We start from the raw sequence: 50,471 nt of genomic DNA, 5'->3' as shown, positions 1-50,471 counted from the left end.
CGTGGGGCCAGCGGAGCCGCCCTCGGGCCGAGGCCCTCTCCTCCAGGGGCTGTCGTGCGTGTCAGTATTTAAAAACAAGGTAAACAATAAAAACTATTAAAGTACTTTGCAATACAATTCCCCCCCGGCAAGCGCGTAGCTGCTCAGGAACGAGTATAAGCCAGAAGCCAACAAGGCCTTCCGTGATTGGTTCTAATAGCACAGAGGAGGAAGGCGGGAGCGGCTTAGTCTGCCACGTGCGGATTGGTGTCTCAGGGCTCTTTCCTGTCAGCTGATTGGTGGCGAGGCGGAGGCGGGAAGGTCGGATGCTGAAGGGGGCCGCTGTCGCCTGAGGTGAGCGGTCGCGCGGCGCCGTTCGTGGCTCCCCCCTGCTGTGAGAGGAGCGGGGAAAGCGGCTCTCTGGGGCTCCTGCCTCTTAAAGAAGATAAAGGAAACGCCCCGGTGCCTCTGCGTGGGCTGGGGCGGCACGCACAGAGGAATGACAGCGGGTTTCTCAGCGCGGTCGGCCGCAGTGAGGCAGAAAAATTCTCTTCAGGGCTGGAGCTAGAGTGGGGCTGAGGTGGCGTCGGGATTTCGCTGGGGAGAGGCCCCGGTGCGCCCAGAGGCGCTGCTGGGCGGAGCAGAGCGGGACGAAGGGACCCTTCTTCCGCGTGTCCAGGACCTTGCCGCCTCCTGCCCGCTTCACAGGGAATTACCAATTTAAATTTGCTCTTTTATTTTGTAGATGCTGAAAACCTATAAGAAAAAAAATTGTGTTGCTTAAAAAAGGTAGTCCTTTTTTAAAGCCATCTATACTTCTTCAGGATTTTTAATTCAATAATTTCAACATTTTAACATCACAGGGAAAGTGACTTTCTTTTATTATCCAGAGTGAGAGAAATGCAGGATAATACAGAATAGAAGAGTGACTGGCACCTCATTTTCCCATGAATTATTACTGTAATCTTGTAATCTTCTTGTGGAAGAAAAGAGTTGGTTTAAACATCTCATTTGTAAAGTCAGTATCCAATTTTATTTTCTCGTTGTTATAGAACGAACAGTACAAGGTACTGTTGTCAGCTGTATCTTTGTAGTTTGCAGTGTCTTTGAGTTCAAACTTAAGGACCTACAGAATTGAAAAACTGTAAATTTTTAGTTATTAAATATCTCAAAATACTTTCCTTCCAAGGATTTGAGTTCTTGTCCCAACAATATTCAGTCTAAAAAAAAATAATTTGAAATTATATGTGCAGTTCATCATACTTTTGTTTAAATTGCTGATGTTGCTCATCAGATGGTGGTAACGTGCTCTCATTTGTAACCAGCACTGAGTCTGAGCTGATGGTGTGTGATATAAATTCCTATATGCCAGGTCTGTTAATATTCTGAACTGCTCAGCCCCCTTGTCAGGTTAGCAGCTTCTGCTTGTTTTTGTATGGTGCCATATGTTGTTTCAGGCTTTGCGTGGTTGTTAGTGTTGACTTGTTAATACTGTTTTTTATTGCAGTTATAAAACTGAAGTAAACAGGGGGAAAAAGTGGCAATGTCGTCTGACGTGTCAGAATATACTATTGGGGGAGTGAAGATCATATTCCCTTGCAAGGCATACCCTTCACAGCTTGCTATGATGAATGCTGTAAGTAGAATTTATATTAACATTGGCTAAATTAATAGCTTATGTTTTCCAGTACCTATCAGCATTTAGAAAACTAATATATTAAATTCAGAGCCTCAAATATCTTGAGAATTTCATTTGTAACGTAACTTAACTGTTCTCTGTGCTGTACGATGATATTTGGCCCATGACTAGGGAATGCTGAGGTGCGTTTTGGATTTGTGAACACTTATACCAAGAGACAAGTTATGTGTTATGTAACATATATCTTTATTCGACTAGATATACTGTATAGATTTTACAGAATTTTGCAAGTATATGAGGAGGAAATTATTTACTTAAACATCTGTCTTCTAAACAGAATGTAATATTTCAATAAATTGTCAGTTTTTGGGGAGTTTTTAAAGTGAATTATTGCACTTAACATCTATAAATTTTTAAACATTTTTAAACACTTTTTCTCTTTGGGACAAATGGTTTGGTTGTCTGACGGACGTTTTCGATGTTTTGGTTCAGTAAGGCTAAAGGAAGCAAGCTAGTCCCATCAGGTATTGCTGTTAGTGGGTAGGTATTTCACAGCCCCTGTAAGTGAATTTCTGAGCACTGACAATGAGGCATGTTCCTCTGGAGAGAAATACAGCCAAGGCTTGTTAACCTGTTGTTATTATTAAAGGTGACTGGGATTGGTGGCTTTGGTTTTATTTTCTTTTTTTTTTTTCACAAGACAGTGTCCTAATCTATTTTTAGAAGTTATTTCCAGCTTAGCTAAAGATGTTATCTTTGGTTTTTTTCTATTAATTCTGTTTTTGTTCTCATTATTCTCTTGAAAGATTGTTAGGGGCTTAAATAACAGGCAACACTGTTTGTTGGAGAGCCCTACAGGAAGTGGCAAAAGCTTGGCATTACTTTGTTCTGCATTATCATGGCAGCAGTCTCTGTATGGTAAGTTGTCTTAGTTTCTGTTCACCCAGTTTTCATAACCAAAATATCTTATAATGAATTGTTGTTGTTTATCAGCCTTGAAACATTTGGTTTCAGGAATCTAAGCAGGTCTTTGTCCACCGTTATACATATTGCCTTACTGGCAGCATAAAGAAGTAATGGCCAGTAATACTGAGCTGGATTTAGCTATCTGTTATCATAAGGGAATTATATGGCAGTTGGAACTTGGAAAGAAAATACCTGTGGCTTGTAGTTATGCAGATTAAATTGAAAAGAAGGTGTATTTTTCAGTTCTGCAAGTTGTTACAGTTCTTTCGACTGCAGGTCTTCAAAGAGCGATGATAGTATGGTCAGACTTTATAGAGACACAAGGTTTATGACTAGTTCCTAAACGAGTTCTTTCACCTTAACTGAATTGAAAGTCTAGTTCTCATGTATGGCCTGGAGTAGCTTTTAATGGAAGATAAACTCCTGTGTCCTTTATCTTTAGAGAAATCACCGCTTACATCATCATGTGAAAAGGAAGACAGAAAGCCAGAGACTGCACTGCCATGTCGCTGTACGTGTCATTCCGAAGCTGAGAGGAATGAGGCTGCAACAAGTGTGAATCATGGCGCTTCTTGTTCTTTTAATAATTATGAAACAGGAAGTTCCGTAAAACCTGGAGGTCCACTAACAAACACAGGTAACTTCACACATAGGCAGCTAAAAATCTGTTCTGGAAGTAAAATACACAGCCAGTGATGTCAATTTTTTCACTTTCAAGTCAGGGACTTTTTTTACCATCATAATAGCAGAGGACAATGTGATTCTGCGCTGCATGGGAATCTGTACGGAAATGGTGGTTAATGCAGATGGAAATGTCTAATACTGTTGCCTGCATCATGTGTATTTAGAGTAAATTCTGTTTTTAAAATGTTGCCCTTATTTAATGCATTCCTAGTAGTGGACATACCATTTTATTTTTGATTACAGAGTATAAGGAAAATGAAACGCTAGCTTCAAAATTGTCTGCCAAAAAAAAGTTATCTTTACGTGACAATGAGAACGATGATTTTCAAGTAGACAGGAAAAGGATTCGTCCTTTAGAAACCGAGCAGCAGGTAAGCAGAGTTTATTGGGAGTAAAATAATCTAGGCATAGCTCAACGAAACTGTCAAATACCAATCAGTATTTCAGAGAAGGGCGTAAAGAGTAGTTGAGTCATGTCACAGTCAGTTTGGATTGACAGGTTTTTGTTCGTTATTATTTTACTTGTTACAAAGGAGTCCATTGTTGCACTATACTGTTCATAATACCTTGTCCCAAATTACATCTTGCATATTTAAACACCTAATATCCCCAGAATATATTTATCCCCAGTTGATCTGTAATATTAAATCAAAGTATGAGATTCTAGAGTTGAAAGTGCTCTTGCAAATGTATATTAGAAATACAAATAATACTGTGTGTTAGAGTTCTGTTTTATATCCTGTCCACTGTAGTTATCTCTGGCCTAAGAAGTGCAGTGCAGTACTTCTGTAGTGCCTTCATCTGTGTCAGTACTGGTATCACATGACTTTGTACCTGTATTCAGACGCGCACTGTAAATAGCTTTTACATTGCTTTAGAGTGTTGCTCAGATGGTTACTTCTGTTTAAGTTTTTAGATCAATATGGCTTGAATTTATTTCTTGTTTTAGTTATGGAGGTTTTCTCCTTATATCTATATAGTATAATTTGTATCAGTTTTGTAACAGTGGGAAATTGAAGAAAAGCTCAGCAATAATTATAGAATTTTGTTGTTGTTACTGATTTTTTTTTTTAATTAAAACTTTATAGATTTTCCCAGATGACTTTTGTGTGGCTTACATTTGGTTAAACTGATAGTGAGTATTAGTAATGCACTGTGTTACTGAAACAGAATCGGTGGAAAACAGTTGAACCAAAATCACTGACTGCTAGTCAGTACTTTTGTCCAGTGTGTTTGAACACGGTATTTTTTTTTTCCCAGCAGGTTAGAAAACGTCATTGTTTTGCAAAAGGAGTGCAGCTAGTTGATGCTGCAGAAGTTTACAATCAGAGAAAAAATGGAGAGCTGGTAGTTCACTCTGAAAAAAGTGTGAAAACCACTACTTTTTCTCCCCAAACAGTAAGTAGTACAGTAATATCTTTTACATCAGGACTGTTAGGTCAAGAGCAATTAAAAAAAAATATTTTACTAAAAGAGATTAGATTAACAAATTGCATTTCATATATCGTTTCCGAGAGCACTGTACCTCCGTCTGTGTTACAGCCTAACATAAAGGTTCCCAAGCATGTATGTTGCTTTAAAGTAATATATTGTCACTACCTGTAGCGAGAACTGCAGTGGCTTTTACTCCTAATGGTGCTGTCTAACCAGTGTGGTTTGCAAAGTGTCAATTATTTCTGTGGAAGTTGTGGGTTGAACTCTGTTAGACCATGGCTTCCAATAGCAAGGAATCTGGCCCAGCAATTCAGCCTGTAAACTTTCAGTATGTGACAGCAATTGTATAGCAGATGTAAACTGGAATATAACACATAGATTTATAGCAGATTTATGATATTATGGAAGGACTTGAAACTAGGACCATGGAAATTAATTGAAATCAGAGTTTGTAGATTTTGTTCAACTTGCCATTTATTGTTTTGTGGCATGTGCAGTAAATGAAAGCATTTAATATTAATGTGTGTGCTTCTTAGACCTTAAAATAGTGTGGAGAAAGTCGGAGCTGATTGTTAAAATATATTATAGCAAAAAATGAGTAATAAATATTACACATGATTAAGAAGAAAAATCCTCAGTGTTACTGTGATATATTTACATTTCTGCTTTGGTTTTCTGTTTGGTTTGCTGTTTTTTGGTGTGTGGGTTTTTTTTTTTAATTAGCAAGTTCCATAGCAGAAATATCACGGAAGAAGTTGAGATACAAATATGCAGCTGTTTCTGCAGCTTTTTGCTAGGCATTTTCTGCAAATCTTGCTCTTTTTATGTCCTAAATTAGCTTCTGTTTTAATCAGTGTATCGTTTAACTTCAAGAGCTGTTTTCCAGCATGCTGTACCTTTGTAAACACAAAACAAGCCAAAAGCTGGGAGCTAAATATTTTCTTGAAAAAAGTGAATCTGTGTTTTAGGTCATTTGATGGGAAGTAGTTTTTATTAGTTTTGGAAAGCTCCGTAGATTTTTTTTTTTTAAGTAGGACTTGAAATGCTTTGTGCCTCTGAACTTCAATTGGTGGTTTGAAATAGAAAGGCCAGCAGGGTGTGCTGTTGATTTTTAAATAAAAAGACCTTCCTTCCTTCCTTGATTGTAAAATGTGCTGTGGTACTTCAGTGTGGGTGTCTGAAAAAATTGATTTACAGCTTCTAGAAATGTCATGTAGTGAAGAAAACAAACTTTTAGGACAGATCAACTAACTGTTAGATAGTAAAATACTGACTCATAGTTGTCTGATTTTTCTAAGAAAACTCTTCAGTTTTGTAACAGTAGTTGAGCTGTGCATGGGTGTGTTATAATGTGCTATCCTTGGGTCTGATTTTGCAGATATACTGTACAATTCAAACACTATACTGTTTACTACTTCTTTAGAAAGAAGTAACCTAAGAAGAAATAGAAGTGGTTACTTCTACTCAAGTTTCTTTTTAAGAATGAAAGAATAAGGTATTATTTTCCTGTGATGAACTTTTACTGTAGCAGACTGAAAACTTGTCTGGTATTAAGAAACAATTGTGGAAAGTAAGGCCTTATTTATCCTTAGTACTTCTGCAGCCTAACTACGTTAACTTACAGACATGAAGAGCATCACAGCATAGGCTGTTAGGTGTAAAAATGCTTTTCTAGTGTAGTTTATGAAATAAAGTCAGCTGAGGTTATATTCAACACTTATCATAATGGACTGTGTTTAGGATGATACAATAATGCAAAAAAAATTTCTTAATCAATGAGACAACCTTCTCTTTTGTATATCTTGTGTTTTACTGTGGTCTGTCCTGTGCTTAAAGCAAGTTTAGTTTCTTGTCAAGTCCTTTTTATAGCCCAAGAGAGAATGGAATGGGTTGGTGGTTGTAAGAGCGTGAGAGGTGGGTCTGTCCTGTGCTTAAAGCAAGTTTAGTTTCTTGTCAAGTCCTTTTTATAGCCCAAGAGAGAATGGGTTGGTGGTTGTAAGAGCATGAGAGGTGCTGCCAAGCGCTGCTGCCTCAGAACACCTGCAGATCCAGGGGGTGAGGAGCTTCTGCCCAAGGTGACTGACTGCCTGTTCTTAGCTGCTTTCAGTCCAGAGCCTGGGAATCCATTTCTGTCTTGCTCTTAATTCCTGCAAGAGAGGGCTGTTCTAGTGTGAGTTTGGATGAGAAATTGTACCCTTACGGTACTCTCTTGATTACTTCTGTTAAACATATGGTCTGAGAAACTGGGGCAGGTGGGTTAAGGAATCCCCATTTATATCAGGTAAAAAAAGTAAACAGTAAATGGAGAGTAGTGTAACAAACACTTGGGGTATCAAAAAACAACTGTGAAAAGAATCTGTCTTAATGTGCTAGCCCATTGCAGTTTAACATATTGCTTACAACCTTCACAATGGAGTTTGAGTGACTTCTGTTACACATTCCAGGAGACTGGCAGCCTGTTACAATCAGGGTCTGGACTCCAGAATAGGCTAATTTACCACGATGGGATGAAGAAAGTTGTGGATTTGTATTACACGCTCTCACCTGACACCGTATATGATCCTTTTCCTGCGGATTGCCATTTTGAATGAGCTCTTTGAAGCAAGTTCCAGCTTAATTAAAACGTTTGCTTGGTTAGCAGTGATCTGTGAAAGCCTGTGATAAATATTGAACTGGGTTCACCTGCTGGTTACTGTGAGAGGATAAACAGCTGCTTTGTGTACTTTAATCAAGAGGCTGCAGCAGCAGCAGAATACTGTGCTTTTTGAGAGCTTATAAAGGAAGAGTTGAAAAGCTCTGGTAATGTAACTCTGACATCTTACTAGATTGTGCTTGTGTGATATTTCACACAAGAGGTATTCACTGCTGTATCATTTAGATGGCTTTGTAACCAGGAAATGTAGATGAAGATATGAAGAACTCCTCTTATCTCTTTGTGTTTCAAAGATCATAGCCTCAGTGTTTGTTTAGTTCTATTTTACACGTAGGACAGGTTGGTGGACTTGATTATTCCTTTTTTAATCAGACTTCCACGTTTTTGCCATATAAATATTGATGTGATAAGCTGTTTTATCTACCTCCTGATAAAAGTAAAAACAAGCTGGATTAGCCTAAGGTCCATATAGTCTGGTATCGGATCTCTAACAGCATCTGTTACTGGATGTTTCTGATTAAATACTGCAGAAAGTAGAGGAGTATCTTTTCCCCCCTCCCCCCCCTCAAATGAAAATCTCTATCCCACATTCAAGCAGATGAAAACAGGTTGTTCTGAGGCCAGAGGGTATTATGAAATACTTTTGTATTATCTATTAACTATTTCTATTCACCCCTCCTGCTTCTTTCATAAATAAGTTGAAACATTTTCTAATTTTATTATAGTATAACTGATGTCTCTGTGTATAAGAACTTGTACTTGGAGGCTATGGAAAGTGTCATATTGGAGTTACCACTTTGTTCAGCTGGAGGGGGTTTTCTTTCGTTTTGCTGGAGTAATGGGAGATAAACACCACATCAGATTTTGCTATGTGATATTGATAGTAATTTTTATAGAAACATAGAATTAAAATTGTTTATTTTTAATAAAGTTAAAGATGGCCAAACTATTTTCTAAAGGATAACAAAGAGTTCAAGTGTAGATTGACACACTTCAGTAATGTGCAAATAACGTGAAGAACTCAACTTTTAAACTATGTTTTAATAATTTTCTAAAGTTTCTCTTCATTATAAAGAACCTTCTAAAAAGGTTTTATTTATTTATTTGTGTATTTTGGGCTAATGGTGTCTGTGGCTTTCAGAAATGTTATGACTACTGCAGGCAGTTTTATACTCATATTAGTTGCTATAAAACCAGGCTGAGTTTACAACTCTCAATGTTGACTTTTTTTCTTTAAACAACTTTTTTCAAAGTTAAAGGTAACATTTTAAAACTGGAATACTGGGTAAAGTGCTTCTTAAAGCCAGTATTATACCAATTTCAGACCTTTTATGAAAAACTTTTAAGGCCACCTGTAAAATTCTGTAATTTATAATCTTTATACATAAGAACACTCTTTTAATTCTTTTTATGAAAATAAATATATCTGGTTTTCAAACCCATCACAGAAGAGCCTTCTGTTCACATTTATGTGTTTGAACTGCATTTTGCTGTTGTTAGAACAACTTTTGCAAAAGCTGCCTGATTGGTCCAAATATTTTTCTATTACTTTTATTTGGCAAACTAAATGCTTAGCATTAGCAGTGAAGTATTAGTGATATGGTATCATCTTTGAATTCTGTGTATTCTTTTTACACCTGAAAACATAATCTGACTTGAATTAAAATGAAAAGATAAACGTGTTCTTAAAGGCCCTACACTGTAAATAGACTGCTTCTGTTATATTAGTTGTTAGTATGGTAATGTGGTTTTCATTATTTCAAAGTGCAAAATAGAATATAGATGATAGAAATATCAAGGTACAATTTGCATTGCAGTTTTCTGTGTGAGTACAAGCTGAGCTGAGTACTTGCCCTATGTGTAACATATACCATATGTCAGCTGTTTCCTGCTTTGCTGGTGACAAGAGCCCCATTCATAACTCTTCTTTTTATCCTTTCAGTGAATAAGTAATTATTCAATATAGAAGGCAGGATATTTGGAACTGGCTATTTAATGTGGCAGCACACCGTAATGAAATCTGCTGTTACTGGCAACCTGAGAGGGGAATGTAACAATTCCAGCATGGGTGCAATTTTATCTGCTTTGAGGGCCTGTTTATTTGGCACATCAGGGAACCTTTTATCCCAGTGAGTGACAGCTCCAGCCGGGTTACATTTACATGCGTTCTATCATGTATTGTAATATTTAATGGTGGACAAGGCTGAGTGGGACTAAGGGTAATACGAACTTGGTTTTCCTCAGAGTGGAGGCTAAAAAGACAGCTTGAGCCCCAGAATTGTGGTGTAACACACAGCATGACTTAGCGTTTGTTTATAATGGATAATCTTACTGATTACAATTAAAAGGGGAGGGAGGAGTATTTGAGTGGGCAACTACATGTTGTTTCTTGCACCATCACCTGAAAACCAAATACAAACTCTTATATTAGAATAATTCGTTATTTTTTATGGGAGGTGTTTGTGGACTTGTTTACTCAGGAGTTGTTTTCTCTGTGTCTTTTCACACCAATTATTGCAATTTAATGACAGTTGTTCCAGTGTATATACTATGAAAGGTGGTGCTTCTCAGGATGAAAAAAAAAATTGGCTTTTAACAAATATTTTACAGGATTAGGTTCTGGATAGAATTATTCCCTGATTTGTCTTTTACTCTTAGTTACTAGGTGGCCTTTGACATAACGGCATGGTAAACATGTTTCTAAGGGAGCGTATACGATATAGTCTATTTTGTCTGCAAACAGATTTCGTTAAACTTTCCAGATTTCTTCTGCTTGTCCTAAGGAAAATGTGCTCAATATTTTAATTTGGGTGTCTGGTCCCAAGATTTTTTTTCATTTAAGGTGCTGGATGCTTCTTGGTCTGTAACAGGAGTGTCCTTATGCTGAAGTTTATGTTTGAGAAGTTTATTTGCATTATTCACATGTGTAAATACTCCACTGGAATAATAATTCTTTCTACAATTGGGTTATGTGAAAGTTGTATCCAGTGATTGCTAGAAGATTTTTTAAGACTTTCAGGCATGAGGACATGGTATGTATGCTTTAACATTTTTAAACTTTTTGCAGTTTAATAGGCCAACCTGGTGATTTAACAGGCTATCTTGAACGATCCTAGAGGCGTTTTCTAAATAGTCTATAGGCAGATTTAGCATGTTCATTTTAGCATGGGATTTTGTTCATCTTTTTTTGTTTTGGGTTTCAGACTTCTGACCCGTGCACTGAGTGTTCCTGTTCTGGAAAAGAAACTGGTAAAGATGCTAGTAACCCAAAGAAGAAAGAAAAGGGAGATCGGCCGTTCATTCCCAAAATATTTTTTGGAACGCGAACACACAAGCAAATATCCCAGATTACCAGAGAGTTGAAGAGAACAGCATATTCCACTGTCCCTATGACGATTCTTTCTAGCCGGGATCATACCTGTATTCATCCAGTGGTATCTAATAGTGTTAGTAACAGGAATGAAATGTGTGTAGAATTGCTGGAAGGAAAACAAGTGAGTAATTTTGTTTCAGAAAATAAGCATTCATTTAAACATACTAAAGTTAGTTGAACAGTTGAAGTGAGTAACATTTTTGACTTCTTTATTCTGTGTTGGTTAAATACCTCTGGTAATTTAGTTTAAATTAATTATTGTTAGAAAATCTTGATACACAGTATCAATGCTGAAAAAATATATGATGATAGGAACAATATTTATGACTGCTAGGTTAACATTCTTAGTAAGACTTAAATTGTCTTTGGTTTTATAGATGAAGAAGAAATAAATGTCCTTTATTGATGTATATTTTAGGAACATGGATTTGCCTGTTTTCTTTCTGAGATTATATATTTTTCATTATTGTCCAATATAAAAAGTAGCTGTTAGAAATGTCTTCGGGAAGTAAAGTCAAATGCACATAACAACTTGGAGGACTTAACCTTATTTGTTTTTTGTTATTTTTTGTAACCACTATCTGTACTTTTTGCTTTTAGGGCAAATCCTGTCTTTATTATCATGGTGTTCATAAACTCAGTGAACACCATGCCCTACAGTCTGCACATGGGATGTATCAGGCTTGGGATATTGAAGATCTAGTGAGCCTGGGAAAGAGGCTTCGAGCCTGTGCATATTTTGCAGCCAGAGAACTCATGGTGGGCGCAGATATTGTATTTTGTCCTTATAATTATCTTCTTGACCCACAGATACGGGAGAGTGTAAGTATATTTGTAAGAAAGAGATTGCAATAACTGAAGTTAAAGGGAAGTTAAAGAACATAATGTTCAGTAGCCATGGTCAACTGAAATCCTATTTATATCCAAAATATTATCTACATAATAACTCCTGGGTTAAAGAATTTATCTTTTTTTTTTTTCCCCTTGCCTCCCCCCCTTCCCCTGAGCATTTCTGTATTCCAAGTAATGCTTCTGCTGTGTTCCAAGTAATGCTTCTACTGAATCATGCTCTAGCTGATCAGTCACAAGCTTTTTTTCTATCAGTGGAAAAGAAACCCTTGCAAACTTTACAGTTGTTTGGTTTATGGAGAGTGTAGTATGTTCAGATTATATTAATCCAGGCTGGGATAAGGCTTTTTACCCTCACCCCCTCACTGGTTATTTTGTAGGTTACAGAAATTGGATCAAAAAAGCTGAAAACCTTCTGTTGCTTGCACCATGATGCAGAATACTCACTTTTTTAACAGAATCCTCTTAGATGTTGTTTCTTTTTAATGTCTTTCACTCTGTTTTACAAGATACTCTTTTTCTTTTTTAGATGGAAATTAACCTAAAAGGCCAAGTAGTCATTTTAGATGAAGCCCATAATATTGAGGACTGTGCTCGCGAGTCAGTGAGCTACGGTGTTACAGAAAGTCAACTAAGAGCTGCTCGAGAAGAGCTGGATTTCATGGTAAATAACAACATCAGGCAGAAGGATCATGAGCCCTTACGGGCTGTGTGCTGCTCTTTGACAAAGTAAGGCAACTCTTTTTAATTACATTATATCAATTAGTATTTATTAAAATTATATTTTGATTCCTTTTGCTGATGCAATTTACTGGTTACTATGTTGCATCAGATAAAATGTAACAGAGGTATACTTCAAACTATGCAGTCACCTGATTTTTGTTCATTTGAGGAATCCAGAGGGGCTTGATATCTTTATAAAAATAGCCTTGTCTTAAAGGGAAGCCTTGAAATCCTGTTTTGAAAAGTATGTTATGTGCTTGAATGGTGTACTGATCTTTATGAGGCTTACTATCCTAGTTTATGAAGTGCTGTATGAAATAATTTTCTTTCATGTGCTTCTGTTTGCTTACTTGACAAATAGTAGTAGCAATATTTTGTCAAGGCATTGATTAGTTCACATTTATAAAATACTTTCAGAGCCTTGTACAGGAAGTGTTTGGAACAGGTTAGAATCTGCTCTTGGAATCAGATTGGAATCTATTTGGAACAGATTCTTCTTAGTTGAAAGTGAATTTATCATTCGTGCCCTTTGTTTTCACAGTGAAACAACTTGAACTTGAGCAAAGAGATAAGGGTCTCAAAAACTGTGGTACATGCAAGTTCTCTGAAGAGACTTGAAGTCTTTAGAGAATTCAGGTAGCAAACTCTTTGAACAGAGAGCATGTGCTGTTCTCTTTGGATTTCTGATTATTCTCAGGCAACAGTTGTCCACACAAAATTACTGATCGTTCTTTCTCCCTGGACTATGTCACTAGAATGTGATTTGTACTGAAATTGAAATAAAGCATGTCCTGAATTTCTTAGTACCTGCCATGTTGGAACAAAAGGATCATGGAGTTCAGTGGGCAGAGAAATAGGTATGATTGAGGGAGGGGTTTTGAAAGCCAGGAGGTGATCAGTAAGGCAGAAAGAAGCTAAAAAAATAGAAAATGTTCTCCTCTTCTCTGCTCCTTTCTGTGCCCATAGAGGAAAAGGTAGTAAGAGTAAAAAAGAAAACAAAACCCAGAAACCATGGAGGCAGAATTGGAAGGGGAGGACCTAAGCAGAAGTTAAAAATCTCTAGAGGGGGTGGAACACAAGCAAGTAGCCTGGGGGCACAAGCTCAGGAAAGAGGGAAAGAAGCAAGAAGTCAAGGGTGAAAGTATTTTGTGTGGAGCAGGAACATAAAGTTGAAACAGTGTCAGAAGAGTCTGTTGCCTCTGGAGAGTGTGGAATTCAGCTCTTGTGGCCCTTAATTTTTGAACCTTTCTTCTGAGGGATCCAAGGACTGAACGAGTTCAGGAATGCACTGCTAATGAAACCTTGAGTAAGAGTCAGCAGAATAAAAGTGAATAATGATACAAGTGGCTTTGAAGTTAACTGAACTCTGATTCACTGCATGTCAAATCATCATTTTGCTGCATTAGTGGTTGGTGAAATACACTTTGGAGTACACTACAGCAAGTAGTTCACAATTTTTCCTTTCTGTTCTCTATTCTGAGAGTTAATGTTCATGTGTCACAGGGACAAGTGACTTCTGTTTTTCTTCTTTGCAGAAGCTAATTCTCCTACCTTGGATATTTCAAATGTTACATTTTAGTAAAAGATGGGAACAGCATGACTGGAGATTTGATTGCCTCAAGCTTTTTAACCTTATCAGAAAAACTAAGGTTGATTGTTTTGGCAAATTTGCCAACAGCATGAAAAGCAGTTGTTGGAAAGCAGAAGAGTGGGTGTAAATGGCCAGTAATTGGTACAATGCTCTCGCATAGTGGCATGGCTTTGCCAAATCTATGGGTAATTAAGAAAAATCTTGCTTCAGTTATAAAGATCCTGGGCCCTCATTCCAGAAAGCACTTAAGCATGGGCTTAGTGCCACAGAGGTGCTGAAATGACCTTACTGAGGAATTTGAAGATATAGCAGTAGAAGTAAGCTGGCAAGCTTTCCTGATGAGGTGCAGGTTTACCAAGACAAATTAGATTGTTCAATGGAGTAGGCTGTACTGTACCAACAGTGGGATTTTCTGGTAGGGAGGGAAGGAGCCAAATATACTTTCCTGAAGTGAGGGCATGTTTGTAACATTTGTTAAATCTTTTCCTGAAAAGATTGCACATGCTAATTTTATTTATGCTTACTGCTTTACTCTAAAAGTAAATTAACAGGTATTTCAAGTAAATGCTTTAACATTAGATTTATTTGGGTGGAATTTATTCTAGAATTTGCTTTTTTTTTTTTGTAATATTTTAGCATTAGGAAGGTAATTTTGTTAGGTTTGTATTTTTTGTATTTGCATTTATAGCATGACCATTTTGAAAGTGTGTGATGGTGTTTGAAGATCACAAGAGGGAAACATAAGTTTTACATTTCCTGAAGTGTTTTATCCATTATAAATCTGTTTCATTTATGTCATAGTGGCCTTTTCCTAATTTTAGTTCCAGGTCGTTTTGATGTTACATTTGAGGAAATGGGGCAGAGTGCTACGCTGCCTGTATTAGTAATCATTCCTTAATCAGATAAAGCAAATTACAGCCAAAGAAGTTATTGTCTTGGCAATATGGGTTTTTGTTTGCATTAAACCTGGCAAAAGGAAAGGTTTTTTTTAATTGTTCCAGTGATCGGATTATTTGCAGTGACAGAACAGGAAATCTGGAACTAAACCAGTCACTAAGCCTTGTTGCTTTAGTTGATAGTGATTAACTGGTTTTACAGGTGTATATTTTGAACTGTTGTAGAAATGACAGCTGTCTTTCTGATGCCTCCTGCTGGTTGATGAAACAGACAGCTTCGGCATTTCCTGAGAGGGAGGAAGGAAGCCTGCCTACTTTTCTAGACAGAAGGAATGTATTGTAATACTGCAGGGATGATGAAGGACACATTCAGTTAGAGAAAATTTTATCTCTGCCCCAAATGAGATGATCTGCATGTTTAGATTATGTTTTTGGAAAGTCCTGTCACATTTTGCATTGTATGTACAATTATAATTCTGCTTAGTTTTCAGATTGTAAGCAGAATTACATATACCTGTAGGTAGGTTAAAATATGCTTTTTTTTCAATTGCCCCACTTTCCCTTACTGTGTATAAATACTAAAAGTACTCATTAGGTGCCTCAAGATTTGTTCTTGATAGGAAAGCCCGCAATTGACAGGGATGATAAATCAAGTTGCAGCAGAGTAATAGTGAGTGGCTTTAAAAGTACAGCAGAAATCTTTCTTAAATGAGCCTGACATGTTATATCATAAGAGCAGATTATATTTTAATCCTTTTTCTTTGTTGTAAAGGTATTATATACTGAGAAATACAAACTTATAGGGACAAATTTTCTTCTCACTTAAGTGAGCTGCATTAGGAGCCGTTCTATAGAAGGTAGTTCAACAGTGAAAAACTGGCATAAGGAAAACCAGAATCTCTCTACTTAGATGTAGTAAAATATTTATCATCATAGAAGTCTGGTGCAATTTTTGAGGTTTGGTTTGTACTTGCAAAGTATCTCTAAATCTCTAAAATTAAGGCTGAAATTATTTCTGATCTCTCTTCTTACAGCTGGTTACGGGATAGCTCTAGTCAACTAGTAGAAAGAGGGTATGAAACTTCCTGTAAGGTTTGGAGTGGGAAAGAAATGATCACCATTTTGCACGAAATGGGAATAACTGGTATTACTTTTCCCATTTTGCAGGTAATGTTATATGCTCTATAAATGAGTACCAGAGTGCATAATGTTGATGTTAACACCTGAAAATGTACAAAATTTAAATGCTAGCACATCTTTTAATTTACTGCAATATTGAAGAGCTGTCTGAAAATGATACCTCATGAAAACTAGGAGTAATCCACTTGAGTTACTGGCATTTGTGGAGAATCAATGTTTTAAAAGGATATAATTGGTCATGTACAATTGTTTACGTTGAATCATTGAGTCGGTGATAGTTTTGTCTGTTCTATCCATCTGCATTTTTTTGACTGTTGAAATGTATTTACCGTTTTCAAGTTTATCCCTCCTTTCTGTGTAAGCCAAATATGTTAAAAGCATTGTTACTTTCCAATTTTGTCTTCAGTCTGACTCAATAGGTGTCTTAAGTGAACTCTTAAAACAGTGTGCTGATAGTCTTGTATCTGTATTAGCTTTGTTTTTGAGAAGATACTTAGAATGTTGTTAATGTGGAATTTGTTTACCTCTTATAGAAGCATCTTGCTGCTGTCCTGGAAAAAGAAGAAAAAATATCAGTGCTTGGTAAAGAGGAACTTATTCAGATACCAGTTGTGAGCTCTGCCACTCAGATTGTGCTGAAAGGGTTATTCATGGTTCTTTTATGTCTTTTTAAAGATAATAGCAGGTCAGTGCAAATACATGGTCTGAGCTGCGTGGTGGTGTTTAATTCAGCTGCTTTGTCAAAATGCCTGTGGTGTCTGGTTTCTGAGCAAAACTAACATTTCAGAAAGCTTTGGAAAATCTTATTTATGTGGGAAGAATTTAAATACTGACTTTTGTTTTCATTTTTAAATTAATTCAAATACTGAAGAAATATATTTGAAGGTTAGGTTTTCTGGATATGTTGCCAAGTGAAGTCTGCATGGGTTTTGTTTCTCTGCATAGCACCTATCATTTGACTGTCTTGATATCTTGACTACTAATGCCAGCAGTTATTAAAAATTTATAATTTAAACCTTATTTTAAAATATTAATTATTGTAAAGTTTCACTTTTTTTCTGAAAGTATAAAATTATTTCATATAATTAAATTGTAAATGCATTGTAGCAAGACTGTCTTTGCTTTGTATGAGCTTAATGCTTACAGTTTGATTGCTTAATTATACTTTTAATTGATATTTATATATCCCTATATAGGTATGCAGATGACTACAAAGTTGCTCTACAACAAACTTACGCCTGGGTGAATGAAAACCAACTTGATGTTTCAGATACAAGTGCCTTTACACGCCCCAAGCATAAAAGGAGTTTGCGGCAGAAAACTGTAGTCCATATGCTGAATTTCTGGTGCTTGAATCCTGCCGTGGTGAGCTGAGTGTGAAGTAGAAGGCTTTAAGTCATTTGAGTGATAACAAATACATATAAGATCTTAAAGTGATTGTACTGATTTTCTAAATTCCTTCTTTTCTTTCTCCAACCTAGGCTTTTTCAGACTTAAGTGATGTTAGAACAATTGTTCTGACATCTGGTACACTCTCTCCGATGGATTCATTTTCTTCAGAACTTGGTGTGAAGTTTTCTATTCAGTTGGAGGCAAATCACGTTATTCGGAACTCACAGGTAAACTTTTACATCGTTGTTCCCCCTCCTGAAGTGTAATGCTGGCCATTTTAAAGAAACAATAATTTACAAATAAAAATGATGATAAACCCATTCCATAAGTAAGAAGAAATGTACAGAACAGACTATTGCTTGGATTAATTAAATTGTAACGTACATTTTCTAATGAAAAAAGGAGCAGTTTTTAGACACTCCCCTGGAAAAGTTGTGAAGTCATGCTATTTTGATAATAGCCATCTTATATCACTTATTGCACTCTTTCTCTTCTGTTTGTATGTCCTGGAATTAATTTGTTCAGAAATATCTCAGTATTTTGCTTCACACTTAAAATTTCATTATCTAACCCAATGTATTTTAATTTAACCCAATGTAATTTAATAGAGTTTGTGTCACATATTTTAGAATTAACTTTTTAATATGAAATATACCAGGTTTGGGTTGGCACCATTGGAGCAGGCCCCAATGGTCGCAAGTTGTGTGCCACGTTCCAGCATACAGAGACCTTTGAGTTCCAAGATGAGGTGGGAGCGCTTCTGCTTTCAGTGTGTCAAACAGTTGGCCAAGGAATTTTGTGCTTTTTGCCATCCTATAAGGTAAGGAAATCTTAATTCATATTCTTCCTCTAAAAACACACACACCCTACTTGAAAATATACTGTGTAATCTTTTGCTTTATGCCTCAACATATAGAAATGTTTATAAAATAAATGTATTGTAATAATACATTGTGATTATATTATATTGTAATTTCTTGGGTGTCATATTGGCTGGCATATGAGTTTGTTTTAATTAAAAAACATGTTCGTGTTTGTTTTCAACAGATATCTCTATCTTAGCTAACGAGTACAATTGTTTTGATTAGCTTTACAAAAAAAAGACAGGCTGATTTGCAGTTTTTTGTTAAGTTGTTTCACTGAATGTTTTGAAATTATTAAAAAAAAAAAAAATTCCTCCATATAAGCACATGTCATGAAAGGAAACTTTATATGTATAACTCAGCAGCAAGAATGCCTTTGCACGTTCTTTGTATGCTGTTTGAATGTGGTATTCATCCAGTTAATTTCATCTTTCCTTGTTTCTTGTTCCATTTCACTGCTTTGGAGATGCTATAATATTTTTCTTGAGTGAGGGGGGGATTGCTCACTGGCATTGACTGAAAAGAATCAAATTTCTCAGTTTCAAACTACGTAATATCTGATTTCATTGACAACAGATATCTAATTATGTTTTAATTTGTACCTCACTGTAGTTCTACTTTCATTAGTTCTTACTGTTGTTTATGGTCAGCTCTGAGGAACAGGAATATAAACCTGCAAGGTAATTCTGTAATGCATGCCTGTTTTTCTGGTAATGCTTGCAAGAGTGTGACTTTTTTCATTTTTAAACCATCATTGATGATTTTAAAAAATCCTTTCAACAAACAAAACAAAAACCTGTCCAAAAAAAAAACCAAAAAAAACCAACCCTCAAAAATTCTACCAAATGAACAAAAAACCCCAGCATAATAGAAATAAGGGTTTCAGACCATTTCGCTCATCTCTAAGGTTCCCTAACAGAGAATATTTTAAAAAATGAATTAAACCATATTTCTTCTCTTTTACAAAACCTTCATGTTAGTTTTACTATTTAACTGAAGAGGCTGCGAAGCGAGGGTTTTTTCTTCACTGGGTGTCTATGAAAAATTGCAGCCATCAGTGCAATTGCTGACAGTAGCCATTAGGTGACCACATTGGACCAGGTAACGTACAGTCACTGAAAAAAAGATTACTGACTAGACATTTATTTAGCCTGTCTCATGAAAATGTGCATTTATATGCAACGGTAACGATCTGAAAAATAAATTTTGCGTTCGGTTTGTTTAAGAATTGAAATGGGAGCGTGTTTCAGTTTTCACTATCATCATTATTCTTTCATAATGTTGAACAGTATGTGATAGTTGATCTTATGTACACAGACTTGACAAATACTTATGAAAGTTTTTATGAGAATAGTAATCTGAACTGAACATATAGAGAGATTTTGTAATGACATTTAATAAAGAAGGAAAGAGATTGCTGGACAGTGCTGATACCCTTCCCCCTCTTGCTGCCCTTATGTTTTACTGAAAGGTCACGTAGCTAAACACGTTGAGTGGTTTTTTTCCTTTGTGGGAACACTTCCATGATCCTAGCAAAAGTATTGATAAATATAAATTGCAGACAATTGAAGGATGATATTTTAAAATCACATTGCCAATATTTTTCTATGGATGCCCTTTTTCATTTTACTTCTTTTATTCTGGATTGGGTTGCTTTCAAGTCTGAGATTAATATGTTGAAAACACAGAATAATGTAAGTAAGCATATTAGTATGGGGAAAATAAGGTATTTTTCTTTCACCATCATACGGAATATTGCTTACCTGCACATTTGCATTTCAAAACTGATTTTCAGAGATTTTCACAGGGAAATTGCTACGTCTCTTTAGAAAAACTGCAACTTTTAAAGACATTGTTCAAGGCTATCAAAATCTGATTAATATACATAGTCATGTACCTCACTAAATTAACTGAGTTAAGCAGATTTTTTTGAGGGCTCAACCTGTTTTATGAGTTGGAGTTTCAACTTTGGTGTAAGTGAAAAGCAGTCTTTTTAAATGTCTAGAAGGCTGAGGGCAGTGCTCTGAATTTTGAATACGATCCCTCCAGGTAGTTTGGAGCTTGAATTTACGCATGTGCATTGGATTTCAGTTTGGTTACATCTACAGATGCATTTTTCAGTTCAAAATTGTCTTTCAGCTTTAAGAATTTGTGGCTCAGCAGTGGTGCCTGTTCCTCTGCACCTCTGGCAGAAGCCCTGCCAGATGGCTCTGTCTGTTTCAGTACCTCACTTTCAGCATTCATGCTGGGCATTTTTACCTGTTTGCCTGAAAACCTCTTTTGACAATTATCCCTAATAATTTTGTATTGTAAATAAAGTTAATTTTATTTTTCTGGAAAGCCCGTTATTAATTTAATTCAGGTAGTAAATGGAATGTTACCTTGCTTGTTTGTATAGGAAGAGAGTGCTAGAGACAGAAATAGCATCTTGCTGCACTTTTGTTCACTTTGAATTTCATAGACTTTAATTCACTTTAATAAAATATAGGTATGTGTTCTTTTTTGTTTTGAGAATGGTAAATCAACACTTTTTTGCCTCAACCTATGGGAGTAGAAAGAATGGAGGGTGTAACACCTGCCACAGGAAGCAGAAGTTGAGGACCCTGCCTGACACAATTTGTGGTGATGTTGGGAGCCTAGGTTAGCGCCCAAGCAGTGTTCTCTTACTGCTTGTTATTCAGAACTTCATTACACAGTGTCAGAAATTTATGTCAGAAATAGAATGAATACTACCATTTGAACTTCCCAGTCTGGAATTTAAGGGGCTTTTATGAGTAATATTTATTTCTCTGTACTTTGTCTGGAATTTCAGGTTGCTTTGTATACATTAAAGAAGTAATTACCAATAGTTGGTGAAAGTGAGTGACCCCTGTATTCATGTTCGAGCTGGAGAAACAAACTCTGGCAGAAATTTAATTTAATTGTTTCAGACTTCTGAAGTGTGCAAGAGAGAGAAAAAATATCTCATACTCACCTCTAAGAGATATCAACCTGATAGAAAGTTTCCAATGTGCAAATAAATAGAGGGCAAGTAAAATTTCTAAATGTCACCACATTAACCTAATCATAAAATGAGAAAACTGGATACTGCTTATAGAACATCTGAGGTGAACATGGTAAATGTCAGCAGAGTACACTGCCGCAGGAGCTAGCATTTTAGTCATACTCCTTCTAGTGCTAATGCGTGCAAAAAGCATCCATTAATGGCTTGCAATTTTCTCTATTAGCATTTCTTCAGGTAGGTTATTTCCTGGGAGATTCTAGATTTCTTTGAAGGGGCTGTCTACTGCCAGGAAGAGGTAGCAGTCACTTGTCTGTATTTTTCTCTGGAGTGCCCCTTACAAGAAGGTATTTATAATCTATAGAATGTTATTCAACTGTTTTGTAAAGAGTTTAAATTCTGCAACATTGTAAGCCTCCATCCTTTCCTGATCAAACTTTTAAGAAAATACTTTGTTGGGCTGGGAAAGTACTTTCCAAAGACCTTCTTACCTGATGTATGAATAGCTGTTACTGCCAAAAAATCTGAAACAAAAATGATTCACCTGTTATCTTCCTCTGTACCCCTCCATCCCTCCATTTATTTTTTTAATCAATGCAGCTGTAGCAGAAAGAGCTCAGTGCAATTTTGTGGGCAAAGTCTGCCACCTTGTTATCTCTGCGTAATTTGGAATTACTAAGTGTGAATATGAAAAAAGCAATAGGTAGAGAAGTTTGCCTTTATCTTAATCAGGTATTTGAGTGAACACGTTTTCATTGAAGAGTGACTGCTTAAAATATGCGTATGGTGTATATGCAAGGTTAATAATGCAACGGAGGAAATTATATGGATGAGAAGAAAACAATGCATCAGATATACATCTCTTCATTTGATAGGTGTCTGTTTATGTTATGAACAGTTGTGATGCCATGTTTCATGAATGGGGTAATCTACAACAACATACAAATTTTTATTGGTATTATTTGAGTTCTGGCACATTGCTTTTTTTTTTTAAATAAGCTTAATCTGAACATTTATTAAATTGCAAACCTAGATCATTTCTAGAGCTACTTAAACTTGGTGATACTATGCAACAAAAATGCATTTATGTGAAAATCAGTAGCAACTCCAGCACAACCACTCTATAAAAGAGAATATTGGAAGGTGAAAAGATTACCCAGAAATCTAAGATGCTTTTAAACAAGATTAAGATAAGGACCATTAGGGTTCATGTCGCCGACCTGTCTGCATTAAGATATATCTTGCCTGGTGCCTGCATCTGAGATGATTCATTCAATATGTGTCATATCAAAGTCAAGGTATCCAGCAAGGAGAAAAATGCTAATGCTTATAAATTTTAGTGATAATCCATCATGATGAATTAACTGACCTTTCTTTAGTAGGTTTTGTACAAAACAAGCATTGGACAATAATGTTAATGTTGGTGGTTTTCTTGTTTGGGTTTTTTTTTTTTTTTCTGTGACGCATTGTTGGTTAATTTGTGTCTGCTAATTGTTGAGCCATAACTTGGAAGTAAAATTTTTAAAATAAGGTAGTTGTTCAAAAGTCTTTGAATGCCTGTTTTCATCAGTAGAACTTATGAACTGGTAAGTGTTCTTCACTGGAGAATCCAAGATTTGTTTACTACTTTTTTCTTTTTCTCCTACACCTTTAAGATGTAGTGATCTCCATTGTTTGAGATTAATCATATTGCTTTTGTGTCTGCTTTTCTTTACACAACTTTAACTTGTGAGGTCAAGTAGCGGTTTTACTCAGTAGTTGAACAGTGTTGCTGTGTATTTTGCATTATACTGTATCAAATAGTTTTGTAGAGGGAAATATCTTGGAAAAATGAAGAAAATATCAAGAAATACTAGCCTACGAAGTTAGAGATAGTAACTGCTTTGTTGTCTGTCTTGTGAACCTCTTAGAAGTGTCTGAATGACCTAAATCTGCATTTTAAAAATTATTTGCTCTACTCTCTATGAAGTGTTTGTATCCACATGTCTGTAAAATATCCTTTTTATTCATACCACTTGTGTTACTGTTTTAAAATGCCGGTGACGATTGTTTGAGGTTTACAACTTTGGTGCTACGTGAATTTTACCTCTAATGGGTAGTTACTTACAGAAGTAGTGAAGATACTCTCTTTCCATGTCTAAGGTATCAACCAAAGCTGTAGTGAAGTTGCAGACAAGTGCCGTTTCCCCTTCTGTTGACAAACCATTCTCGGCAGTATTATACAACTTTAAACAAGGAGGCCTTCACAATATTCATTAACTCTGTGAGCCTTGTAGAGCATGGCGATATGTCTAACTTGTGCTGTTTCAAACAGACTGAGAATCTTCAGGTTCAGTCTAGGTAGTTATTTGGAATAAACAGGAGGGACCTCAGTTTAACCTCTGACTGTTACGCAGCAGTGTGTCTGCGTTGGATATGAGCCCCAGTCCTTGAATATACTGTCTCCTGGCCTGGACATAAATGTGCCCCCTCTGTATATGACGGGCTGAGGGAGGGATACAGTTTCAGTATTAATTCTGAATGTCTGGCTCTCCTTAGTTTAAGACAGACTCCTTTTCTTACTGAGATGTGTGGGAAGTTGGTAGAAAATTTTTTTTTAAGAAGTCTATGTCAGAGAATTGATCATAACACTGAAAAAAGAACAGAATATTTTCATTTATAAAACTTTACTGCAACACAGTTTTGTAAATAAATTATAAGAAACCCATTTTTTGTGCCATCAATTAAAAATACCAACACTGCCTTCAGACAACTTACTTAATAAGTTACTTCAATAAATTTACAAAAGCTGGTAGTCTGTTTAGCCAAGCCTATTAAAAGCATTAAGATTTGAACACTGGCTGTTAAAATGAGTAAATGGCAATATCACAAAGTTAAATAAATGCCAAAAAACATTTTCCAGAGTACTGGGATTGTAACAATACCATTAATGAGGGCAAAGAGGTTTTAATGCAATTTGCACATTCTAAAGTTTCAAAAAGAGGTTTTGAGTTAGTGCATTATTAATGTTCTGAACATCTGGAACTATGTAAGAGCCATAGACATTGAGCAAGTGCAGGGTTTCCCCACTAGGTCTGATGCTGACTGATTTCCTCCCTAGTGAAAAGCTTATTCTAAGAAGTTTGAGACAGTAAAATGACAATATCCAGATAAGAGAGAAACATTCCACAGTGTCTTTTTGCTCATAATGTGTATGGAGGAAAAATTGGAAACCATTAGGTTTGTGCCATGGAAAGGTGAAATTGAAATTCAATAGGAAAGTAGTTGTTTGTACCACGGATGGTTGCTCCGTGGTGCAGTTGCAGCACTTGCAGACTGATAATGTGAGGAGTTACCTAGTAACATTAGGTAGGTTCTGTAGGATTGCTTAAATTTTTCTGTTAGGTGTCTTTAGTTATAATATGCAGGGGCAAATGCTTTATCAAGAGTAACATTCTCCTTGATATTGCTGTTGACAGCTGTAGGGCTACTTTGAGGAAGAGATTTACTCCTGTGTGTAAGTATTTGCAGGATGTAGGAACCTGTTCACACCAAGTATGTTTTATGACAGAAATTTGTTCTTTGAAGTTGCATAAATGTGAATTTTCATCATAATTTTAATGTTTTAGAATATAATTTACACTATTACAGCTTTAAAATGATAGAGGAAGCAGAATGTTTTGATGTGTCATCTAGTTTTAGGTGTTGTAACTATAGCTAATACCCAACATCACATTCATTGGGATGAAAAGAAAGGAGGCCTTTAAACAGGCTGGCATATCAGGGGTAAGTTATGAAATAATTGTAAATTAATAATGATACTCACTTTCTGCACAGCATTTGCTTGCTGCTCTCAAGGGAAAGGCATTCTCTTACTCCAGAAGCCTTATTTGTTTGAGCCAAACAGCTGCGGCGGTGCTATTACAGTGTGTAAGAAACCCTAAAAACAAGAAGAGACTTTAGGGAATAGAATTCTGTCATCCTTGCTATCTCAAATTATGTGCAAGTAGCTAACAACAAAAGTAGAGCAAAATGATGGAAGAGTAATTAAACAACATGTGAGAAGCACTCTGTGTCTCTTTCCTGGCACTAACGACTCTGTGCAATGCCCCCTGGAAGTCACTGGGGTTTTTTCAGTGACTGCAGAGTGCTGAGGTAGGGCTCATGACACTGAAGTGACCCATTTGGGTTTGGTTGGGTTTTTTTTCTCCTTTGAAAAGAAAGAGTTAGTGCCAGATTCTAAAGGTGTGTCTCTTGCCTTACTCTGATGAAATCTTAGGAAAATGGTTTCTGTCTGATGGGGCATAATTTGGGGAAAATGTGTGATCTAAGAAAGCTGAATTCTAATGATTCGAAAACTTTGCATTTCAACATTTGTACCTAATAAATGTAGATGGAATTTTATTTTACTTGTTGTCCACTATTGTCTCTTCATTGATTGTTTGTTACTATTATTCTGCTCTGGTAGTTTTCTTTCTAGTCTTTATCTCATCTTCTTCATGTTTTATAGGGTTTTATTTCTCCCATTAATCATATACAATATCTACTTTCAGTTTTGTTCTCCATTTTTCCATCATTTAAACATTAAATGTCTGTGATATAAACTGTCTAGCTATTGGTGCCCTCACATTCATCCAAAGAACAATTTTCAGGCTTGGTGTGCGTTACCTGAGGTGTGTTCTGAGAGCTCCAATGGCTCCTGTAAATCTTACTATGATTTCTGAAGTCTATGGTTTCACTTTTTCCCATTGACTTGGGCATAACGGAGAGATGTACATAAAAATCACTGTGTGTGATGGAAGATTTCAGCCATTCCATCACGATGCTCTTTTCTCTGCCTCAGCACTGAAGGTCATTGTGGTGGCATTGCTTCAAATAGAGAAGAGCAATTGGAGAAAGGAATAGTGAAGTTTGTACAAAACCTCAAATTCTGTTGGCAAGCCTCCTTCTTTCATGTCATCAGTTTAATCAAGTCACTCTGACAAACTTAATTTGAAGATGGAGCTGGCAGTTCATGCCCTGGCAAGAGAATTTCTTGTGTAATTATAGCGACTACAGCAAACATATCTCCTTGAAATAAGAAAGCCAGAATAATGCTGAATTATGCTTCAAAGGAATAGTCGGAGTGCTGTATAGTTGAAGTTCTCCTAAAGTAAAGCTGATGCTTGTTTTATTATAATGATTTATTAGAATGTTTTCACTTGGGTTAAAAAAACCTCTTGAGTTGTTTGCCTTTTGGATTTTTGGTGGTGTGTTCTTCCCTCTTTCTGTGTGATCATTCTTGTGCTCCTCTGAATTTTGTGTCAATTGGTTCAGATCTTCAGAACAAAGGAAAAGTTTTTATCTTTTTTTTTTTTTTTCTGGTTAGTTTTCTGCTGGCCTTGTGAACTGAGTTGGCTCATCAGGAGGTCAGAGAAGTGTCAGAGACAGCTCAAGGGAAGAGATGATATTGCACACTCAAGGAAGGGAGCATGATCATCCCTTTTACTGGTAGAGCTCAGTCTCAGAGGTGAAACATTACTGTGCCTTTTTCAGTGGTTGACCTAAATATGAGAATCTATAAACATACTAATTGGGAAATTCTGATCTTTTAATGAAATTAGGTTTATGTTATAAAGTTGTTAGTACAAAATTGCAGCACTGTTAACCGAGTCTGCCTTTACTGCATATTGACCAAATAAACTGGAGAGTTAGTCAGGTGAATATTCTGGGTGAATGGGAATTTGGGTGAGGTGATATGAAAGGAATGAGCTGTTCTGACTTCTTGTTCTGTGGAAAAGCGCCGAAACTCTGGGAGCGGAGGAGCCGCTTGCTATTCCTATGTACTACTTATTGCAATCAGACATTTTACACATGGGCACTCCTTGAGTGTACAACGGCTGCTGTGGTTGAGTGTTCTAGTAGTTCGGTGCTGTTGGCTCAGGGGAAATTTCTAGGTGTGATTTGGAGCCCACTTTATCTTTTTGAATTACTGGCTGCAAAGAGTGAACAAATATACTTTCTGTGGCTTACTGAACTGCTACAGTGACCAGCAAGGGATGTGCAATTATTCAAGTGCCCTGTGGCACTTGCTTTTTACATAGAGCAGATATACTCTGATAGCATCTGCACATCATATAAAGTAGAATCCGTAGCGACAGTCTGTGGCAGATTATTGGGTATTATGTCTAAAAAAATTATATGCCATGCTGGTAGATGAGTGTTTTGCATGTGAATTTCACACCCTGAGAGCTGTGCAGTTTAATATTTTATTAGGCTGTTAGTTTAAATACCCTGAGCATACAGCATCAGGAAAATAAACTAAAAATCTATTATTGTTTCTCACTTCTGAGCTCTGACTTGTCAAAGTGCTGCAAGCTGAATTGTTGTATCTTAGTTAACACGTGCTCCAATTTCGGTTGTAATTAACACTTTCCGTGTGCATATTTTTCCTACCATTTAAGTAGCAACTGCATTGAAAATGAGTTTTCACAGTCAAGAAGTTTGCACTCTGTGAATGATACAACCGAAATAGTAAATAACAATTCCAGTCAACGTGGTTTTTTCCTCAAGAGCTTTTAATGAAGGGGAGAGAAAGTGGGATGGAAAACAGAATAGGGAGCAATGTACACAAGGAACGTTATTTTTAAGAAGGTGTATCTTGCACAGCTTTCTTTGACATTACTGTTGTTCTTAACCATTGCAACCTGCGGTGTTGCCAGGTCCCTTTGGTATTTCTTAGACATTCACTGCCTGATGTGGTAGAGATATGACTTCATGTGTGAAAAATGCTGTATATGAGAAAAAAACAGGCTTGAAAACATGTGTTTAGGTAGCATGTTCTATGTCAGCAGTGTAATAACATATACAAGAATTCTAATATTAAGTGTAGTGGAAGAGATACTTGAACTAAAATTGAAGAAAAATTCAGCTTCCTTGGAAAGTCAGGAAACCTGTAAAATTATGACTTAGAAAATCATGCCTTAGACTTAATTGCTGATTGGGTAGACAAGCTTCTTTGGCTTTAACTGGTGAGATGGTGTATTCTAAAGGGTATTCCCTACATTTCGATTCAGTTCACAGTTTATTAAGGCATTATTTTTAGCAATAATGTTTTAAAACAAATAACTAGCATAGACCACAAAACTTATGGTTAATGGCTTACAAATGAGCCAGTTGGCTTGTTAGTAGCCGAATTGCGGTGTGTTACATTTAAAACTTTTTCAGCTGCTTCTTCCTGTTCTTGATCATGAGGTGAAAGATTATTTTCCAAAGGATCAGATATTCTGGGAAGGAGGGAGAGGGGGTAGAGTTGTCTACTTGGAAGAGATAGTTACAATAGCTTTTTGCACCCTAGGCATAATTAATGCCTGCTCCCCCCCTCCCCCCCCCCCTTTTTTTTTTTATATTATTGTGTAGTATATGTGCTGAAGGTGTATCAAGCATTTACTGTAGGGGAAAAACAATGGTCCAAATTACATAAGGTCAGAGCTGATATTGTTCCCTGTTATCATAATTTATTATTATGTAATTACCTATTCAGAGCTAAACATTGTGCATACAATACATGGTTGTTGCTGAGAAATTGTCTTAGTTCTTTTACATGCACTGATTTATTGTATCACAAGGGAAAAATGACTAACCTTTCCAAGACAGTAAAGAGAATATTAATCTTTCTTAAAATGATATAATAACTATAGTTGTAAAATGCCTTCTATAAATTTAAAAATATTTCTCCTGCTCTTGGAGTCAGTTCCTCATGACAGGCATCCGCCTGCCCCCATTTACTGTGTGCCCATTCGTGGACTCGGTTGCCCTCGTGCCTAGGACCGCACTGCACGTCTTTTGGAATCAGTTTTCCCAGATGGTACTGTGCTTCACTGCTGATGTTCCACTAAGACAACCATTTATTTTTTTTCCCCTCTTTATTCTGGAAAAAAAGAGGTCAAAGATGACCTAGCATGGTTTTTGACTGGTGGAGAGCCGTGTAGGATGCTGACTCTGTTCATCAACAGTGAATGATTTTGTATTTGATTCCAGATCAAGATCTAGACAATCCTTTTAAAAATTTTTCTGGAGAGCTTTCTGTGCATGAAGGATTGCTCTCTTGCTGGAACGTGAAAGTGTAATGATAGCCTAGGGTGAATGTACAAGCAGTTCTTGTAACACGGAAAGCTGTTGTCTAGGTTAATTTTAAAACCACAAAAGAAGCCCTGTTTTTCAGCCAGGTTGTTTAGAAACAGCTGCGATGGAGCTCAGAGACTGAATGCTTCAAAGGTTATCCAGATTGTTTTGTGGTACAACATGTTGGGTTTTGGGAAAAAAAAAAATATATGAAAAAGCTTCTTTAACTGTAGCAGCAAGATATTAACCACATTATTCTAGAGTCTTTGGCGTGCAAAACATTTCATTTTTCATTACTGTTGTCGCCGTTCACGTATTCCATTATTTAAGGAGGTTATTGAAAAATTGATGGTATGTTGGTACCAGAGAGACATCCTGTAGGCTGCAGTGTTGATTTATGGCACATGGAACACAGTTCAGTGCTTCAGTTTCCTGCTGGTGAGCGGCACTTTGTCATTGTCCCTAAAGAAAAATCATACCAGTGAAATCCCCTGTGTTTCACCCAAGTTGAGTGATGCATACTTTTTCTTTGAAAATGATTATGAATTATTCACCTTTTATTGTGCTGGAGTGTGCACATGGTGATCAGAATCTTGTTCATAATACAGAATTTTTCACCATGTTCAGGGTTTAGTTTAATTATGTAGTTGAGTTGCACAGTAGCTTTTATCTTTTTTTCCCTTCTTTTTTTTTCCCCCCACAGTGTGTCTGCCAGGCCTGTGTGGGCTAGCGCAGAGTTTACCCTGCATTTCCTAGCATATGTAGGTATCTCAACACATGAGTTTTAGCCCTGTTTGTTTTTCTTTCATGTTTGTTTAAAATTTTCCTTGAGAAAATAAGTGCAGTACTTCTAAACTTAAAAAGACTTTTCCCACCTAAGTTCTTGAAATTTACGGACATGTGGTTTGGAAGTTTTATGCTTCAATCTGCTTTTCTGTTGCAATGAAAAGATAAGAGAGATCTAAGTCAAAAATCTCTTGACATAGCACAGGTAGTAGTGATATAGATTTCCGATAGAGGGCAACTTTCTCCTGGGAGATGTGTTGAGGAGAGACTCCATGATATAGACCACCTGTTTGGAAAATTAAAAGGCTATATGATCTTTCTTTGTAACTCTGGAATAAATGTAAAATGTCAGAAAAAATGTGTGACTTGGGTCAAGGTCCCTTCTCAGCCTCCTGGATTCCATTTCTGGACTGATGAAGGCTTCCCAGTAAAACGTAACTTTTCTTGCAGAAGAGAATAACTTGCTGAGCATTGATCAACTTCAGCGATTTTGTTTTAATTTTGGAATTGTGACTATCTGTACACGCTTAAGTTTTTAAAAATCACTGTAATTTTAACTACTTTGGCTTTAAATATATGCACTCTTATTTTATGCACTTGATTTGATTTTTGCTGTAACAGATGGTAAGGGTTAGCAGTTAAGTACACATTAGAAAAATCTTCCTCATCAGCTGAAAAGGAGAGGTTCTGAAAAAAGTGAGGAATGTGGGTTTTTTCCTCTGGAAGTTGTACTTAGATGAGCATACATTTTGGTCTCATTCCTTCACAATGTCTACTTTTATTTCAGGACTTTAAGGTCTTTCCACATTAAAATTCCTCTGTGTGTTGCCTAGTCTTCATATTCCTTAAAACAAAGAAATCAAAGTCTGAGCATATTATGTTCCCTGTATTCTTTAATTATTGGTTTTACAACAGAATACTTTCTTTTTCCTGATGGCAGAAAAAAGTTTAATATTTTTTTAATATATCTTCTGTTTTGCAATTATGGAGTATTTCATTACAGAGGCTCTGCGACACTTTGGGAAAGGAAATCAGACAGAAATTGATCTGGAGTTAGTACTCTGTAAACCAAGTGTGGTTCAAAAGAACACTTCTTTGCATTGCTCGTCATAGCCCCCATGATGATAATAAATAGCTGGGGAAATGTACAGTAGAAAGGAGGCATAGCCTCCTCTCGATAAGAATAACATCTTTGTGTGGCCTGTTTCCATTAAAATGCGGCATTAAATCAGTTTATTTTTGGCACGTAAAGAAAAGATTACCTGTGCGTGTGTGTTTGTATGAACATTTGGTATTTTCCTCCAGTCTCCCATTAACAGTGGGAAATTAACATTCTATCTTGAAGGTCGATTTTACTTCACAAATGAAATATTTTGGGCACAGATATTTTCATGTTCTCTTTAAATGCGTTACAATTAAAATGGAGAAAATGGAATTTGAAGCTTGAAATCCTTTTTTTCTGTGAGTAGATATGTTAATATTTTGGATCAACTTAGTCATTCAAAAGAATTAACTTTATATACCTCCTTGTGTTATGTTAGATGCCTCCCACAAACATGAAGAGGTTTCTGTGAATCAGTCTATTGCTTAACCTTTCATGAAAATCTAATTGAGTGCGAACAACTGCTTAAATAATTCAATGCACTAAGTTATTCTTGGCTGGTGTAGTCCCAGCCTAGTGCAGTGCAAACGTCTGGGTGTCAAGCAAAACTGAGGTTTTTTTCTTTTTTGGTGAGCAATATGATTAAGAATAAAATCACCATTGAAAAGGCATACAGGTTGATAAAGAAGGAAAAATGATGAAATCTACCAAATTGGCAGAACTAATTTATATAACTTGTGTCTGAAAGGTGCATATCTTTCAGACCTTTTGAAAGCGTGCAATATTTTGGGTGGTGTTGATATATATGATTGGGTTTCATTGCTTTCTTTGCATACATGTGACCTTTTATTCTTATTAAGGGATGTTGTGCTTTTAATAGCACTATTTTTAATAGTTCTGCAGTGCTATTCCAATTTTATTTTAGAGATTTGGATAATGAACATTAGGTTTTCTTGGTTAGTTGGCCCAGATATTTCCCCTCCTGTTTCTTCTAAAGGAAACTCAGCTTTTTCCTTTCACATCAATACTTCCAGGCAGTTATCTCTTGTCCTTTCAATCTTTTATTCCCTTTTCATTACTCTGTTTACTGTCTTCCTTCTGTTGTTTCTTTTGTGTTCACTTTTGACCTCAAATGACTTTTTTTGTTGGATTTTTGTTTTGTTTTCAACTAAAGGTAGAAATGGAATTAATTGTGGATCCCATACCACCACATTGGCTTTGCAAACTGTTGTTTTCCCCAGATTGAAGAATTCCAATAGTCCTGGAGTCAGTTATCTGTAGGATTCTGGGTCATTTAGTACAGAGGCTTGGTAACCCTTTTAGTTCAGACAGCTGTCAATTAACTTTTGCTAATTCTGTACTTTTCCAAAACACCTTAGCTCTTGAAGTAGTTTAATAGGAGCCTGTAATATCAGTATGTAAGTGATGTGAAAAAAGTGGGTGGAGTCTGGCCAGGTACATTCTCCAGGTTTACTTTGAAATAACATGAATTTAAGGCCACTAGTGTTTAGGCAACTTGCCAAATGCATTTATTTAGTGACTGAATATATTTTGGGATTATCACTAATACAGAGATAGTTTCATTCTTTCCTAATAGAAGTAGAACATTCACCCAGGTAATTAACCATCATGCTGAACAGACTAGAGCTTTGAAACCAGTGGGAGAGTGGTTTCAACAAAAAGTTACAGCTATAGCTAACCAGCTGACTCAGCAAACTGCGTCATCCTGGAAGCTTATTAAAGGTAACGCAATGCCTATGGAATTAGATACATTATAAAAACATCTGTGCCTTGAGATGGTCAGAGGATTACTTTAGTGGAAACTATGATGTCCTCCATCCTAATAGCTTAAATTTGCAGAAGAATCTGTCAGAGTGTATAGATTTTTGGGTTTGTGGGTTTTTTTTGTTACTGAAAGGAAGAGAGAAGTCAGCTGATGCAGATGCAGATTGAGATGTCCTGTGATATATAAAGCGACCTGTACCTTTTTTTTCCCCCCAGACAGTCCAAATTGTGGGAAACATTTTGTAATAAGACAAGAAAATGCCTTTCTTCTTGACATTCTCTCTGAGTGTAAGGGCTTTCAGTAGATGTAGAGAAAAAAGAAGTCTCTTATTTGTTTGGTTTTTGACACCTGTTATTTCTCTGTCAAGATACAAGCAGTGCATTGAAGCAAGAACATTTAATAAAACTCAATGTATACATTTGGTATCTGCACTCCTCTGCCTCTTCCAATCCACTGCCGCCTCCTGTTGCTTAGATAAGATAAAAGCTGAAGGACTGAGTTATTCAATGTCTTGAAGCAAACCAGAGTTTATGAGATCGGTGGAAGTAGAGGAAAGATACAGAGATTAATATTTTCTGTTACTGAAGAAGGTATAAATTATATTTACATCTAGTATAAAATTTAAAGAAAAGCTATTTAAAATGTTAGGCACACTGCTGTTGAGGCATTTCTTAAATTTTATGCTTTTAAAAGGCTGTAATTGATTTATGCACATTCTTAATCATAGAAGAAGAACTTTTAGTTTAAAAAAATTACAAAGAGCAAAAAATATTTTATACTGTTAAGTTTTATTGGTAGATGTTTGGAGTACTGTCTCTGGGTTACTTAACTTTTTTGATTACTGAATCACTTACAATATCCCTCAGTTGCGGATTTGCATCTCCCATGGTCTGTTTTATGATGTATTTTTTTCTCTTTTATGGTGTTATTGAAATTCCAATTCTGGTAGGACAGTAAGTGTTGCATACTTTGGAAAGGTGTAAGACCCTGTTAATGGATGTTTAAAATATGCAGGGATACCTCTTTCATTTTCATAAGTTTAAGTATGACTTGAGAGTGGACGAAGCATTAGTTTTAAAATCAGGGTTCCATGTGTTAGAAAAAGTTTAAATTTTTTTTTTTTAATTTAAATGCGTAGATTTTAGTTTGATTCCCTCATCCTAGCTAGATTTCTAGGCAGTTGGAGTTGCCTTTGGATACTTTTTCCTTACTTTGTGGTTGATTTTACATGCCTGGGGAATTTATGGTCTTTTTCACAATGTAAGATTGTGAAAGGACTAGAAGAGCACAATTCAATTTGACAGGTTCTCTTGTCTCTCTCTGAATCTAATTACGGTTGCTGAAACAGTTGGTCATCCCTTATGTGGAGACAGGCACAGCTGGATGTGCTGGATACATCTGCAGCTTCTTAAAATGCTTTTGGTATTGCAAAATTTAAAAAAGAATAAATCTGTAAGACAGCTCCAAGGTTATGTAGAAAAAGAGATCATTTGGTGATCTTGAGATAAGCTGTAATTTCCCAAGTCTGTGTACTAGGAAAAATAACATGATGTATTTCAGTTTTGTAGATGTAAAAGTATATTCTTCTCCATCTGCTAGAGCTTTTGGGGGTGCCTTTATTCTATGACTGTAGTACCTAGTCTACACATTTGTAGTATTCTAGTTTAGTCTAGATTCCCTTTGGAAATACTTTCTCTAATCAGGTATTCAGCAGGGAATGGCCCAGGCCAGTCTTTTCCTGTTGGTGTTTCTTGAGAAATTTCAGATGTTACAAACCACAACTGGAAATGATCTTAAGATGCATATGTCCATATTACATTTTTTTAAAAAATCCACACTGCCACATAGCAGCCTTGAAATTAAAGGGACAATGTTTGTACTATGAGCTTTTAGCTGCTTCTAAAACTGACACTACATATTTTCCTCACTTCATTTCGTGTAAATGTAGAATTTTAATGTCTGTATGTAGGATGTGCATTGATGGACTGTACTCAAAAGATGATAGAAGAGTATGTAAGTCGTATGACGTATGTATGCTGTATATCTTTCTGTGTCACTTCTACGTGTTGGTGGATTGGATGATAGCCCTGTTTTCTGCGAGTGACTGCCCTTTTAGTCCCAGGTGTAGCACCGCCCTCTTAGTTCTACCAAGATGCAGTCTAGTGGAGTTCGGTTCTGTTGCTCAGCCTCTGGGTTGGCTGTAGATGTCTGTTTTCCATTTCTGAAGTTTTATGCTGACCGTGTGTAGAACTTCTATTTGACCCTTCAAACACGTTTCCAGCCCACTGGAGACACACTTTGATTTGAAGCAGTGCTTATTCAAAAAGAAAATTCTGGTAGCAAACACATGAAGAGCTCTGCATGGGAAAAGGCTTTTAGATCAATGTTAGTCCCTTGGGAATCGCTGACTTTTTGCACTACCAGTGGTGCCAAGGCTGTGATTTTTATTAAGAAAAACCTAATGGCTGTTTCCTTTCTCTCCCCAGCTACCCTTTATATCTGAACAATGAAAAGTGTAATTTCATATAATTTTTTAAAAATTACATAGAAACAACATGAAAAAATACCACATTTTGGAGACGTGTTTTTTTAGTGTATAAAAACAGACTTTTAAGAGGGTTCCAAAATACTTGTATAAATTTTGCCCGCCTTGAAATACGTTTTTTTGGTTATTATATGTATGTATGGGTAACAGGGCAGCATAAAATTTTGAAGGTGCTCAGGAATACTGATAGTTACTATTAATTAATTAATCATTGTTAAAGTAGCCAGTAAAAGCCAGAGTTATATTACTCTGCTGTCAGGTGCTGCTCAGGTCATTCTTTTTTTGTCCCATACTGCTCTTGAACATCCTTTCACATTTTTAAGTGTTCCATAGCTTCCCCAAGCACTTCTTGGTGGAGGGATTATTTCTGTAATGCCTTTTTACTGTGCTACCAAGGTGCAATACATTCATTACAGACATCCATGCTAAAATATTTAAGGAATATTCTATGTAAAGAAATATAGTAGGAGGTGCTTGTAACAGGACAAGAGCTAGGGAACGGTAAACCAGAATAAGTAACTTGTCATGCTACAGTGTTTTCTGTTAGACCCTCCCTCATCTCAGGTATTTGTAGGAGATAACGAATACTGTAGAAAAAGTGCATCCCCAGCAACTTGATTGCTGCAAGTTAACTTCTCAACTTCATTTAGATGCTGGAAATTACAATGAACTTGCCTTAGGGTAAAATACATTAAGCAAATCTTTGGCCTTGCTTCATGACATGGGAAACCCCTAATGCAATTTTTGGCACTGCATAAAACGAAGCAGCAAATGGAAAGGGGCAAAGCTTTTCCTTTGTGGACACAAGATGTAGAGGATTTTGCCTGGGAGTGTGACATAATGGCAAGAGATGTTGAGAAAACAGTTTCTGCCCATTCCCAAACTTCAGGAGTTCTTCAAAAGCTGCCTAAAAAGGGGGATGCTGACAAAGATGAACGGTAAATCTAACTACAGAGCTCATAGTTTCTATGGATCATAGCTTACAGGTGTATTTAAATAGCAGAAAGGAAATAAAGGAAAAAGCTATCAAAGTAAACATCCTTCAGTGCATGGGAAGATGACAGATTCTTTCTAACAAGATTTTCTGCTCTCCTGGAGGAAGACCATTTGTTAATAAACCATTTGAGAATCCTTTTTTAAGGGATTTAATAAAATATAGACAGACTGCCTTCCACTGCAGAAACTATTATTCCCTTGGGTAGAAAGAGTGACTGACTGTGGGCATTAATGGTTGCTTCCTGTGATTCCTGGCATTGTATCTTGCTCCCATTTGCACTTTTTCAACCCGAAGTGAAATAATTTTTTATGAGAATCCTGCACTTGATTCCTAGCTCTTATGAGGCATGTCTACATTCTATATTTTATTTATTTGTATTCAATCATGTCCATAATTCTTGTTGGTTTAGTGTCTGTGTCTATGGCATGGGTATTGTGTGTGTTTGTGCCTACTTTCCCATGTGCAGGAAAGTTTCTATATCTGGCAAACTCCATTAAATGGAAGAAGTAATAGCTTTTGTGTGAATTAAATGAATTGTTCCATTCTTGACAAAGATTTTCATGAATAATTCACACATTTCCATCAAAAACTCTAGATTTTGTTGTTGTTGTGGTGGTGGTGGTGGTGGTTGCTGTCAATTAAACAAGAAACCTGAACCTATTTGGCCTAACAGATACTTACCTGGAGGGACTGAGTAATCCCCAAAGGAGGAAAGATGTTTTCTTAAGAATTTGGAGGAAGGTTTTCTACTGCCATCTTTCCAACTATGAATACAAGTTATACTTCTTTCAAATATGAGAGAAATACAGTGGAATTGAGGGATTAACTAATTTTTGTAAGGAATCTAAGCCTTCCCAAGACTGTCAACAGACTTTGGTTCTCTTAAATTAAGAAACATTTTTTCTGCTAAGAACAGGTTGTAAAGGTGTGTTTGTGAAAAACACCAGTTGATCTCAGGAGCTGGGGTGATAGGAGGAGGAGACATCAGGGGCAAGTGGCCCTTAGAAGTCAAAGCGTGGATAGTTTTATGTATGTAAATGTCAAGTTCAGTTATACCCGACTGTATCCGGTCTGTATTATCTTACTCGCCTCTTTTTGCCGTGCATCGTATCCAGCAGGCACTGCTAGAAGTGCATTTAGCATAGATTGCTGCGTGCCAAGGCTAACATTAGTTTCACAGAAGGAAGAATTGAAATTTGGAAAGCTAATATTACAGTCCCTGGCAGCTCTCACAGATCCCAAATGGATGTACTTAGAGGCATGGTTTTTTTTATTCTTTTCTTCACCAGAGTTATCTCCATATCATATCCAAGAACTGAAGACATAGTAGCAAGCTGTGGATGGCAAGATGGACAGTCATTGCTAGGTCATAATGTTACATTTGTTTAAATAAAAAGAGATTACAGACAGGATGCTGCCAGGAAATGACAGAGCTGGTAGAGGAGGGGACAAACAGTAGGACAGACACAGTTAGAAGAGACGGTTTATTCTATAGTAGCAGCTGTATGTGTGGGAAACTGTTCCTACTATTCATCACTTCATCTTTCTGTGCTTGCTTGAGAATGGTGTCATGTCAGTAGCAAGCAAGTGTAATTCCCTGAATAGAGGTTTGAACAGAACTAGTGAAAATTCAAGAATAACGTAGAATTTGTCCCCTCTGAACCACATGTACCTCAAAAGGAACCAATCCAAATACTTAATGTGAGAGACTAAGTTCAGATCTTTAACGCTGAGAACGTGAAATATGCAAGAGTTCTTGTACACTGTTTCTAATTGGCAAGATTAGTGACCATCATGTTTATGAAGTGTTGCATAGCTGTGGAACAGGGTACAGTAGGGAAACTTGTGCTCATAAGTACAAAAACTGACAAACATAATTTCACTAAAATAAGTGTCTCTGTGTGCTTTATTTGAACAGTTCAAGTGATTGATCTTTCATTCCAGCTCTTCTGGATTTTTCTGTTTGTTTTCAGCTGTTGGACAAATTAAAAGATCGCTGGATGCACACTGGCTTATGGAGAAACCTGGAGCTGGTTAAGACAGTCATTGCAGAGCCTCAAGGAGGGGCAAAGAGTGACTTTGATGAACTGCTGAAAATATACTATGATGCAATAAGATGTAAAGGAGAAAAAGGTACATTGTTCAGACATACGGAATAGTTGATACAGACTCTTCAAGTTTTTAAAAAAAAAAAGTATTTTTAAAGTGCTTAACAATTAGAATAAGTTACGGATAAACGGTTAAATTAACCTCAGCTTAATAAGTTATTGTGATAAATGAGGAAGATTAACTGCTATTTATATTGTTGCATGAGGATATAGGAAAGTACAGGATGATGAATAATTCTAATAGTGATATTCAGAAGGCAGTGAGTTCTGTAAGGATGTGCAGTTGTGTGTCCAGCACGGCACAGAGTGGCTTCTCAAAGAAGCAAACTTATATTACATTGCGTAGCTGTGATTTGCCATCTTATATTACAGCCACTATAGGATTTCTTTTCAAAATACTTAAATATTAATATAGTTAATAAAGAATGATAGTATAACCAAAAATAAACAGCATGATTTTTGGAGTGCAAAGTCTATGGTTTAAAATTTAAAATTTTGTTGTAGATAAATATGGTTCCTTCATCATTAAGTACCACTTCATTATATCATGCAAAATTATTTTGTTTGTTAATATTGAAAATCACAATATTATTGACTGCAGTGGAATTAATCTCATCCGTCTAACAAAGAAGTCTATATTTTTATATCCACTCACCTTTTCCAGATACATAGTGTATTATGCTATGTTATGTGTAGATCTTTAAAAGATATTGGTGAAACTTTCTTCTGATACTCAGTTTATCACTGGCAATGATTTATATGTTCCTCTCTGGCTTGTTCAAGATGGAGCACTCCTTATAGCTGTATGCAGAGGAAAAGTTAGTGAAGGCTTGGATTTCTGTGATGAGAATGCCCGTGCAGTTGTAACCATAGGTATTCCATTTCCAAATGTGAAAGACCTTCAGGTAGGATATCAACTGAAAAAGTTGTACTTTATTTTTATGTCATGTTTAAAACACCAAATATGCACAAAATATTTTTTCTGAATGTTTATCCTTGGACTCCCCTCAATCCCCTTTGAATTCTTTGAGTTACCTTCTGCACAGGTAAGAGGAAGAACAGCATAGCAAGTCTTGTGGACTTGTGTCATGTAAATAAATTTATATCATGCTAGATGTATTGTAAAGTTTTGTCTGACGTTGCTAGTGAAGGCTGTTGCATTGTTAAAATGCTCATTAACTTCATACTCTGCCAAGCAACAGTGCATCTTTCCATCTTCACTTGCCTGTTTCTGTATACCAGAACTTACGTCATTTGTATTACTTCCTGATTTACTGCGGTGGGGCATTGGGTTTTGAAAAATGGAAAAATGTTTTTCTAGACTTAATTTCTACTTACTGAAAAAGAACATTTATTATTGACTAGTATGTAAGAGCACTTATTTTTTGGTGGTCTGTGCATGCCACTTAGGTAGTTACCCAGTTGCTAGCTCTGTTTCTTCCCAGTGATAATAACCACCGTCACTGCTTTATCTTATGTATACCTTTTAGAACTTTTTGAGACTACTTTGTGAAGCTGAGAAACAAAGTAAGGTATCACTGAATAAATAAATACCAGGAACAGCTGGATTCTGGTTATTAGTGATGCCAAATCAAACAAGAAAATCATAGGTTTGCACTTGAATGCCCAGACAGACTCAGCTTTGGTTTTAGAGATGTGTTCCGAGCTTAAGTGTACAACCAAAGACTTCTTTGTTGTCTACAGTGTGTGCCTAATTACAGCCTTGGTGGAAAAAACCCACATCCTATAAGAACCAGTAGGGTTATATTAGTGGCGGCTGCGTAGTGCAATGTTCTTTCAATGCTTGCGTAACTTTCTTGAAGCACTTATTCAGCCATAAGATTTTTTTTTTGTCTTAGTAAAATATAATACCCTGTACTTTAGTATAAAAACATTTACATTCAAAGAATACTTAGCACTCTTTCTAGAGTTAGAAATGCTTTGTTTTAGAAGCATATGTTGAAATTATATTTTGGAAATACTTGGTCTGTAGTATGGCTGGAACTCTTACAGTTTACTCCAAATGATTTCCAGAAAGTCAGTATTTTTGTGTTCTAAATGGTACAAAATTAAATTGAAAAGCATGTGTCAAGGGTGAATTATGTTCACAGTGGATTATGCTCCTTAAGATAAAAACAGTGTATTTGATTTTATCTTCATTTCAACCAAATATGTCATATAGTAGAATCACAGGCAGTACATCCCATTACTGGTAACTAAATTCCAAAAAAAGTGTTGTGTTGAATTTTTTTTAATTATACTGAAGAAAACCTCTAAATTTTTAAGTAGGGATAGAAACACTAGCTGCCAAATTGCAAGCAGCTGAAGGTTTGAGTGTGTATATTTAGATATGGTAATGCACAAAGCACTGCAGTGATCAATTCTAGATGAGAGAAGGGCACGCACCAGTCTCTTAGCATCAGATTTGAGGAGCTGCCTGCTGCATGGCAGTGCTCCTAGAATTATGCTAGGGGAAATGGGGTTGGGTTTTTTTGTAAGCCTGTCTTTTGCTCAAGAACTTGGGTTCAAAGTTAACTTTTATATAAAACCAATGTGATAGTCTATTTTTAGTAGTCTATGTGTATTAACAAATACAAATTATTGTTTGTTACTTCAGTCCCCCTAGACCAATGACCTTACCTGAACATTAGAAAGGAAAAAAAAAGTTTTATTCCTATATACTTCATTATCATTCTTCTAAATGCTTTGGAGTTATCTTCAGTGAATGAAACTTCATAGAACTGAAGGAGTATTAATTTGTCAATAAGAGAAAAAAGGTGTGTGAAACTTGTAGCGTTTGGAAGGGATGCTATAAACCATGCTCTCATGTAGCAGATAGTATTACCTGCAATGGAAAGAGATTCTTTATTAATTATAGACAGTTGATTGTCTGTCATTAAGACTTAACCTGTTCTAACCAATTGGAGTTTGGCTGGCTGTATTACTGTTTCATTAGCAGTTAGAATCCAGAGGTCACAAGCCCAAATGCCAGGGGGTTAAGTGATACCTGTGTCATCCTGCCTGTGATGCAACTTCGTCTTCTAACCATACTTTTATGATCAGATCTAAATCCTTTGAAACTGAGGTGGGAATAGAGTTGGGTTTTGAAGTGAAAGCTGATGTTCAGATACTCCTTATATTAAACAGTAGAAATAATTTATGATACAAATTTCAGGAAGAGTGTGATTAAAGTATTCTATTCATATACCTTTTCCTATTCAGGATTGTTTTCAAAGCATATCAGCAGTGCTCATCACACTAAGATAGGAATTCTCTCCCCCTGGTAAATCCGAGTGACTTTCTTTTCAGGGCAGCTAATTTTATTTTAAATGTTTCTCCTTATTAAGAGTTTTTCTGTTGGAATTCTTTTTTTCTCCTGGGGTTAAAAGAATCCATATTTTTAAACATTAGAGGGCACTGTACAGTTTATCTGTTTTTGTGGGATTTTAGTATATGTTAAGTTCCCAAGTGAAACAGTTTATAGGGTAGGTAGGACACTTGCTTTTATGATATAGTCCATTGGTTTTTCTTCAGATTTTGTAGACTAACCAGAAAACTGATTAGAACCTGGAAATTTTTAAACTTCCAGCTTTGAGGATTTTGGAGGAGCTTGAGTTTTGAGCAGATAGAAGAAAATTGAAAACCCAGTGCCACAAGTCAGGTTAGGCACATAAAGACATAAAACTAGGAGCACAAGTACATCTGTTACTTTCACATAGCAGTAGGTGCTTCACAGATATACCAAATGAAGAAACTGATGAGGTTATTAATAAAGACATCCTTTTAAAAATAGGGATTAACAATTTCCTTGGACTATCCATGAATGATATACTTCTAGAATTGGTTTAAATCACTAAAAAGTACTCTGCTTCTACATGCAAATACACTTGCCTGTCTGGTTTTTGGGTTAATAAAAGTCCTCTTAAGACTCAGTTCTATAACCCCTTACTCCTGCACATAGCTTTTACTTGTGCGAGTAATCCCTTTAATACCTCTAGGACTGTGCACAATCACAAGGGTTTGTGGAATCGTACCTTTGGAGACCAATATTTTATGTTGGCAGTTTGATGTTGGCTCATCTCCACTAATATTACTTGTCTGTGATCAACCTGCTTTCTAAATATATTTTATGATTTGTAACTTGATGCTAATACCAGTGAACTGTAATATCAGAGGACATAAATAATGTGACAGAAAAAAAGATGTGTAATCCCATATACATGTTATCTGATGCTAACATACTATTCATTAACTTCTGTTGTATATTTTGAATTGTAGCGTTTTGGATCCAAACATCAGTCTACTTGGGCAAGAAACTGATTGTCAAGTGTGATGTGTAATAGCCAGTTTTACTTTCTCCATATGTTTGTGCTAAATGTATGCCACAACTTCTGGTATTAAATGGCAAGCATTTGGTCTCCTTAAACAACTGTATGCTTTATAAGTTACATTATTTTCTGTAGAACCTTTAAAGAATGTAATTTAGTTTATTTTCCAGTTGCCTCACTTAAAAATTTTAGGCACATAGTACCTTACACTCACTGATTTTCACAAAGAGAAGAGTCTAAAGCACTTTGTCAGTGTCAGGGAGAAGAATGATTAAGGCTCGGAAAGGTACTTGATAATAAACAATACTGATTTAGGAAAGAAAACCCAAAACCCTAGTTCTGAGTTATTGAAAATGGTTTCATATTGCTGAAGAATCAGGTTGCTAAAGCAAAATATATAAAAGAAATGTTAAAGTATTGCTTAAAGCTATGGTACTCTCAATGGTAGGGTTTGGCTCTAGTAAAGCAGGAAAATTTATTTCAGAGCCAAAAATGACTTCTTTGGCTGTGACCAGGATTTCCTCTGCCCACCTCTGGGACCTGAAGCTGGAGGTAGGAAAATCTGATTTTGGAGCCAAGTGTGACTTGTTTAGTTCAAGTCATAATTTACTGTTCTTACCTTGGGGACCTGAAAATAAAGAAACTCGCTATGAAATGTTGATAATGGGCAACTCTGAAGTGCAAGCATTAAGCTAACTTTCCCAGAGAGCATTTCTTCACTTCCACCTTTCCAGATGCTTTTGATCGTAGTACAGTGGAGTGTACTTAATCATGTAACAGCTAAGAGAACTTTACCAAAATAGAGAGGAAAATGCAGTCAAACTCTTTTACATCAGTAGATGTGCAAAGAAAATAAACTTGATAAGGATTTCTGTGCAATGACATTACTCGAGAACTGTAGCAGAGTTTGCCATTAATGAGAAGTATTTCCCATAGCTGCTATAGGGTGAATATGAACTACGATGGCACATACCTTCTTTATTGTTTCCAGCAACATAATCTGTGAAACATGATGGAACACATTTCAATTCCAGTTTTCTGGGTTATATGTAACTTAATGGTACAAAGAGTTTGCAGCTATCTGGCTGAAGTTTCTTTCTCCTTTCTTGAGGGCTCAACGAATTGAGATATTTGTATCATTTCAGAATATTGGCATTTTTCTGAATATTTAAGTTAATTTCTAGTCCTTGTGGCAATTAGTAAGCCTATATGGTTTTTCTCCATTGAAAGGAGAAAGAATCTTGTGCCAGATAAGTGGTTGCTGAAATAATTCATTTCTTGCATACTATATTCTAGGAAAATAAAAATTTTTAAGAAAGTGATTGTTACTTTAGATGCTTAACCTGGCTTGAGAAACATACCATGCACTGTATTAATTTTGTCATAGCTTTGCATCACTAAAAATATTTTCACTTCTTGTTCAAAATAAAATCCACTTTCTGCTTTCTGAGAGGAAAATACTGAATAGGGTAAAAGCGCAAGGTGCATATATGTTTGTATATCTACGTATACACACACACTGGTCTTTCTTCTATACCCCACTTAATATTCAGTTTTATTTTGTATTTTAATTGAAAAGTAGCTTTTTGAAACAATCAAGGATCTAAATAAGAAATATACTTACATCATTGAAATGTACAATGTTATGCAGCAATCCTCGATGTTAAATAACCATTATCAAGACAATATACTTCCAAGAGCGTGCTTTCAGACTGTTCAGCCAGCACTGCTCTTGTCTTGCAGCAGTACGCTGTCAATTACTGCAGTCTGCTGTGGTACTGCTTACTAAGGAGTAACCCACACAAGCGAGCAGAACCACATCATAACAAGGTGACTGGCTGGATACTGCACGTCTCCATCACTTTTTTTTTTATTCTCCCTTGTGTTACATAAAAACAAGCAATGCAGTTAATATATGGCAATGTGGCGATTTCTTACATCGCTTTGAAGTAGTAGGATATCTCAAAAACTTTTCACTTCCCACTTCTCCAGCGATAAGAATGGTTGTAAGAAGTCAAAGCCATCCGCGCTCTTCTTGCATCCAATGGAAATTGTGTTAATTAAAAAAAAAAAAAATTGATGACAGAGGCTTAATTTGTGCAAATAGCTGTAAAATCATGTGGAACACAGCATTCCCGTAGCTAAGAAAGGTAACATTTAAGTTCAACTTAACATTAAGACTAGTGCATGGCATTTCTCTTCAGCTGGTGCAAGGCTAATGTCAATATGTTGGCACAGATCACAGAAATCATTCCTGAATATATCTGGAAGTTAAGCCTTTGGATAAATAATACAGCAAATCAAAACTTTGCCTTTACATTTAATAGTTTACTTTTCTGATCTATAAAAAAATTCCAAAGTGATTTTCTTGTGTTTATCTTGTCCTTAGCAAGTAGTGGTGACCTTTAAGTTTTTACTTTACTGTCAAAGTATGTTGAAAGCTTTAAAAGTGAAGCTATCACCTTGGGGATTTGTAAGGATGACTGACACTTACCACTTCACCTTAGACGCGGTGGCACTGAGCGTATGCAGCAGCGTTGTACCTCAAGGGAAGCTGTTTGATTTTTTTCACTTCTGCTTCACTGGAAATGGATTGAATTTTCTCTTCAGAGGAGGGTTTTGGTTGCATTAGATTTTAATCAAGTCACTTGTTCGCAGTCCCTCAAAGCTTACAAGACTGAGATGAGTAGATGGGCCTGGGGTGAATGTGCTACAAGATTTGTCAAACCGTAAAACTTCCAGATCTCCGAGATGCTGCATGGTGTAGTTGACAATACTAAAAGTGTTCAGCGGTTACAACATTACATAAGCTTCCCATCCTTCTAACACTGGGATTAAGAGTGAGAATCCTGGGGAAGCATTTAGTCATAAAATACCTTGTGAATTCAAAATAAGAGAAATACGGCTTTGCATAAAGTGATAGTACTGTTTTTCTGTCCCAGAAGATGGTATTGGCCAGTTAGCAGACTCTAAGAGACAGTAGTTTGCTTTTGGGTTGTTTTTGCTTTACTTTTTGAAGTCATATTTAAGTTTTATGGCCATGGGGAAACAAGCTAGGAATGTTTTTTCTGTATTTAATTTCTTTCTTGCCAGCTTTGTGGATTTTTTCCAGTTTCAGTAACTTTTCCTAGTTTTAATTATATCTTCATTCAGGCAACAAACGTTTAAATCCCATGGATGCCCTGTTTCTTTTTCAGGTGCCCTGTTTGGGTGCAACAGTCTGCAGGTTATAACTAGTCTGAGATCTAGACCTGCAGAGATGTTTTTTCCTTATTTTATTTGGTATTATCTGAGGAAGGCAAATTTTTAGGTATGCATAGACATTTTCAGGCAGAAAAGGTCGCCTGAACTATTTTTAAGCTTACGTGGCTTTGATGCACGAACTATTGATTTGAGTTGATAGCCTTGGTGAGGGGCAGCCGCTGGAGGGCGGCGGGTGCAGAGTTCAGCCTCGTGGTGATTCATCTGCTAGAGACTCCTGTAGGATGGAGCTGCATAACAGAGCATCTTGAAGATGATGGAGCAATACAAATTATTGGCCACATCTCTAGTTGATAATGTCTTATTCACAGTATATATGGTATTGCTGTGCTCACAGTTCTGGGGTTTTCTTGGTGTTTTTTAAAGAAATGCAGTATTTGTGTGTGAAAGCAGAAGACAATGTTGTATTTCTGTCTGATGACCATCTTTAGGTATATGAGATGGTTAGAACGGCCTTAATAAATTATTGTCATATACAGAATCTAGTTTGATAAATTAGAAGTAATAAGCATTTGCTTATTTCATACTGTTTTATATGTATTAACACTACACTTGGAATGCTGGGAGCATTTAAAGATAATGTCCTGCCATAATATCTTTTTTCCTGTGGGCTAATAAATTGAGACCTTGTGTTTAGATACAGCTTTTAGTAGGTCTGCTGAGGAGCGAGGATGTTTGAAGCCTATTCTATGACTCACCCAGGTCTTTACACATGCGTTATTTAGTCTTAAATCTCGCAGACGTTGTTACTGCTTTTGAAGTGAGGGGGGAAAGTTAAATGCTGCACTATTTAATGCTACTTCCATTTGAGGATTTTCAGATGTAAAAGAAAAGAAATGGGTTTTCATGTCTTTTACTTTCCTGCACTTACAAACTTTTATGATTTCTTGGCATTCGTCAGGAGGAAAGTAGATGGCAAGTATGTTCTTGAAGAATTCTAATTATTGCTATTTCAGGTGGAAGAGAGACTCTAACTGGACACATGAGATTTTTAGGATGGCAGATTTGCTTAAAAACCATTTTTATGTCTTTTTTTTGGGGGATGGAAGCAGGGAATGACCGCCTGGCATTTTTTGCTTGTTTGTTTTTAGGAGGAGGGGAATTAGTAGATGTTAAACATAAATGTGTCTTTTAAAGTTTTTTGGATGATATGAGGAACGGTCTTTGTTTTCATTCCTATTTTTCCTCTCATAAAACTAGAGAAGCCAGTGGAATGCCAGAAAACATTTATATCCATTTTCTGACTTTTATTACCATGGAGAATCGATGGAGGAGAGTGCTGGGGAGTGAAGGGCCTGAGTTTACACGTGTGTGTAGTTGTGCCTACCTACGCATGTGTACGTGTATTGACACAGTTCCAAGTTTATTTGCCTTTTTCCTCTCAGGAGTTGTCTCTTTCTTTAACCTGGGCTGTCACAACACTGCTAAGTGCTGATGTAAAGAGAAATGCAGGTTTGGATGAGTGCTCTGTTTAACTGCTCACAATAGAGCCATTGTATTCGCAAATTTCTGTCTTGTCTTTAGACTGCTGGGTAATCTGGTCTGTAATCCCACAGGTTACAGACTGGAGGTCGTTTTTAATCTACCAGAGAAAACAGGAGACAGTTGAAGATGTTTGTGAAGTGATGTCTTGTCATAGAACAGGCCTGGCTTGTTAACAGTTAGTAACAGTTTAGGATTTTTCTGTTTGTTTTTAGACAACAAAGTATAGCACTATATTTAGTTAAATAAAGTAATGCATCTAAAAAAATACCAAAACTTTGCCAGCTGAAGTAAAACCAAACATAGTTTATTTGCTGTTTTAAATCGCACAAAATAAAAAAATTGTATACTGTGGCTTAGCCCATCCAACCTTCGTATTGTGATACTGGCAATGATGAATAGATTTACAGTGTTCCGATTGTGAATGGTAACTGCCCCAAATGCCTGTTCTCCCATCCTGCTGGGCTCTGCTCTTTAGGTCTAAGGTCCTGTTCTTTGGCTGAGATAAAATGATTCTGAGTGAGCGTCTGCTAGACCATCTGCTTGGTTTTACTTAAGTAAAATTTTTTTTAAGTAATTAATAGTATAGCACAGTAGTTTTTATTCTTTGTAGGTTAAATGTATTCTCCTTAAAATTTCTTCACGGGTAAATTAGTGTGATGCTGTGCGGAAGTTTAGCTGAAGATATCTAAAATATACTGAAATTGTGTTTCAGATTTCCTTATCTCAGTTGTAATTATGACTGCAAAACAAGGAGAAGCTTTTTACAGGACTTCATATTTACAGAAAGAACTCAATTTAAAGGCAAAAATAGTCCTTTAATGTTACTGTCCAACCATAGGTTTTTCTGTAGGTACTTGTGTATTTGAATTTTCAGGTTAATTTTGGATTAAAAAACAAGCTCTATGTTTTGAGCAAGTCTTCTGAGCTTCATGTCATACGATAACTGATATTGTCCCTGGTTGTCACATTGTAAATCCACTTTATGTCCTTATGTATCAATTGAATCTTAAATAAGTCTGAGTTTCTTCATGTGAGGCAGTATTACCACAGGTAACTTTTTTGTGGTTTATCAAACTCTTAAAATTTAATATAATGAATGTTGTTTAATGTTGTTGTCAAATAAAAACTTGAATTGGTAATTTTGATTGAAAAATATGCTTGAAAATTCTTCTGAATTGTATCAGAAGCTACCTCAAACTACTATTCTAAGTAATTTAAAAAAAATGTTGATGGCATTTATTTTTTGTTGATATTTCTCAGTTAATATTCTGTACAGGAAGATGTCGAACTAATTAAGCATTAAAAGAAGGAGCGGTTAGCAGGTATAATGTAGTTAGACTTCAGTTAATGTGAATGTGACCATGACCTCCCAGATAGATCAAAGACTAATCTGTCTGACAGCTACAAGATGGCAGAGCTTGCCACAGGCCTTCTGCTGCTGCTTGTTGAAGCTATTTGTCTGTAAAGCATGCCTGATAGCTAAGAGTATATTTTTAAGGATGAACAGGTAAAAGTAAAGGGCTGTCTTTTGACATTTTAACTAATCCCTTCTAGCCTGTGGTTTACTGCACATTTAGGATATTTGCTAGCAGGAGAGACTGGCTTTTTCACATATGCAACATGTCATTTTGAATTGGGCGTTGATTTGATGCTTGATAATGTAAGAGTTATACAATGAAATAGATTCTGATTGCATTAAAATGACATGCCCTGGCCTTTTACCTTTAGTAGACTTATAATGAGAACTGAACTCTCAGCAATGTGAGCTGTCATCTTGTACTGAGATGTGATTGTTTAAGTGAGAAAACAGAATGTTTATTTTCTGTTAACCCTTTTAAAATTAAGATAGAAAAGATAGGTTTTAAAGATACTTTACCCATTTAGACCAAGAGAATATGGATTCTTATATAATTTGAGAAATGAAATGTCGCTGTTGATGTGCAGTACAAGCAATAGACATGTGTCATGCTAACATGTATTGGAAGAATGCGTGAGTAATGTATTTCATTCACAGGGTAATGCAATACAATGCAAATGATCTGACTTGTTTGTGTTCTCCTGTTCCTCTACCCATTTTGTGCACATAACTTAAAATGTAGTGATTGTTATCAGTGTAAGACACGTGTCTAGTCATTCTACTACTGTTTTGAACCATCTGCTAGTGAAGCAAGAAACTGTGGTAAAGCTGTATTTGTTACAACTGGACAAAATCTTATCAATAGTAGAAATTTGAAAGAGGATGTTGTTAGAAAACTTCACAGGATTAGAAGACAAATGTTAAGTATGTACAGGAGTATATTGTCATTAGTTATGTTTTAAAGACTTTGAAATTTTCCAACATCATACCTCATTTCAGATAGTGAGGAGTACCCTTTTGCTTCTCCAGGTAGTATTTCCATTTGCAGAAATGCACAGATATGCTGAAGTTCCTTTTTAAAGAATGGTTTTAGTGTTCATAAAATGTTCAGAAGAAATAATCTTCTGTTTTGAAAATTACAAAGGAAACCTCACACGCCAGTCAATAAATTCTGAGTGACTGGAACAAATATTAAATCTGTGAAATCAAACTGAATTTACTTTCTGGCTATAAAGATTGAATTTGTAAATTTGACAGGCAATTTAAAGGGCATAAGTACATAAAATAAAATTTCTTATCCAAATGCAACTTGAAAGTTACCTGTCAGAAGAGGTTAGAAGTCTGCTGTTTTCTCTCCTGAAGCGTGTCCTTCCACTTGTCAGTTTAGAAAGGTTAATACTGTACAAAAGAGCAATGGAAAGACCCTTTTTGGTATAGTTTTGTTTGTTTAT

The 50,471-nt window shown here is 36.2% G+C and overlaps 1 protein-coding gene across 1 annotated transcript; it reads left to right on the top strand.

Moving 5' to 3' along the window:
• Window positions 1–1,522: 1,522 nt before the first annotated feature.
• BRIP1 (BRCA1 interacting protein C-terminal helicase 1) lies at window positions 1,523–39,517 on the top strand (the record flags this gene model as incomplete). Its single annotated transcript, XM_010082965.1, has 15 exons — window positions 1,523–1,615; window positions 2,425–2,536; window positions 3,027–3,221; window positions 3,512–3,639; window positions 4,532–4,666; window positions 10,559–10,849; window positions 11,329–11,550; window positions 12,107–12,306; window positions 15,822–15,954; window positions 16,461–16,612; window positions 17,124–17,292; window positions 17,409–17,546; window positions 17,978–18,139; window positions 38,455–38,614; window positions 39,373–39,517. Coding segments are annotated over exons 1-15 (2,435 nt in total), but the record flags the coding sequence as incomplete, so codon positions are not given.
• Window positions 39,518–50,471: the final 10,954 nt, after the last annotated feature.

The sequence above is a fragment of the Pterocles gutturalis genome, unplaced genomic scaffold (assembly GCF_000699245.1).
Source record: "Pterocles gutturalis isolate BGI_N339 unplaced genomic scaffold, ASM69924v1 scaffold12145, whole genome shotgun sequence".
In the NCBI taxonomy this organism is placed as follows: domain Eukaryota; kingdom Metazoa; phylum Chordata; class Aves; order Pterocliformes; family Pteroclidae; genus Pterocles; species Pterocles gutturalis.
This window is presented reverse-complemented; position numbering and strand designations above follow the sequence as displayed.